The sequence below is a fragment of the Trachinotus anak genome, unplaced genomic scaffold (assembly GCF_046630095.1).
Source record: "Trachinotus anak isolate AG129_WGS33_773 ecotype Australia unplaced genomic scaffold, CSIRO_AGI_Tana_v1 ptg000019l, whole genome shotgun sequence".
NCBI lineage: Eukaryota > Metazoa > Chordata > Actinopteri > Carangiformes > Carangidae > Trachinotus > Trachinotus anak.
The window spans coordinates 24,102,460-24,163,407 of NW_027273870.1; the positions used below are offsets into that span (position 1 = coordinate 24,102,460).

General features: G+C 41.8%; 1 protein-coding gene across 1 annotated transcript; it reads left to right on the plus strand.

The window, feature by feature from the left end:
• Positions 1 to 6,449: 6,449 nt before the first annotated feature.
• myo15ab (myosin XVAb) lies at positions 6,450 to 60,590 on the plus strand. The gene is made up of 77 exons (XM_071504931.1): positions 6,450 to 9,511; positions 11,632 to 11,700; positions 14,457 to 14,594; positions 14,716 to 17,349; positions 18,101 to 20,335; positions 20,449 to 20,568; positions 20,720 to 21,037; positions 21,278 to 21,475; positions 21,687 to 21,928; positions 22,834 to 23,227; positions 23,521 to 23,603; positions 24,056 to 24,119; positions 24,223 to 24,332; positions 25,061 to 25,135; positions 25,375 to 25,465; positions 25,569 to 25,574; positions 25,669 to 25,772; positions 26,684 to 26,747; positions 27,124 to 27,237; positions 29,135 to 29,296; positions 29,417 to 29,530; positions 29,638 to 29,696; positions 29,993 to 30,116; positions 30,239 to 30,334; positions 30,752 to 30,883; positions 31,502 to 31,627; positions 32,494 to 32,571; positions 32,852 to 33,003; positions 33,683 to 33,728; positions 33,857 to 33,981; positions 34,585 to 34,702; positions 35,179 to 35,354; positions 36,261 to 36,345; positions 36,467 to 36,499; positions 36,611 to 36,692; positions 36,960 to 37,090; positions 37,299 to 37,394; positions 38,184 to 38,312; positions 38,439 to 38,545; positions 38,681 to 38,859; positions 39,545 to 39,617; positions 39,759 to 39,950; positions 41,682 to 41,755; positions 41,856 to 41,929; positions 43,919 to 44,027; positions 44,248 to 44,316; positions 44,421 to 44,485; positions 44,571 to 44,990; positions 45,737 to 45,818; positions 45,969 to 46,064; positions 46,232 to 46,292; positions 46,634 to 46,727; positions 46,878 to 46,995; positions 47,743 to 47,858; positions 47,952 to 48,011; positions 48,266 to 48,341; positions 48,481 to 48,596; positions 48,722 to 48,840; positions 49,149 to 49,290; positions 49,640 to 49,751; positions 49,926 to 50,000; positions 51,882 to 52,087; positions 52,188 to 52,306; positions 53,104 to 53,173; positions 53,279 to 53,351; positions 53,467 to 53,540; positions 53,637 to 53,719; positions 53,811 to 53,941; positions 54,050 to 54,144; positions 55,124 to 55,201; positions 55,295 to 55,391; positions 56,200 to 56,360; positions 56,450 to 56,583; positions 57,121 to 57,254; positions 58,824 to 58,957; positions 59,071 to 59,211; positions 59,325 to 60,590. Exons 4-77 carry the CDS (start codon positions 14,773 to 14,775, stop codon positions 59,424 to 59,426), a joined length of 13,320 nt encoding a protein of 4,439 aa, XP_071361032.1. The 5' UTR covers positions 6,450 to 9,511; positions 11,632 to 11,700; positions 14,457 to 14,594; positions 14,716 to 14,772; the 3' UTR covers positions 59,427 to 60,590.
• The last annotated feature ends 358 nt before the right edge of the window (positions 60,591 to 60,948 follow it).

Sequence of the window (60,948 nt, forward strand, 5' to 3'; positions counted from 1 at the left end):
CCCGATTATGGGGATGAATAATATAATCAGACAATAACACAAGATCCCAGCTTGGCCATATGCCAACTGCTGATCGAGTCTTTATCCTGGTGGTGGTGATGGGGAATGTTCTGGTTGGTTGCTGGCCTCAGCATATTGGGTTAATAAAGAGAACAATGATCGTTTATTGGCTCCTCTGGGGGCAAGAAAAGGTTGTGGGCTTATTTGTTTGGATGATGGGAACCAGAGAGACTAGCCTCTTCAATTTTGAAAGTCTTAGAAGGAGCAATTATTAAAAAAATTAAATCAACTCAAGGCAAAGGAAGAGGGTTGGACTGTATAATCAGTTAAATTTGAAATGCTGCTCTTTATCTCTCCCATTCATCAACACACCATTTAAAAAAATCTTCTGTTATGCCTACAGCACACTCATGCACTCTGGGGTGTATGTGCCACTCAATAATCGATTGACCAATTGATAAATAACTGATCAATCAGTTGACACGGTAAGTTGGTCAAGTGATAAATCGAGAAATCAATAAGCAATTTCCTTAATCAATTCAGTAATCAATTAAAACTATGCTACTAATGAGCCGATGATAATTTGAGAGTGTGGAGTGGGATAAGTGGGAACATTTAGGTGATTTGGGTGGGGATGGGGTGGTGTGGGGGTGAAGTAGGAGAAATGATCTGCAGTTGTGTTTACAGCATGATGTAAACACCATGGCACATTCAAGTTACCGTAATCATCTGCTTGTGAATACACTCATACTAAAACCCGATAAAGAGATAATGAATCTGATATTTAATAATAATAATACAATAAAAGAAAAACACCTTCTAATGCCACAATGTGGTGACTAATCCTTCTGACATTCTTCATGAAAATCACATCATTATTTCATAAAATTATCGATTTCATCATCAGTCTATAATTTATCTTTATTTATCAAGTCATTGTGCAACCATGACATTCTCTATTCAGTCTTTTGTTAGATTGTTTTATCTATTGATTGGCATGTTGCTTAATTCTTTTATTCAATAGTCAATGGTTTGTTAATTAATTTCTTAGTTAAATGATCGACTGACTCAAGTGGGCTCCCACACTGACTGTGCTGGTGTGCATCTGTTTGTGTACTTGTATGTTTTAGCCTAAGTGTCCCTGTCTGGTCATTCTGTAATCTCATGCAGTCTGGTTTGTGGGGTATTTTTCTCCTGAATGGGAAACTCCATCTCTGTGAGGATATTGTCCATCTGCTGCATCTCCTAAAGGACCACTGAGGGAGAGAGCTGGGTAGCTACATGATGCAAGTCACACACACACACATACACATCTCTGTAAGGTGACGCTGTAGCATTTTCTTGGCACATATGGTCTGGTCAATGTGATGAGTGAAGGCCACATTAACATGGTTGCATTGGGACAATTTGTCTCCCATGGAAAGCAGTGGATTTTCCACCTGCTGTGTAATCTTCTGTGACACTTTGTACTTACGATGCCCAATGGCCAACATTATCATGGTTACACCACACCCATGAGAACAGAGCAAACAGGCTGTTATATACCGTCACACTGTTAGTGTCATTATGGCGGCAATATCTTTGACAATAATGTCAGCATGGGGATTTCACTGGTTATGGTTATGAACGGTGGAAAAGACACTAAAGACACTGTTTATATTAAAACATGACTGTGTTTGTACATGTGGCAGCAGAGGTCCTTCTTAAATCTCTAATATCTTTCAGTCAATCTCTAACTAATTTCTATTTGTAGATATTTAAAAATGCATATTGAAAATTTTAAACCCTATACTTTAATTCATAAAATAAGTGGAAACCTTTATTTCTGTGTAGATCAATAATCCTAGTAAGTGCCCTTTCAGCACATTTTTTTAAACCCATTCTCTGAAGTGCCGGGTTTAAAGTGGGCATCCCCCAAAACTGGAGAGCACCAGGACAGCTATCATTCCACTCCTAAAAACTTTTGCTCTTTAAGCCCCCAACCTCAAATAGGACCTGTTTGTTAGAAAATGTTTTGGAGCTTAAGTGGTTTTCAGTGTGACCATGTCATAGGATTCCTGCTCTCACTGCTGGTAAACTCTCCCATTAAACATCCTGATATACACACAGAATATAAGCAGCAATTAAGTAGTTAGTTTGCTTGAATTCACACGTGGAACAGCAACATATGCAGAAATGTGTGTGTGCGAATGATGAATGAATAAGTGAACGTGTCATACCTAAATGAGCTGAACTCACTCCAGCTGTGTCTTGACTTTATCTCTGACTTTCTCCAGCTGCTCCCGGCAACACCTAATCATTCACTGTTTCCACAAAAGTGAAGCAAGAGAGACAGAAAGAGTGAAAACAGCTTTTGCTAAATGTTTATGCTAATCAATCATGTGCCATATTCAGGGACCTGTGTGTGTGTGTGTGTGTGTGTGTGTGTGTGTGTGTCTTCACTAAAGAAATACCATTGGAGGCTCCCTCTCTTCTGTCTCCTGATTATTATTATTGTTTCCTGTGCATTTCTGCCTCTGGCAACAACACTCGTAGGCGTAGGTGGACTGACCATCATGAGTGGCCAACTGGGACCTGAAGGCCAGCAGAGAGCGGAGAGAGACCCATGCCTTCCCCATTGAGCGTGAGAGAGAGAGAGAGAAAGAGAGAGAGAGCGTGGGATGTGGGGGTGGGGGGTATTGAGTGCATCACTGGTCCATGGTTCTCCTTTTAAAGTACTGCTTAGTTTCTGTAAATAGAAAAGAATATATAACGAATGAATATAAAACAAGAAATTCAAAGGCACTGTAAAGCACAGCAGGAAAAGGTCAGTTCAAACAGATATAAGATAAATCACCCTAAACAGTGTGTGTGCAACAAGAGTCAGTTGTGCTAACCTGCAACAGCCTTATATTAATATTATGGGATTGTAATTACACCATCTGTTTATCAACACGCCTTTTTCACTGTATATATTTTAACTTAGGAAAGTAGTGGTAGGAATAACAATAGCTCAGTTATATTCCTCTGCCTCTGCGAGCCATGACAGTGTCACAGTGAGGCAGCATGCACAATACAAGGACCCTGAGACTGAAGCAGCTAAATGAAATTCAGTCATTATTCATTTCATCGTTTACATCAGTGATTTTCTTTTCTCACTTTGAACTCTTCTATGAATAACACCCACAGTATTTACTAACCTCTGCTGTTATCATATTCATAATTCGATAAAATGACTTTGTCTCTTGGACAAACATTACCTTCACTTAAGACTTTATATAAAAGTGTCGGTACAATCTCTAAAAGTTATGAAGGCATTCCACCTGTAAGAAACACTCTAGGGAGGACTGTCAGAGGATTTGTGTGTTTATTTATATATGTATATTTTTGATTTTGTAAATTGATTTCTTTTGGAATATATTTATCTATTTTTCCATTTCAGTGCTATTTAATAATGCTAATATTTGTACTAGTTTGTAGCTATTTTCTCTTTTTGTACATTTTTTTTCCTGTGCTGTTGTTTGTCGTGCTCAGTTATTAAGACAGAAACAAAACCCCTCTGGTGTCATTCCAGACCCTGCCATTCCTCTTCCATCCACATTTCCCACCTTTTCCAGATATGGCTAATGCAAACAGCTACACTTTTGCTATGATTGGCCAATCCCTGATTTTGAAATTCCTTGATCCTCCATCCCTCATCCTTAACCTCATCACCTCACCACACTATGGGTCTATCTACCCAGTAATTCCAGTCATTTCCTGATCACCTACAGACCTGTTTCACAGCAGATATTAAGGCTTGTCGGTGTTATAATGAGTGTATTCCACTACGATGAGTTAGTGCCAGCGCCCTGGTAACTGTCACGGCTTCCTCCGACACTTGAGGACACTTGGAACTGAGCCATCATTAATGACATTTATTTGGATTTCCTGCTATGACAACTCAAAATATCTGCCATGAAAAAAATTCTATTGCAGCCTTGTTTCGTGCCTTTTACCTGCCTGCCAGCTTCAGAGACTCTGACCCCAGCTAGTTATTGGACTTTTGGCGGCCTGCCTGATCTGTCCTGGTCTTGCTTGCCTCCACTGATTGCCTGTTTCTGACCTATATCCAGCCTTTTGACTAGTGAAGTCTTCTTTTCTGATCCTACTCCTACCTGCTGATTCTGTTTCTGGGTCTAAATACAGAATTATTACAGTGATTATTAAAATTATGAGGCTGCAAAATGTTTACGTTAATGGTAGCAAAGAGCATGGAAATTATGCCAACAATGGAGAGAGTAATGTAGTTTATTGTAAGCATGTACTATATCTCTGCTGTGATTTAGACACTGCCATTCTTCTTGCGCCCTGAACCTCATTACCCCTTCAGCCCCACAGTCAATATATTTCCCATTGTGGTCTGAGAATTTTGGACCCCACTTACATATATAGATACAGCTATAATACACCTAGTAATTCTAGTCATTTTCCAAAATGCTTATTGCAGCCCTCCTGTATCCATCTGCCTCCCTGTTTTAGTGACTTTGAACCCAGCTAGTTTTTGGACTTTTGGCTGCCTGCCCGATCCCTTCTGGTTTTGTTTGCCTCCGCTGACTGCCTACTTGTTTCCGACCTATATCCTGCCTTTTGACTAGTCAAGTGTTCTTTTCTCTTACTACTCCTACCTGCTTATTCTGCTTCAGGGAGTTGTTACAGTGATAGCCTAAATTTTGAGACTCCAAAATGTAGGGAGAGCACATGGAAACATGTCTAATAAAAAGCCTAAAAGATGGTATATTGATTTTCATACATCCATCTATCCATACTCTGGATGCTTATATGCTTATCTGAGTCCAGGTCATGGTGACAGCTAAGCAAGGTAGCCCAGACATCTGTTTCTCCAGCCATATCCTCCACCTCCTCCTGGGGATTGATTTTCAATCTTTCTTTAACCTTTAGTTATTATAGACTGCCTATTGACTATTGCATCTTATGGTTAATAAATTATTTAAGTTAATATAACATGCATGACACCATAAAATAAATTCTGGCAAAGGATACATTTTTGTTTGAGGTATTTTTCCCATTAAAACTGTTTGGGTTACGTGTGGTATTTGCAGCTTCAACACAGTGAAGTGGGAGCTTATAAAGAGCACTGGAGGACAGCATTATATCCTTCCTGTTTCACTGCAGGCTGTTCAGGTTAAATACAAAATAATCCAAACTCATCCAAATGTTCAATTCCACATTAAAATTCACCCCCCATTACGGTTACTGAAATGCCAAGTTTATTTTAAACATTCTACTTAAATGAAATAATTATTCAGTATCCCTGAAGACAATACAGGGTTGGTGAAGGTCTGTTGCCCTTCTGAATATACATTTTTATGGAACTTGCCTGCTCACAGAGCATCAGCATGCAGAGAGTGAGAGAGAGTAATTTGATGAATTACAGCTGTACATCCTCCACATATTATGTATAATATGAATAAATGTCTGAAATTGCAGTACAATTAGTCAAATCACCAAGACTGCCAAGTGTGAGGCCACAGGTGCCCCCCCCCCCCGCCACATCTCTCTCTTCTGCGCGTCTAAATAAGAAAATATCAACTATGGGTGGACTGCCCACTTCCCTCTATTTAAAAAGATCTGAAATTGTAATTTGGCTTCACCTAACAGGCTTATGAGATGCATCAGCTTTCATATAAATTCCATTTCTGTGTTTCTGAGTGCCAAGACAGGTGTTATCTCTGTTCCACAGCACTATCCCAACATGAAAGCGCGATCTCAGAACCAAGTGGTTCCCAGTCTTCTTATATACCATTTACGTTCCCAATGATCAAATAATCACCTGCTGTGCGGAAAACAACATGATAATTTCATCTGTTGCCCCTTTGCTCTCGTATACTCGAGAGCGGAGTAGATCTAAAGCTGAACTAAGCAAAATCCTCACACTGTTGTGCTTTCAAAGCACCCAGAGGGAAGAGAAGTTCAATTCTTTAAGCTGTATCATTATGTTTAACAGCCATTTAAAGAAATACTCCTGGCCTAATGGATGTTTTGAATGTGGGTAAACACCACTGAATTTTTATAAATGAAGGCTCATTACTGAAATCTGGAGAGAATACAGACATTGCCACTTTGCATTACTTGCATTTCTGTCTGTCTCCAATTTACTTGAATGATTATCAGTTATTTACCTCCAATACGTGCTTTACTGTACTCAAAACCATTTAAGCGCCTTCATCCAGACTGCAGTGCTTCTGCATCCAGTGATGGGATGTTGCCATTCAGTAACAAACAAAGCCAAATCAACAAAGAAACATAACATGGACGTTGCTGTAAAGATACTGGATATCCCCTACATCTTCTGTAAGTATACCCCCCAGCCCCACCCACCCACCCACCCACCCGTAATAAACTACTGGTGTGGATTTAAGGCACTGCAAAGTTTGCAAAGATTATTTAAATATACATATATATCTTGTTATGCTTTAGACTGTCTGTGCTCATCTCTTATTTTTCTTAGTGTATGATCATTTGGTGATTAAAACTAGAGTGCAGACTCAAGCAGGAAAAACGGTTAGAGAGACGGGTATGAGATGAAATACAATATCCACAGCAGGAATCAGGGATGATGTGGTTATATGGCATGCGTCTTACTTCTTGCAATATCACTTATCACTTCTACATCTAAATGTTCCAATTTTAATTTCCAGTTAAATAATTTGTAGTGAGTCATTCTAACATCTGTCTCATAATTAAATGTTAATTATCTGAGGAAATCATTTGTTTTTTTTTGTGTGTGTAGAATTTTAGTATACCAAAACAAACTGTAACCATTTTTATGAAAGTGATGAGCATACGGTTAGATTCATTTCAGTGAATACTATGATGGTAAGCTAAATGTTCATATATGCAACATACCTCCCATATACTAGCTATCCCCTGAAATCCAAACCAGATTTCATACAACAGGACTTTTATGTTTTCTATATGCAAGAAAAGACCATGTACTTTATGTTTTATACATGCTAGTGTAGCCCTCCATGTATGCATGACTTTATATGACCTGTATGCTATTTACTAAATGTATAGCACAGGTGTATGTTTGTAGACAACTTTAGCATGGAAGAGTATAAAAATGTTTTCCCATGGTTTAACAAGAGGCAATAAGGTTTCTTTTTTTCATTTAGTTATGCTTATAATAAAAGCTGGACTGTTTTTGCTGTCTACTCTTTATATTTGGATTAATGTCATGCATTGGTCTTTACAGCACTTTGAGACTTTGTGTGACTTCCCCTGATACAAAGATTTAACACTTCTGTCTTGTAAGGCTACTGTAATTCATTATGTGAGTCCATAAATACAATCTGCTGTCATATATTCCTCCGACACTCTATCTAGTATTCCACAACTGCAGCTTCTTATCATCTTTAAGACTATCTGTCATTGTCAACTAACCCTCACACCCCTCACACTCACACTCACACACACACAGACAAACAAGCATAGGAACACATACACACTTAAAAATATCCATCATAGAGTGGATGTGGTGATTGTGGATTCTGCAGGTCCAAGCTTTCACTATAGCTCTCTGTTGACATGGTCTGATCTGTGGATAAAGGTTGCACAAAGGTAGTTTTTTTGTGAGTGATAGGAAGACAGTCACTGTAGTTTGGAGTTTAACAGCAGTCAGGTGCGTCTCTGAGCAGGAAGGGGTTCAACATGTGACTCAAGGACACTTCAGCAGCAGCAGGGATTGTTTGAAACTGATGGGCACACAGCAGGGCCCCCACTACTCCTGCAGCCTCACTATCCGGCCTATCAGGGTGGAGCCTAAATTAACTGGACGTGGATGGATGGACCCTGTGGATTTTCTGTCTTTGAATCTATCTATCTATCTATCTATCTATCTCTCTATATTTCTCTTTCTGGCTCTCTTACACAAACAGACAAAATGCACATACACAGGTTTCCCTGTCCCTCTGGGAGCTGTCTACAGCCACCCTCTGACCTACTGCAGAGACTGGGTGTCTCGGAGCAGCTGTTCCAGCTCCAGACCCAGCTGACTCCTTCAGGAGAGAAACTAATGTTGGTGATCCGCTCACTGAGCTTGCCTGCTGTCTGACTGGCAGAGCCTGGTAGTGGGGAAAGCTCACAACTGCATCCGTTTCAAATTCAGAAGGAGTAAGCCAGGTCTACTTTTACTGTTCTCCCCTCACCTGAATTTGCATTTTTGTTTTTCATCTGTCAGTTGTGGAGTTTAGGCTACTTACATTTTAACCTCTTCATTCCAATTATCTCTGACATGTCTCTACTGTGATAGTTCTTTTCTCAAATAGTAAAGCAGCTCTAGCTCGACAACTGTTGCAACATTTTTCCTGCAGAAACATCAACACCTTCCTGAAACAAGGTTTTGCTGTTTACAGTGTGTTAGTCAATAAAGCAGCTCATACCTGCAGGATGAAGCCATTACTTTCCTTGAATGACTCACAGAGCCTACAACTGGACAGGGGCCCTGGAACATGCCAAACATTATAGATATTTACTGTTCCAAGGCCCTGGGCAAGCTGATGTCAGAGGGACACAATTTTCAGCAGCAACTCCTGGTTGCAACACTGCCTTCAAAAATTAAAATAATTCAGGTAAGGGTTCGCCCCAAGAGAGTATAAAATAACAATGATGCCCAGAGGTAGCAACACCTATGAAATCACAACAGAACCAGAGAGAAAGAGAAGTACCCTCTACCATCATCCATCAAACCTTTTTACTTGGTTCATTTGCATGTGAATTATTTTAGAGTGCTGTTAAATTATCCAGTAATTCATAAGAAAAAAAATCATATATTAGAGGAAAGTCAGAAGAAATTAGCACAACTTTCTGTAGCAGAAACTTTTTTCTGCTTTGCCATTCTGATAACATGGTTTCCCGTGGGGTCCAATTTAAACTTTTTAAGACCTTTTCAACTCCACATTGAAGGCAATTTGATACTTGTTTCACTGCCATACCGACCACAGTATGAAAGATGTCGATGAAAACCAGTGGGGATGGCATAGGATATATGATTGAATTTATTAACGTTTATATGTCCTTCCCAGCCGTTATATTTATAATATTTAATAATATTTACAAAACATTCCTAATAACATAATTCATAATTCATTAAAGAAATGAGCAGTCAATAATATGACTGGGTATTTCCATCTTGGAACTGCTATAAAATAAAGAAAGTCTCAAAAAAGTGATTCAGACAGCCATACATTACAAACCTAAGGAAACCAATCCCATCAATTTAGGGGCGCCCGACGCAGACATGAGTGAGCTGCGCATGCGCAAGGTGTGCACCATGAGAAGAAAAGATGATATGACATTCTGGTTCTTCTAACTTCTCCCTGAGTGATCATTTTACAAGTAAATATAACCGAAATCACAGCACAGGGTTCGTCTTCAACTCACGTGTTTGGTGATTCTGTCAGACAACGACAAGGTCAAAAAAATTGGGATTTTTAACAGTGCAGAGCAGTGGCTTGGGAATGTCTTGGAGGTGAGTGCTGGTTAACATTTAGCCTACTGCGCTGTATTTCAGTCACTATTTCATACAAAAATATGTCAATGAAAACTCACACTAGGCAGAATACAAATACAAAATGATGACATCATGATTATGGTAATTAGCACATTACTTCGTTTAGCAACATTTAGTGAGTTTTCAGGCAGGTTTCAGTGCTTTCCATTGAAAGTAGCTGCCGAGAGTTTTCATTAGCACAACCACTGATGACGCTTCAGTAACCGCCACTTACAAGCTAACAAGCTAACAAGCTAACAAGCTAACAAACGACATACGCAAATACACGGTGTTAACCACGCTAACCGTGCCGACACCTCTGCTGGTCGCCGATTTTGGTTCACAACAAACTCCACACCTGAGTCCGGGTCTGTCTGAAGCTCAAACAAGTGAGGCTGAATGTGTCAGGTGTTTCTTCTGCTGCTAGCCACCTCGACAAGCGCTGTTCTCTCAACGGAATGTTCTCAGTCAAGAAGCTAGATGGGTTTCTAGCCCCTTTTAAGTATTTTTTTTTAAAATTTATTTATTTTTTTATGTTTTATATAGGGACACCATTATCAATCATAGAAGAATATTTTTTTAGCATTTTACATATTTTTAAATATGTCTGGAGAACTTTAAATACGATCTGGGCCTGGATAATAGAAGGAATAACCAATTTAAAAATAACATTTTTATTTAAGGTCAACATATGAAGTTTGCCTAAAATGAGACTAGAGATTTTCCAGCTTGGTTTTGCTAAAATCACATGCAAAGACGTTTTATAAGTCATTTTTAATAAAATGCTTTTTGAGACTTTTTAAGACCTGCAGATTCCTTAATTGCCTCATGACCCTCTAGATGTCCATTGTCATCCCTTATGAAGGTCTTGACTCACAGGTTAGGAGCCACTGATCTAAGTCATACTGTGACCAAAAGACAGATGGGACTAAACGTTTTGAATAATTGAACTGCACATCAGTGGTTGTGTTTTCAGACAGCTGCTTTAAGAAGCATTGGAGCTGATTGCACTGCTGTTAGTGGGCAAAAAAATGAAAGAAGTGCTTATGTTTTGGTTAGAAAGCATTTAAGCTGGCAGATTGGAGATCTGACTGCAAGGACCAAGACTGGCTGTGCTGTGTTTGGCTGCCAGCCGCAGACTGACAACAGTAGCCTATATTAACCCCCCCCCCCCCCCCCCAAAAAAAAACACTGCAAATTTGCCTATTGGTTGAAGTCTATCTAAGCCACTCTTTCAGGAGCAGTGCTAAAAATAGCTCTAACGCAGCCAAGGGCTTGTTTCAAAAAAAAAAAAAAAACTGCGAGTTCTTGCGTCGTGGCTCTCCACAGTGGGTCCAGTATCAAAGCCAGAACCTGTTAAGAGTCGGGCGGCCAGCCGGTCATGTTGGGGAGACGGCAAGGTCGTCTGGGTTATGGAGTGAATCCAGTGGAGATGCAGCAGTTTGTGGCTGTGCGCAGTTTGTTTGTTGTCAGGCGGGTCCATCTGGTGGGCGACGGAAGGATTGCTCATGGGGAGATGTTAATGGTACATTTCCTTGTTCTGACTCTCACCTTCATCTGTTATGCTCAAGTTACCCCTTGAGCCATCTCATGACACACTTTCCCATCGTGTTCAGTCCGGAAGAGAGGAAATGTTTAATATCCAAAGCCTAATATATGACAAAACTTCCGGACAGCAGTGGAGGGAAAAAACAGCTTTTATCAACTTCAGTAACATCTGCTCTTTGGCTAATTAAGATGGGTTATAACGATTTAATGTAGCTTTCCTTAAGTGTTATTTACCACGACTTATACCAGTGTGTATCACCGTGTATGACCGACTCTGCCCACCCGCGGTGCTCATCAGTTCACACCGGAGCGTGTGGAACTCAAGCCCCCGGCCGCTCACCGAAGAATAGCGGTCGTTAAATATTCATCCTCGGTTCCCGGTGGCACACTTTTCCTCCCTACTGGCCGACCCCTGCTGCTCCGAGCCCCGCCAGAGGAGCGGTCGAGGTGGGGAGCTGTGTGTAGTTAAGATTAAACAAATGTAAACCGGATTTGTGTCAGTTTGGTGAGTTTTTCATTTTGTCCTTTCTCTTGTCTTTTATTGTATCCAGAGGAGGATGGGGAGACTTGACTATGGTGCTCCAGTGACGTGAACGACAGAAGAGGTTGGGTGTGAAAAGGTAGGTACGGTTTTGGGGATGCATCCACCCTTCCTTCCTTCCTTCCCTTGTGCCCTCACACAAGCTCTACTAGAGACTACCCGTTTGCTAGCAGGCTGATTAGTCTACTTCTCTTCTGCAACTTAAATGTTCCTCTTGGTATTTGATTGGCTAATGATGCATCTTTTTGCCACAAGACTGTATTAAATCATGAAAGCAGTGGTTAGCCTAGGTAATTGCTATGTGTTGCGCAAACCTTATACTTGCTGCAGGCCTGTACACTTACCTGATGAACCAACTCCAAACTCTTAGAAGCGCTGCAGGTGTAATAATGCTCCACTAGATAGCAGCAGATTACTGAATGTGTGTGTGTGTGTGTGAGTGTGAGAAGTGACAAAGAAGGTCTGCTGCTCTTCCTCAGGACCTGAATGCTTTTGATGAGCCTCATCAAGTCCATCTCTGTCATAAGTCTGCTTTTCTCTCCCGGGCATGTATCCCAGTTTCTCTATGTTGTCTCTGCTCTACAAATTCTATCAAAAGATGGAGGACCACCTGCCAGCAGCGACTGGCTGCAACTCAGAGCTTTTCACGTTTGATAGGGTCTTTTCATTCTGCTTCAAAGGAAGTTGTACGGTTTGAGACAAACCGTGGGAAATCCGGGAAAAAATACTCTTTCATCATGCTCTCCGTCTTTTTAATGCGTACATGCACCCTCTCAAAGACGTAACTCTGCACGAGCACACCGTGCACATATGCACACACATGCACTACATGTTCTCTTTGCTGTTTGGTAATGATCAGATAGACTTACACACCAAGACCAAAAGATCAGGATCTGGCAACCCAACACCTATACCCTGAAACAGGACAGATCTGGCAATCCGACCCCTTCCCTCAGGAAGAGGAATAATTTGGTTGATGGCACTAATAATCACAGCGCTGTTACTGATCCTTCCCTGGCTGTGTGTGTATGTGTGTGTGTGTGTTCTTGAGTCATTCCTCTGTTATTGATACCTAGAAGGAAGACGTCATATATTGAACAAGTGGGTGTTCCTCCTGCCTCTGCTTCTTGTCCTGCTGTTACGTATGTGGAAGTGGGTTGGTGGCTGCCTGCATTGCTCACATCGATGCTGATTTGATATAATATTTCTTAGAAAGATGCATCACTCATCTTCACACACACACACACACAGAGCTGACAGTATATGTTACTCTGGAAAAAAGAGAAGGAGCAGATTTAAGGTCAGATAGCATAAAGATGTGGGTACATGACTTCTCTCATGCACAACTATACATACAATACATAAACGATATAGAGATTTGAAGTTGTTAATCATTGGGTGTTTTTTGGATTTGATTGCGTCTTACTGCCAATCAGGCTTATCTCCGGCATCCTGTCTCTCTTTCTCACGTCTCTCTCTCCCTCTCTCTCTCTCTCTCTCTCTCTGGACCTTTTGTATTATTTATGCCCCGCCCCCTCAGCTGCCCAGGGCTCTCAAGTTTCACCTGTAGAGCCAGATGACAAATTAAGGCTCCTTCTACGACCCGCCACAAGGAACTCCTCAAATGCACATATACACATACACATATATACACACATGAAAACGCACACACACAAACCAGCAGCCCATCTGCCCCTTCTCTCTTACACCCTCACACACACACACACACACACACACACAAACATTCTTGCACACACACTAGCTGTCACACACTCTGAGGAGGGCAGTGTGAAAAGAGTGCTGTGTTGAGTGAGGGAATGTGTTGTTGTGAGCAACAGAAGACGGAGTAGGTCAGAAGAGGAAGCTGAGTGTGACCTACAGACTGTTCTGGACCTTTTTTTTTTTTTTTTTGCTTTTTTGGTACCTGCTAAAGAAGAGACCTCCAGCAAGGACGCAACATATTTGAAGACCACAGAGATCCTGGCGACCATACTTGCTCCTCTGTACTGTTTGTCACTGAATGTGGAGGTGACTATGATGGAAAACTGTCTTGATGAATGAGCATGTTAGCACTGCCACAAGAATCTCTCCTTAACTACAATTCTACAGGAGAAAGATTGGACCATAGAGGGGGTAGAGCTTGAACTAGATTTTTGTTTGTGTGTATTCAGTTTTACAGAAAGCAGATGCCGCAGGGATCATACTGTGTGCAAATTAGTAAAACCAACACAGTTAAAATCTCTTTTGTAATACAGCAGTTTGCAGTGAAGTTAGACTTGATAATATAGTTGATGTAACTCATATACCAGCTGTTTATAGTTCTGACAGTTTGAACTCTTTGACCTCACACTTCACAGTGCCTTTTGGCATCTCTAGGTAGACATTGACAATGTCTGGATAGGGGTTGTTTATCTCGATACAGGAGTCAGAACTCTCTCAGACTGAAGAGGTCTGGGTAGTGTACACAAATAGAAAGCTCCAGAGTAGGGTTTGGAAAGGTTTTTGAGATCTGTGGACAGGGTTTAAACATTTTTCTCAACAGGCCTAAGAGATCTCTGGGTAGGGTTTGGAGATCTCTTGGTAGCAAAATGATTGGGGGTTTGAGACTATTTCAGTTGGAGTGAGTGAGAGTATGGGCTATAACTGAGACAATTTGTGGTGGTAAGACATCAACACTGTCTTGGTAACTTTATTTAACTACTGGATTTCATTGTGTGTATGATGAGTGTATTCATTGTGTGTATCTATATACTGTACATGTGTCTATGTGTGTTAGGGTTAGGTAAAAGGGTTAGGTAAAAGACTGCTATTATTTAGCTATGTATGTCTGGACAGGAGCCTTCATGGGGACCAGATTTGGACAGTGTACAACTGCTTTGGCCAGGTGGACCTGTCCTTACACAGATACCGAACCTGCATATAGTACCGGCAAAAAGTCAACCAGACATATCTAAACCAAGGAATCTTTTAAAGGTCAGACTCCTGTTTATATTTTCTTAACATGTCACATCATATTTTCTTTGGGTTAAACTTAAAAAATACCCTGCCTTGCACACAGAGTACATGTAACATTTGTATGTTTGTGTTTTTGAAGGTTTACAGCATTGCATCCTCAAGAAAGGGCATGGTGTGCTCTTAGCCACTTGTCAAAATGCCCGGCAAGAAAGACGCCAAGAAGGACGCAAAGAAGGGTGGAAAACCTGAACCAGAGAAAAAGAAAGAGGAGGAAAAGAAAGGCAAGGATGACAAAAAGGGAGGAAAAGATGACAAGAAAGCCAGCAAGGATGATAAGAAAGGTGGAAAGGATGATAAGAAAGGGGGGAAGGATGATAAGAAAGGGGGAAAAGATGATAAGAAAGGGGGGAAGAAGGGAAAAGAGGAGCCATCTAAAGGGAAAGATGATGGAAAGAAGGGAAAAGACAAAGGAAAAGGTAAGAAAGTGGAGTCCGAGGAGGAAGAGGAGGAGCTCCTCAGTGATGAGGAAGAGGATGAAGAGTTAAGTGAAGACCTGGATGAGGAGGAGGAAGAGGAGGAGGATGACAGGAGAAGGAGGGGGCGAGGAGATAAAGGGGCTAAGGGAAAGAAAGGGGGGAGGTCTAGACGTGAAGAAGACTCAGAGGAGGAAGAGGAGGAGGAGGATGAAGAGGAAGAGTATGATGAGGATGAGGAGGATTACGGCAAATCCAAAAAGAAATCTAAAGATGACCGCCACCATAAAGGAGGGAAATCTGATGCTGATGCAAAGAAGAAGAAAGGCAAAAAGAAGGAGGAAGCTCCACCGGTTCCGATAAAGGAAATCCCAAAGAGAGGTCTGAAGAACATGTCCAGGATGTTCATGAAGTTTTCTGGTTTCAAGCGACGCAGGAACAGCAGAAAGAAGCTGAAAAGTACATCGCGTTTGTTCCTGAGGTTGGGGAAGAGAAAGAACCGCCTCGCTAAGAAGAAACGCCGGAAGTCAATTCTGAAGAACACCTCTCGATTCATGATGAGGTTTAAGATCAGCAAAAAGAAGAAAAAGGAGAAAGAGGCCAAAGAGAAAGAGGCAGCAAATGGTGGGAAGAAGCCAACCTATATGCTGCTTCGTCTGGGTGGAGGGAGACAATCAATTGAGAAGAAGGGGGGCTTCTTCAAAGGTTTATTTGGAAAAAAAGATGGTGATGGGCCTGCTGACGACTTCAAGAACAGAAGTATGTTGCTGGGTAAGGTTGCAGCGGCAACTAACTGGCTGACCAAACGCTTCCTTACAAGTAAAATGCGAGGGAATTCAGGACACCATGGCTGGGGGGGGCGTAGAGCACACAGCCGACAAGCCAGCTCCAGAGGTTATCTCCGTGGTTACCATAACGATGGTTATGAGCATGATGAGGAGGCTTACGGATACGACCAGCGACGTTCAATCCGCCAGAAAGGTTATGGAAACTATGACAATGGTTATGGTGGTTACGGAGATGCAGCATATGGAAGCCAGAGTCAGTTCGATTACTATGACAATGGAACAGGGGGAGCAGACTATCAAGACTTGGGTTACTATGAGGAAGAAGGACTCTATGATCCAAATGCAGAATATTATGAAGGAGGTTTTTACGATGAGGGCATGGGGGACTACTACGACCCGTATTCCTCTGGCCAAGGCTACTATACCAACCCTGAAGCTGATTACTATGGTCACCAGCAACAACAGGCAGTAGCAATGTATGGTGACGACAGTTTGGACTATTATGCACAAATGGGTGAGGACCAAATGTATGAGGGAGCAGTAGATGGATTCCTTGACCCTCAGGCTCAGGGATATTATGATGACCAAGGAGTTTACTACGATGATGGACAAGGGGGGTACTATGACAATGGACAGGCAGGTTATTATGAGAACTCTTATGCAGCAACCATGGGAATGCAAGGGGGATTTCCACCAGACTATCAACTTAGCTATAGTGATGCTGGTATGCCCTACCAAGACTACAGCTCCCAGCAGGCCATTGGATTCCCACCAGGAGCTCATCAGGGCTTTGGCTTTGGAGGGCAGGGGATGGATCAGGTACAGGGCCTGTATGGGGACCAGTATACAGATCAGTTGCATCAATATGGGGATGACACAGGTGGACTTCAGGGAGGGGACATGACATTCAGAGTTCCTAGACCTCAAGTGCGCCTATTTGGGAAAGAGCGTCTGGATGTGTCCCTCCCCCCTCCACCTACTTTGCCACCTGATCCAGAATTTGAAGACATGTCAGAAATTCAGTATGAAGACCAGATACCTCTCATGCCAGGTCAAGCTGGTAACATGATGTCTTTACAGCCGCAAATGGCAATGTCACCACAACAACAAATGATGATGTCTCCTCAAGAACAAATGATGATGGCCGCACAGATAATGTCACCACAGCAACAGATGATAATGCAACAAGAACAGAGTATGTCCCCCCAAATGATGCCATCACAGATTATGTCACCACAGCAACAGATGATAATGCAACAAGAACAGAGTATGTCCCCCCAAATGATGCCATCACAGATTATGTCACCACAGCAACAGATGATAATGCAACAAGAACAGAGTATGTCCCCCCAAATGATGCCATCACAGATTATGTCACCACAGCATCAAATTGCGTTACCACAGCAACAGATGATGTCACAGCAAATGATGTCACCACAAGAGCAGATGATGTCACAGCAAATGATGTTGCCACAGCAACAGATGATGTCCCCACAAATGATTTCACCACAGGTAAATCTCTCTCTGTTTTGTCATAGATTCTGTATAACCATGCTCTTTAGTGCTAGGGGCCTGTTTCCTATTCTAATGTTGAGTGAAAATACAAAAATAAATTCCCATTGTGTTCTCAGAGCACACTCCCACTGCTTTTTAAGTAATCCAAACCTAGAGGGAGACCCAACATCTCTAACAACAGAGAAAAAAAATGTTCCACCACATTGTTAGCTTTCAAGTGGTGAAATCTAAAAATATCAGAATCAGAATCAGAATCAGTTTTATTGCCAAGTATGCTTTCACATACAAGGAATTTTTTCTGGTGATTGGTGCAATTGATCAGCAACAGTGGGGCTCTCTAGCCTTGTTGATGAGGCTATAGTGTAACATAATGAGTGATAGTAGTACTTGAGTGAATAAAAAACATTTCTGTGACATAATTAAGTAGGATTATTTGTGGCTACTTAACAGTTAATCAGTGGATATTCTTGCACATTAGAAGTGTTGATTAGAAGTGTTGGTTAAAGTCTTGCCACCAGCAGGTAATATCAAACTTGCTATTTTCCCCAACCACTTATCTATAACAACTGATACGTTATTACATTGAAACATTAAACGAAAGGGTTAGAGTAACACAGTAGTTTTCCCTTATTATATACTGGGTTTTGTAGTAACACATCTTTACTAATCTTAGCAGTGCTACCCCATTTTCTCCAGATGTATTTCTTCCTTAACTTCTATCATTTTTGTTGTGTTTTTCCATCAGCAGATGATCACAGATCCAATGATGATGCCACAGCAGCAGGCTTTTGGCCCACCATCAATCCCTACTCCAACTGCCATGATTATTAAGCAAGCAGGTATGTCCCCCCTTCCTGCGCGCCGTCTACAACCCTCTCCAACTCCGTCCCGACGCTCTATCATCATGCCCTCCCCACAGATGCAGCGCCATCCTTCTGCCATGGCATCCCCAGTACCTTCTCCTATGCTTCCACAGAGAAGAAGCCCCTCCCCACAACCATCCATGAGGAGTGGGTTTGTAAGTGCCCAAAGACCCCCCTCTGTTATGTCGAGACAGATCTCACCTCCTTCCTCCCCCATGGCATCGCCCCTCACCTATCGTAGAATGCAACCTCAGAGATCACCGTCTCCTCTAGCCCGAAGACCCTCACCCCCTCACTCTCCCCGTGCATCTATGATGCGGCGAAGTCCTCCATCCTCACCAAGAGCGTCACTGAGGCAACATTCTCCACCTTCCTCACCCCGTGCTTCCATGAGGAGGCAAAGTCCTCCACCATCACCAACTCCTGCTCGCAGCCCGTTTGGAGGGAGACGGTTGCATGGACTACCCTCACCTGCCCTCTCTCCTGGTCATGCATCTCCCCCTCTCTCATCACAGCTCAGTAGAAGACGATCTCCCTCCCCCTCTCCATCTCATCGCAGTTTATCCCCTGCAGGACCCCGTCCTGCCCCATCATCTCCAACCCTCTCTCGACGCTCTACTCGGCTGCTCAGGGACCCCACCCCCTTGGCCAGGCCCAGGATGGGGGGAAATGTTCCTTTAGGTACTGTCAGACCCTCTCCTATGGGTCTCAGAGGGCGTCCAGTGCCCCCACCCACCCAGAATGTGCGTCCTTTCCGTGCCTCCTCTATAAGAAGCAATAGGTCTTCTGTTCTCACAGTGGACTCATCCCTCCCATCCCCTTTCCATTCCCCTCACATGGTCCACCGTGCTCCCATGGGGAGAAGAGAATCTGGCCGACTTCCTACTCGCCCCATAGCTCGAGGACGTCCCCTCATGGCTCAACAATCTATGAGAAGGATTCCTCTTGCTTCTCCACAGCCCTCTCTGAAACACATGCCACATCCTGCATCCCCACGCCTCTCTCCTCGACTCTCTCGTCAGTCTTCCCCCCTTCTGCCCGCTCGAGCTGCCCATCCACCTACTTATGCACCAGAAATGTATGTGTCCAGCTCCTATCCTGATCCCAACACTGAGCAGCTTGTTGCACCCTCTTCTCCCATGTTATCTGGTGCTTTGCAGAACCAGGCTATCCGTCAGGCCTCTTTCTCTTCACCCCTTGGCCCAGAGGCAGCCCAGGTGGTAGGCATGAGTGAGATGGCTACTGAATATGTAGAACCTTATGTTCCCTCATCTCCTACACTTTCTGGTGCAATGCAAAACCAGGCCATTCGGGATGCGTCCTACTTCCCTCCACTGCAGAGGCCAATGTCACCTTATGAGCAGCCTATGGCCCCTTCATCTCCCATGCTGTCTGGGGCTCTGCATAATCAAGCTATACGAGATGCATCCTATGTTTCTCCTTTACAAAGACCACTGTCACCTTATGAGCAGCCTATGCCCCCTTCTTCCCCAGTGCTTTCTGGAGCTCTGCAAAATCAGGCATTGAGGGACGCATCCTATGCCTCTCCTCTTCAGAGGCCTCAGTCCCCATATACTCCTTCTGTACCTTCATCCCCAATGCTCTCTGGAGCAATGAGACATGGTCAGGCACTAAGAGGTGTGGCTTCTTATCAGACTCCACAGCTCCGTTCACCATATGGACCGACTGTTGTTACCCCATACGATTATATCTCAGAGCCTGGCCCAGCACCACTGCTTCATGACGCCCTGCAGAACCGATCGGATTTGCACAATGTCTCATCTTTAAGATCGCCAATGATGCAACGCCGAAACCCATATGCACCAGCTGGACCTCAGCTCCACAGCGCATTACAACAGAACCCCAACCTCCGCCGAGCATCTTATCAGACACCTGTGCAATTCAGACAGTCTCCATATGTCCCCCCTTCACCCTCTTCACCAATGTTAGGAAATGCACTGCAAAACCCACAGTTGATGCAGGCATCATACCGACTGCCAGACGGAACCTTGGTGTCACCATATGCAGATCCTCGCTCCTCCCCTTTGCTTGGTCATGCCTTGCGGAATCAACAAGTCCGTGGAGCCTCATACACCTTACCTGATGGGTCAATTATCAGGGTAGGTATAAAGGAACATCTCAAAATAACTATGCAGCCTGAGATTTATGGTTGTCTATATACAGTACAACAGTAACAAACAACAATAACCTATATCACTCCCCACCCACACAGGACCCGCGAGTGCCCCAGAAGCCCATGTCTCCTAGCCTTTCTAGAGCTCTTCAGAACCAGGATCTCAAGACTGCTTCATATACTCTCCCTGATGGCACCATTATAGACCCTAGACAGCAAGTAACCCATGACTCTTGATCCTTAACTCTAATTGAATTCACCTTTTATTGTATTGTCCTATCTTTCCTCTGCCTATCATATTTTCTCGGTTAAAGTATGCAAGTTAAAGCTGGTGATAGTTTTTGTGTCTGTACTGTCTCTGCTTATACAGCAATCCATTTCCCCAAGCCTGGCTAAGGCCCTGAACAACCCAGCTCTGCGTGAGGCCTCCTATTCTCTCCCCGATGGTACAATTGTGATTGACCCCAAGAAACCAAAGTCCCCAAACCTCTCAGCAGCACTTCAGAACCCTTACCTGAAAAGTGCTTCGTACACCCTGCCAGATGGCACTATTATCATTGATCCGCGGAAACCTGTCTCTCCAAACCTGCAAAGTGCCCTTCAAAACTCTTCCCTGCTGAATTCCTCCCTCACGTTACCGGAAGGGATTCAAGATCCCAATACACCCATATCACCAAACCTGGCTAAGGTTAGCTATGGATACAGACTCTTTGTTTTTTAACTAGTTACTTTTTGTGTGTGTTGATCGATTACTCTTCTCTTCCTCCTGATCCATATAGTAATACTTGTGTAGAAGGGCTCAGGTATAGGGATATAAAATAGTTTCTACAAAATAATGTAGCTCTTTGTAGTTTGCTAATAATGATTACTAATCAAATATACTAAACTGCTGCTTTAATTTAAATTGCACTGCTGCTGTAATATTTAGGCTCTCAACAACCCAGCCTTGAAAGGAGCTTCATACACCCTCCCAGATGGAACCATTATAGTGGACCCAAGGAAACCAAAGAACCCCACCCTGACAGCCGCCCTGCAGAACCCCTATCTAAAGGATGTGTCATACACCCTACCTGATGGAACCATCATCATTGACCCACGGAAACCAGTTCCCCCTGACCTGTCTAAAGTGTGTGCTTGTTAAATTAATCTTATTTAAATATTTTGGTGCACTACCTGTGTGTTTTATTATCTGTCTTCTTTTTTTTCTCACCAAATACATGTTTGTTAGAAAATCAAACATAACGTTTTAGCAGTTACAAACTTTTGAATCATACAGTTTGATAACAATAATTTGCCTTATTTAGTTAATTTTGATTTTAACCTTAAATAACTTGCAGGCTCTTTTGAATGAGAACCTTCGTAACGCATCGTACCAGCTCCCTGATGGTTCTCTGGTTATCCCTGGCCAGAAGCCCTCCACTCCCAACCTCACAGCTGCTCTGAGGCAAAACCAGGCACTTCGTTCTGCAGGTCTCTTTCACCTCTCAGACAGCTCGATACTGTCAGGTGCACCCAAACCCACTTCTCCCAACCTCGCCTCTGCTCTGCAGAAAGAGGAACTCCGTGGTGTCAGTTACAGGTAGGGAACTACACTATTAATGGAAACTAGGACAGAGAATGACTTCATAGGCTTGTTCAGGTGGACAGGTGCTCAGAATTACCTATTAAGACCTCAAGCTGCAAGAAAGGGATTAACTTTTTACTAATGAAGAATGAAATATTAGCCCCTTTTTGACAAAAATTTCAAGGAACCATGGGAACTAAAAGTGAGAACTAAAGGTGGGAACTAAATGTCTCCTCTGCGCATTCATGTTTGCATTTCACCACAGGTAAATAAGATTAGATAATAATTTTCATCCATTAGGAGACAATAAAACAGAATTGTCTTGTTGTTATTTAATGTTACATGACTCTGATGTTTGAATTAGATGTAATGAATGAATGAATGAATGAAACGGAGACGTAAAGAGAAGATAATAGAGATGGAAAACTCCAGTGTAACTTCCATGAAACTAAGCTCAAAGAAAGTTTTATTTTCCTTGTACACTCATCTGTTCTCTCATCACCACTCTCATTCACTCCCTACCTAGTTAATTAGCTGGGAAGGTACAACAACAAAGGCTGTCTTTGTTTTTAATGTTAATAAACATCAATAAATGCCCAGCAATCTCCAGAGTATTTACTTGTTTTATAAATTAAGCAGTACACAAGTATGTCTTTAAACATTCAGCAACAATCAGCCTTGAAAACTCCACCTAAAGTCCTTGAACCAAGTATGTAGCCTGGAACGGGGACTTCTTTTACACCTTGAACTATCAGACAGGAACTAAATTTAGTCCCATATTCTTCCAGTTGAAAGGCAGGTTTAGTTCCTGACATCATCAAAAGGCTCTTGATCACCCGGGAAAGTTACTGTGGTGGAAAATTGCCATTTATATGAAAATAAATTTCAAAGTCATATTTTTGTCAACTTTTCTCCCACAGACTGCCGGATGGCTCTCTTCTCACGCGTCGGTTCCACAACCCCAGCCTGTCTAATGCCGTCCAAAACCAGCAGCTTCGCTATGCCTCATACAGGGTGCCAATGGGGCTACAGGGTGAGGACAATCGCTATGCAGTGGTTCCTCCCTATGGACCACACTCAGGCCACTGGGCCAGGAATGCACGAGAAGGAGGGGAGGGAGGGGAGGATGTGTGGGCAGCTGAGAGGGTTTTACCACATGGAACAGTCCAGAATCTGTCAAAGTGGTCCATGTACAGAGAAGACGGGATGTTCGAAGGATATTCACCCACACCTCGATTTGTGGACAGACAGCCTCAGGACCCAGACTGGACTCCTGACAGAGATAGGGCACCTGGTCAAAGCTGGTATGACAAGGTAGATACATTTCTGAATTTATGTGTTCAGGTTTTTTATGTTTTGTTGTGACAGCTAAATTGGGATAGGAATTAATGTAATATAGACATTAATGAAGCAACAACTACAAAGCCAACAACACAGAGGCTGGATTGCCCACAAAAACAATTCACAAACAAGAATATTCAAATGTCGGCATATTTCACATCAGCTCTGCATCAAGTGATGACAACGTCCCTCGAGCTTTGAGAATGTTGCATGACAGTGTTGGACTAATTACATATCATTATGTGTGTGTGTGTGTGTGTGTGCAGATCTTCTCTGTCCTGAGCATGCCCACAACAGGCCACAGGGTGAAGCGCTGGGCGGAGGGAATGGAGGACATGACACAGCTGCCGTAAGCACAATCCAGTATTAACAAACAGCCTCACAGCCCGTTCACTAATGTCACTCTCTCACAGGGCCTTCTGTTGCTCCAGCAGGTCATTTCAGTACAATTCATTCAGTTTTTGCGAGCAAATTTTACAGTGTGTGTGTGCGTCCCAGTGCGACTCCAGGCTTTGAAAAACCTTGAATGATCATCACTCCACATCCTAAGGAAACCCCTGGATTTGTGTTACTTGAACAACAGTTTGAAAGAGATGATATCTAGACGTGCTCCCGAGTAAAAACTTTCTCTGATGTCTGATTTTGACATCGTCATCATAATTTTACCGGCTTTCACAGAGAAAGATCTTGAATGTCACTGAAGGGTAATTAATTTTGGATGTCAAAGTGAGCGTGGGAATCCTGCTCCAGTGAGACAATATGTGCTCTGTGTGTTTAATTTTCCTCTTTGTTTGATTTCAGTGAGCTGAATGAGACCACAGTTCTGATGAACCTGAAGAAGCGCTATGACCAGGAACTCGTCTATGTATGCCTCATTTCTAACACGCAAATCAAATAACTAATATCAGTAAATGTCATGGACACTGTCAGCTACACCCATTCATCCACTCTTGTTTTCTACCACACAGACCTACATAGGCAGCATCCTCGTGTCTGTGAATCCCTACAAGTTGCTCAACATTTACGGCACAGACACAGTGCTTCAGTATGAAGGCCGTGGCCTGAGTGACAACCCTCCGTAAGACCCAGGAGTGTGTGTGTGTGTGTGTGGGGGGGGGGGGGGGGGGGGGTTGTGTTTGTATCTGTCAGACCAATCAGCCGCTGAACTTTACCTCCACAGAGGAGGTTATGTTTTCAGTCTGGTGTGTTTGTCTTTCTTGTGACCGGTAAGCAGGACTCATTTAGAGAAAATGCTTTTTATAAAAAATGATTTCAACTTTGCAAGATAAACCATTTTTCTTTTCTTTTCACTTTTTATAGAATGGCTGCACTCACTTGAATAGTTTGTTATATTGAACTGACAATGGTCTATCATTGCATGTATTTTAAAGAAGAAGGAAGTTTTTGTCTCATCAAGATAACACATGTAGAGGAGTTTACGGCCCTGGTAGAATTATGAGCTCTCGAAGGGCTTTCAAACTCTGAAGCGAGTAGATTAAACTTAACTCTCTAACCTTTAACTGAAACCTTTGCGACTGCTATCCCTGCGTGTGATTATACTGTTGTACTACATCTGTCTACATGTGTCGTAAGCTGTGCTCTGAGATGCAGTATGGTGGTAAATGGAGGTGTAAATGCCAGCACTCTCAGGTGTTAGTAAGAGGCTCCTATTACATTGCTGTTGGTTGGTTGCCAAGGGAGAGTTTGGTTATGGATTTCACTACCACTTCACATCTACACGCTCACACATAAACAATGAGCAAGCAAATGCATTTGTTCATTAAAAATGTTGTGTTGTGTTTGCAGTCATCTTTTTGCCATTGCTAATCTCTCATATACCACCATGATGGATGCCAAAAAGGACCAGTGTATTGTGATCAGGTACGAAGTGCAGTTTTGCTCTTCATTTCTTTTACTCTGGCTGAGTAAGGCCTTGAATCAGCTGCTTATTTTAACAAGTAGCACATGGACAAAACTCTATTACAGGAATCTGTCTTTTAAGCAATGAAATACTGTTTAAAACAACACCCATTTTCTGACCTTTTTTTTTTAGTATTGTGTCCACACTGCACCCTTAATGAATAATAAAGACTCAGGTCAACTGTTTATTGTTATTACAGCGGAGAAAGTGGATCAGGAAAGACTGAAGCTACGAAACTGATCCTGCGTTACCTGACAGCCATACATCACAAACGCAACGTCACACAACAGGTAGATACATTTTATATTTTGTACCTGTAGCTACATATATGCAAATATACATGTGGTCATTTAAGCTAACTTCCTTCTCCTCTCTCTTCTTCTCTACCATCAGATAGAGGTAAAGTGTCCCTGCTCTTGTTTTGCTCTCGTGACAAACAGCATCCCTGTTGAAGGTAACAACGGTAACATTTCTGTCTATGGTGATTGGTCAGATCCTCGAGGCCACGCCCCTGCTGGAGTCTTTTGGGAATGCCAAAACAGTGCGCAATGACAACTCCTCACGCTTTGGCAAATACACGCAGATCTACATGGAGGAGTAAGTAACTACAACTTAAAAAGAACTCAGCAAACATCAACGACAGTTTCTAGTTGTCAAGATGTTGTCAGGGCTTCTGAGTCCAGAAAAGTGGAAAATCCAGTTGAACTGGATCATCAGAATCAGATATACTGTGACATTTTGTAACAGTTGTAGTTTTAAGCTTTAAAATCAAGCGTGGTCACATCAATTAGTAGGAAGAAAGTCTCACTGAACTTCATGCCTGAAGAAGACTGCTGGGACTAAACATTGTTATTATTAATTTTTTTTTTTTTTCTCAAGAAACATTATTTTATAATACGACAATGCATGACCAATGAAGAGTTTCCTCCTGTGGGCAACAATAAAAACTTTTTCAAAGTCATTATAACTTGTTTTTTAAAAAAGTCAGCATATGGATGGATGTTGAACATAGAGCTGGGACAAGGTTTTTTTATCCAGAGGACGTGATGGGATTTTCATCTTTTTTTCATGCCAGGATATGACACTACAATTGATCATTGTTTTGGAAATGTGTTATCAATTCGCTGTATGTCATGGCTTAGATTTAAACACCATTTGCTTTGAATCTGATCACCATGAGAGCAGATGTTCTGTAGTATCTCTGAGATAAACAGTAAACAGAAGCACTTGTAAAGCTAACAAGCAGCCTGTTTGTTAGATTAACTCTAATAGACTTCTGATCGCCCTTGTGGAAGTCTGCAGACACACAAAGACAGACACGCACAAACACAAACACACACACACAGCGGGTTTAGTGGAGAATATGCTATCATCCCAGTGACACAGCTGATCTTCTGTTCGAACTGTGACAAAGAAGATCTGAGCACATTACACATGTATGACCTGTTACTTAACTGGGACTTACTCTGTGTGTGTGTGTGTGTGTGTGTGTGTGTGTCATTTACCAGGGGTGTAATCAGCGGTGCCATAACGTCTCAGTACCTGTTGGAGAAGTCCCGCATTGTCTTTCAGGTGAAAAACACAAGAACACACACACACACACAGCAGGTCAGGTGGAGTCCTCTTACACCTGAGTCACTGTGAGAAAGAGGAGATTGTAGGAGCAGACGGCATTAGGGGTATCAGACATGTTGCTCTTTATCTAACTGTGCCTCTACACAGCTCAATATATTATCAGTCATTCATCCATTCATCTGTTTATTTATCCATTACTCTGTCTTCGTACAGCACTGTTTCCATTTCAGTAAATCTAGCAACCCAAATCTAAGTCATAGAGCTTTTCTAATTCTGTATGTGAATCTGTGTGCATATGGTAGCTGATTTGTGTGTGTGTGTGTGTGTGTGTGTGTGTGTGTGTATTTGTGTATGTGTGTGTGTTTATCCACAGGCCAAATCAGAGAGGAACTACCACATCTTCTACGAGATGCTGGCTGGTCTTCCTCCTCATGAGAAGCACTCGCTGTATCTGCAGGAAGCTGAGACTTACTACTATCTGAATCAGGTGCACACTCAAATATGAATTACATTCATAGCTCATACACTCAACGCATGTTGTATACGTCTTAGTTGAACCAGAGAGGGATTTTCATGTGAGTCATTTTTGAGGCCATAGAGCTAAAGCGTAAAATAATCAATGAACTGAGAAAACATGGAAAACAATACATGTAGTTTTGCGTAGCAGCAATGTCGTCTGGCACTCAGACTTTCCGTCAATCTGATCCAGACTCCAATATTTCAACAAGTACTGGATGCATTACCATGAAATGTTTGTTTGACAGTCGTGGTCCCCAGGGGATACATCATACTCGTTTTGGTGATCTCCTTCTTCTTCTTCTATTTTAGAATTTGACATTTTTGTTTTTTACTTTAATGTCTCTGCAGCTACTGGATGGATTTACAAGTGACAGTTGATGCAGACATTCATGTCCCCCTCAGGATGAATTGTAATAACTTTGATAATTCCTGAACTTTTCATTCAGTCTCACTTTAGTTTCTGACCAAATACCTGCAACACTAAACCCTCATCTCTGAATGTGAATGTTGAAAGGTGAGTTGGGGTTTTGGCAATGGACGGGGCAATGAATGAGACTGTCTTGGTTAGCCGGAGAATTAACTGAGCAGGCAGGAGGGGGATGAGGCTGAGGGTTTGGCTGGTAGAAAATAGGCCGGTGCAACTGTGGGTCTGGAAGGATGGAGACTGGCATGGTGGAGCTGGCTTGTTTGGAGCATGGCACTCAGACTGATGAGATGGGCAGTGATCCTGGACACAAGGGAACAATTGTTAGAGCAGGGAAGCAAAAGTTAGAGTGTATTCCACGCAGCTTAAACATGAGCAACCAAACTGATTGAAACAACCATCTGGCAAAGAGTGGATGAGGAATAAGGGAATTTAGACTTCTGTATGAGAGAGAGAGAGACACACACATGCACAGGAGAGGACAGAAAACATGGGGAACACCAGTTCATACATTGAATATATTGAATTTCCATATATGAATGTATATGTGCATATAAAATAAAAACACATATGTAATAATTGGCCCATACAAATATCTATGTTTATGTATGTTTATATTATAGACATATGTCATATACATCCATACCAAAGCCTGTCAATGCATGTTGATATAAACAGTAGGGTCCAAAAGTCTGAGCCACTGTCCCACTATGAGAAGACAGACATGTTTAAAATTAATGAGAAATTACAATGAAAAACATACATAAGGATGTAGAATTTTTACATGTTTGTTGTTTTAATAAACTTGCATATATAAATTAAATATATATCATTAACATACCATACCATATAAAAAATATATCATATAGATATTTTTTATATATACTCATACATACATTTTACTGTGAGTATTTCATATATGTTTTAAACTTAGATCGTCATATATCCAGAGGATGGATAAATGTAATAATAATATCATTCTTGATATAGGGATAGATATGTCATATATTATATTTCTATATGGTAGGGGAAAACACCAGAAACAGTGGAAACTGGAGTCATGATCCGGAATGTAACAGCTCTACAAAGAGATGTTAAACCAACATTCAGGTTTATATTATTTAGCTCTCTTAGATTCCTTAACCAGTTATATTGTTACTGGTGTGAGTTTGTGATTACTACTACAAGCAATTGTGGCTTCATTTTTTTAAAGAGGAGCTTCACACCAGGCTGAAAAGTAGTGCTTCACTGCCCTCTCTGGTTGAAGGTGTGCGCTGAAGTGTGCTCTGATAGCCACACCGTTTAATGATGCTTGCTATGATGGTGTACTGACACAGCCTGAAGTACAGTTCTACATCACTGCAGCAATATGAGACTTTAAACTCCTGGATTGAGCTGTGTGTGTGTGTGTGCATGTGTGTGTCTGTGTACATGCGTGCAGGGAGGGGACTGTACCATAGAGGGGAAGGATGACAGGGAGGACTTCAGGCGTCTACTGAGTGCCATGGACATCCTGTGTTTCACCCCAGAGGAGCAAAACGGCATCTACAGATTGTTGTCCTCTGTCCTTCATCTGGGGAATGTCTACTTCCAGCCACACCAGGTCTCTCACACACAGACACACACCTACATTAATGCATTTAGTTTCACGCCTGAATGATAATGATAATGATGTGGATCGATGGTGGTAATAATGAATGTGTATGCCTTCCTGTCCCTGCAGGCTGAGGGTCAGGAGGTCGCGTCAGTGGTGAGTGCGCAGGAGATCAGGGTTGTCGCTGAGCTGCTGCAGGTCTCACCTGAAGGCCTGCAGAAGTCTGTCACCTTCAAACTGACAGTGAGAAGAACGCACTTCACCTAAAAAAGCACAGATTGAAGATATGAAGAATGATATATTAGAACGGTTAGAGATGCTGATTGATCACTGATGTGTTTGACCCTTAGGATACAGTACGGGAGAAGATCTACACTCCACTCACAGTGGAGAGTGCTGTGGATGCCAGGTGAATAAAAGTCTGAGTGTAGTATCTGTTCAGTTCAATAGTACCCGCCCACTTCTACTTAGACTAACCTGAAATAAAAGCCTGTCTCACTGTCTCTAATGTCCTCATGGTTTTTACTCCCTCTTTACAATAGATAGAGAGCGAGCAATCTTTGATATTCTCTTCCAATCTTTGGTAGAGGCAAGAGAGGACAAAGGACGTCAGGGCTGGGGGGAAAAGATTTTTCAGATGTCCTCTGTTTCCATAGGAACCGGGTTTTCTGTTTCCATAGAAACCTTATTGTGTGTTCTTCATAGAGACGCTGTTGCCAAGATCCTGTATTCGCTGCTGTTTAGTTGGCTGACAGAGCGCATCAACGGACGGGTCTACCCTCGCAACGAAGCCCTCTCCATCTCCATATTGGACATATATGGATTTGAGGTTGGACTGAAGCACAACCTCCATCAATGATGTTGCAGCGTCGATGCATCTGAGCTGACCTATGTTAAATAACCCACGCAAACCTCCCCTGACCCTCGGTATTTCTTCTCTTTACCCTCCAGGAGCTACAGGTGAACAGTTTTGAGCAGCTGTGCATCAACTACGCCAATGAGACTTTGCAGTTCTACTTTAACAGGGTCATCTTCCAGGAGGAGCAGGTCAGGGAAACCACAAGTTCATATTTTCATACACACACTTGTGTTTTTTTTTAATCAATAACATGATTTGTGTATCAAAAGACATCTAGACATCAGGAATAAATTTGTTTGAAAAGTGATAGTGGAGAAATCTTGATTTCTGACCTGCTGTGTGTACAGTAAATGCACGCTTGCAGTAACCATGTTACTACAGTGTGTGTAAATGTGTCAAATTTTGTGATAAACCTGTTGCCGCTGATTAACATGATTTCTTATGTGCATGTAGAGTAAACATACTGATTGAAATGTTTTCAACCAGATTTAGTCAAAATGTTCTGATCTTTTGACCTGCAGGACATCAAGTCAGTGCTTAATGTGTGAGTACATGTATTTCTTTGATGCACACCAACCCGATGAACTTCTGTGCCTCATGTGTAGGAGGAGTACATGCGGGAGCAGATCGAGTGGCAGCAGCAGCCTTTCAGCCACAACCAGGCCTGCCTTGACCTCATTGCTGCAAAGCCTCATGGGATACTGCGCATACTGGACGACCAGTGCGGTTTCCCTCAGGTATAGCCACACCTGTTGAACTGAACTCCTCATTTCCAGAGCTATGGAAGTGAATGGAGAATTGTTTGAAGCGAAGGGCAGAAAAAAATCCAGAAAACCTGCTCTAAAGCACAAAGATCCAATCAGCTAAGACAGACTGCACTTAAACTGGAGTTAGACTATAATGCTAGAAAATTATCAATATAATTTATTATTTATTGTGGAAAAAAGGCAACAGCCGACAATAACGTATGATTCAAATAATTCATACCTCAGTTTTCAAAAGAAATTGACTTGGAAAAAAAAACATCTCACATATTGGATTTCTCATAAACCAGGAGACTGAAGCGTTTTGTAGCCAGGGCCAATCAATACACAACTATCCCACATGCTCACTTAATTGCCTACCTGCTGCTTTCATTATTCCTGCGGCTCCTAGTGTAAGAAGCTGGCTGAGCTCATATTGAGATAAACGTATTATGGAGCGTCTCCGATGCTCAAAATGAAATATGAACACTGTGTTACACGAGTAACTGACTGAGGCAATCTGCTGAACACACACGGGCAACATGTGTTTGTGCTGTTAGAGATTTAGCTTCCATGGCTCACCAACCATTAACCGTCTCCAATCATCGCCAGGCAACAGACCACACCTTCCTTCAGAAGTGCCACTATCACCATGGAAACAACCCGCTGTATGCCAGGCCAAAGATGCCACTGCCAGAGTTCACCCTCAAACACTACGCTGGGAAGGTTACTTATCAGGTACTTTCTTTCTTTCTTTCTTTCTTTCTTTCTTTTAGTCCAGAATATACACCTCTTGTTGTTTTACTCTATTTTTCCTTTTTCTTTCATTCTTTTCTTTTCTTTCTTCTTTTTATACAAATAAACAGTATTTCATTTTTTACTACTTTACCTTTTTTATATTAGTAACAATTTAAGACATTTTACAAAACAATAGGGAAAAAACAAACATCAACTGAGTGCGGTTTATATTTGTTAATGTCCATGAATGTCAGTTTTTATCATGGACATTTCAGTTTTTACCTGCATTGTATTTATTGCCTTTTTGAAGCCAACCTACAACCTTTCACTACTTTTATCAAACCCAGATGCAACACCTTTGCTGTCCATATGAACCTCATAAACTCAAAGGTTAAAAAGATATTTTTCCAAAATATATGAATCTTTTCACATGACCTGAAGATGTGGGAACGGTAAGCTCATGTGCCCAAACAATCTCCAAGACTGCTGGAAAAGACATAAAACAATAAACAAGAAGAGGTTGGAGATGGTTTTTTGTCAGGTGTGATTAAAAAAAAATTAACAAAACTCCTTCTAGTAACTAGAATTCATAAATGTGTGTTGTGTTATACAAATCTAATCCAGACTCTCAAAACAAATCCATGTCTGATATTTCTACATTTAGTTTTGATGGCTAAATCATCTTTTATTTTCTTCCATTTCCTCAAATAAATCTTTGTTTTCAAGATGAAACTCATTTGAGTTCACTGCCTTGGATTAATGTGCACAGGGCTGTTGTACTTGTCTTTGTCCACTGTTTGAATTCAGTATCACAAGCTCCCGGTTTGAATTTTGCTCTAACACTTTTCTGATGATTTTTGGTGCAGGTGAACAAATTCCTGGATAAGAACTTTGACATGGTCCGTCAGGATGTTTTAGAGCTCTTCATCCAGAGCAAGAACAGAGTGAGACGAGCAAACACACTCTTTTTCTTACTCTCTCCTATTCTGCTAACATTCCCCAGTCTTTAGTCATTTTAGTGACGATGCATGATTTTTAATTCCATTTAAATATTATGATTGTTACTCACCATCTGTTACACATGCTGCTCCTCTTCTGTATGTGTTGGCTTGGGCTCTTTTAAGTATACAATTACATTTTCAGTAACTATAGGAGTGAATTAGAAAAATGCTTTAAGTTGCCAGGTAATCTTGTGCTAAACACTTAATGTGTGTGTGTGTGCAGATGGTATCCAGCCTCTTCTTGAAGCACTCAGAGTCTGTGTCTCAGCAGCGGTCTAACGTTCGCCGCAGCAGTGCGGCGCGTCGTTATCAGGCCAACACGGTCAGCGCTAAATTTCAGAGCAGCCTGCAGGACCTGCTGGAGAAGATGGAAAGGTTTGCTTCAAACACCTGTCACTTCATCTTTGGGATAATGTGGCAACATCCAAGTGTGTCCAAATTCAAAGTGTAAAATTCATCCACTATGTGACTGTATACTAAACAGGGATGTAAATTATTTTTCTTGACTTTGCACCTGTCAGTCACTGTAAGTGTCCGACATTTACTGTGAGATTCTGCAAGATTGCAGAGAGTGTGTACAATATGATGATCACTAAGGAATTAGCGAGAGAGGGAGGAATTTCTTTCACAGCCCAAATCAATGACACTTATCATATTACAGGCTTGTTCCTAAAACACACAATGAGATCGGATCAATTTGTTTTGCCTGGGTGTTCCATTAGACTAAAGTGATTAGGGATCAGCTCCGACAACGTCATGAGCCTTCAATGTCACTGTCTGCAGGAGCCATTTCTCTCGGGGAGATGAATTTCATGCGCTTAATTTGAGCTCAATCACACGTGAAACAGAGGCCTCTGGAAATCTTTTGGTCTGTAACAGTTCATATGTATTTTAAATTGTAAAAGCTACACCATGCGGTTTTGATTTCGGCCCAGAAAGTTGGTTTCCTCTCAGTTTGAGCTGCCTTGCACAGGACAAATATACTAAGCCTTTATCAAACAGTCCTTTCATTCGTTCATTTATCCATCCGTTCGTTCTCATCTATCTGTGACAGGTGTAACCCTTACTTTGTGCGATGCATCAAGCCAAACCATCATAAGGTATATTTGCACGTCGGATGGTGTGTGTAGGTTTGCTGTGGCTATTTGCATTTTGATTTATATGTAATATCCAACTCATGTGAATTACTTGTGTGCATGTATATTTGTGTGTGTGTGTGTGTGTGTAGGAGCCAGGAGTGTTTGACATGGAGCTAGTCAGCACTCAGCTGCATTACTCTGGTATCATGGAGACCATCTGTATCAGGACAGAGGGTTATCCAATCAGATTGCACTTTCACAGCTTCCTATCGAGGTAGGTGATTTAATCATTTTCACATTAAGTAAACTGCAGAAGAAATGTGAGCACGAATCGAACCATGTGAGATAAAATATAGTGCAGATTATCTCAGCCTGTTCAGCCTTCTTTCCCCATTACCACTCACCACTTTCAGCTTGTCCAAATTGCTTGAATCATTGGCTTTTTTTCTGGCGAGAGTACAGTTCACACGCCAGTTTCTCCATGCTGAAAACCCATCTGGCACTTGCCGTCTCCAGCAGTAGGAAAGCAGCTGAAACCAATTGATCTCGCAGCACCTCTGACCACTGGCTGCCAAAGTAGTCTGACTTATTGCAGGAATTATTTTCAGAGTCCAACATTCACAGTCAATTAGATTCACACTGAAAGTACTAAACACAAACAAACAGTAAACTACCAAAACCCAGAACACCATGAGTCTCAGTTAGCCTTACACCAGGTCTCCTAGATTCACAGTTAAGTCACAGCTTTGGATTTCATTGATCTTTGTTCGCATTTTTGTCAGAATTCAAACTGAATTAACATTTTAAATGTGTGTGTGTGTTTGTGTGTGTGTGTGTGTGTGTGTGTGTGTGTGTGTGGGCTTGTATGTGCACACAGGTACAAAGTCCTGCTCTGCCTGAAGGATCTTCCGCCTGCAGACGGAGAGAACTGTGTCATCATGCTTCACAAGCTCGGCCCGGTAAAGACCGGCTCGTATCAGCTGGGAGTCAGTAAGGTGAGCTGTCTCAGTAACAGATGCCCACACACACACACACACACACACACACACACACACACACGTGCATAAAATGCCAGAGGTAAAATAAAGCATGTATTAGAAATAAATGAATGTTGAATTTAGATTTGTGTCTGTTTGTGTTTTTGCTTCACTATATTTGTGGGGTCCAAAAACTTGGAGCACAATATACTTGTGGGGTATGTGGAGCTTCATGAGGACCAAAGTGCTGGACCCCCCCATGTTTACATTCAGCTTCAGGGTTAGAATTACATTTAGGTTTACTTTAGGGTTAAGCATTTAATTGTAGTGGTCAGGTTTAGGGTAAGGGCCTAGGGAATGCATTATGTCAATGATGGGTCCCAACAAAGATAGCTATACAAATGTGTGTGTGTGTATGTGTGTGTGTGTGTGTGTGTGTGTGTGTGTGTGTGTGTGTGTGTGTGTGTGTGTGTGTGTGTGTGTGTGTGTGTTAGATTTTCCTGAAAGAGGAGTTGTATCAGCTGTTGGAGGGGAAGCGCGACCGTGTCCTGAACATCGCCGCCATGACGCTGCAGAGATTCACTCGCATGTGTTTTGTACGAAAGAACTTTGTCAAGTTCAGGCGCCGTTTGATCCTGTTTGAGGCTCGCTGCAGAGGCTACGTGGCCAGGTAAGGCTCACCTGAGAAGGTCGGCTGTCAGCATACACTCATGGCTTGTAGATTTAATGACTCGTAATAAAAAAAGAGAAGCCTCTTTCCACCACACAGGCTGCAGAGTGGTGAACAGCTCAGCTACAGAGGGAGATTTTTTTACACACTTCCTGTATAACCTGGAAATGATTCAGTTTTCCCAAGAAATACAGAAAACAGAGACAAAAAATAGATTTATTTTCCTGACCATCAGTTAGTCAGTATCATCAGTCTCTTCCTGGAAGTCAGCTCTTCTGAGCTTTATCCTTCTTTAATGGACAGCACTCTGTCCTGCTTGTGTCTGGAGTTTCAGTCCTGAGTGTGGTTGTTTAGGGTTTAGTGTTTGGTTTCACTAACCCAGATAGGTCAGAGCTCAGCACAGACAACCTTGTGTCCTTTGTCCTTGATGCGAGGCCACGTTCGCTCGCCCATCACAGGTGACAGATTTCTCTCTCACTGCCAGCCTGATAAAACCTGGAGACGTGATGCAAATTTGCATTTTTATTCAGATCAGTAAAAAATCACTTCCTGGTTTAATGAGGACACTGTAATGGCTCTAAACTCAAGGTCAAACATTTTGAATCTGTAATGATTTCACATCGATGGCTGGTCACGGTTTGATGACTCTGGGAAATGACAGATCATGAAAAATGTGCACGGAAACTGTAACTAGCTCTATGATTGTGATTAACACGGATCCTGATGGACGTTGGAATTACACTGATTGCTAATCTTTTTTTGACGGTTATGAATCTTTCATGGAGGATGCTTGGTTATAGGTTATTGAAAGTTTGCTTCCAGTTTCTTCAACTGCTTTTTTCCCTGCTATCCATCTGTATGTGTATGAATAATACATCGTCCATGGTTAACACGTTTCCTGAACAGAAAAAAGTTTGCTCTGAGGAGGAAGTACCTCATCAGGTTCCGCTCTGCCGTGCTGCTCATCCTCAACCGCCAGCGTTACATGAGGGTATGTGCACAGTGTCTGTGTGAACAGGGATACTTGTGAGGACATTTCCAGTATTTGTCCCAGATAAAACTAATTAAAAAGAACAAATGTGTGAAGTGTGATACTGTTGTCTTTCTGTCAGACAGTGGTGGAGCCTGCAAGGAAGGCGGAGGAGGTGAGCGAAGTGTCTGAGAGGACGGAGGGACGGACACATTCTGAGAAAAGATGGAGATGTTGTGTTTGTGTGTGATACAAGTGTTTGTGTGTGTTTGCAATGTGTGTGTAGGATCGCATCAATAGAGAAGTGGTGAATGTGACAACGCTACCTATCCCCGCTGAGCTGGCAGCCCTGCTGCAGGCGGCCGCAGGTACACACACATACATGCACATGCACACACACACACACACACACACACACACACACACACACACACACACACACACACACACATATACACACATATACACACACACACATACTTGTTTGGAGCTGGGTTCAACAATGTTTACTGCTGCATTTCACACACACACACACACACACACACACACACACACACATATACACACACACACATACTTGTTTGGAGGTGGGTTCAACAATGTTTACTGCTGCATTTCTGTGTGTGTGTTTACAGGTGGTGAAGAGCTGCATTCTGACTGCTTGGCTGTGGTTCAGGCTCCAAAGGTTCATGTTGACCCTCAGCTGACCCTGCCCCTAGATATCAACAACTACCTCATGACACACTACATACGGGCCATATTTAGGGTAAACACACAAACACACACACACAAAGAGAAAACACAGTATCTACATGTAAAACTGCATAAAAACCTGAATAAAACATAGATTAGCCTGTGTGAACTTCAGAGGACCCAGCACAGTGTTGTTGTTGTGCTTGTCTGTAACAATTGCTGTGTATAATCATTTGTAAGTACTGTATGTGTGTGTATGTGTGTTTGTGTGTGTGTTGTAGGAGCCATTGTTCGGGATGCTGACAGCCCCACTGGAGAGTTCTCTGATTAGATTGGACGAGGAGCTAAAACAAGGAGCCCTGAAAGTTTTCATTCTGGTAAATGTTACATTCACCTGGTGATATGTATGAAAAGAACATTTGAACAGTGTTTTGTTTTTTTGTTTTTTTTATGCCGCCACACTGGCGACAACCAGAGCTGGACGATTTATTTCTTGGAGTTGTCCTTCCGTCCCATTGTCTTGAACGCGAAATCTCAGTAACACCATGACGGAACTTCTTTAAGTTTGGCAAAAACATTTATTTGGACTCAAGGATGAACTGATTAGAATCTGGTGGTCAAAGGTCAAAGGTCACTGTGACCTCATAAAACACATTTTTGACCATAACTCACAAATTCTTATGTTAATTATGGCACAGTTTAACTGTAGGATAAAATTTAGTGATGTCATTTTATATCCAAATGGTGAAAGGTCAACTTCACGGTGACATCATAATGTTCTGCAAAAACACCTCTGACCATTATTCAATGCTGTAACTGAGGAAGAAGAGATTGAGACAATATTTTCTGCATATTTCCTGCAACTTGGCTGGTTGGCAGAAGCATACAACTTCAAGCTGGTAATTCTAGTTTATCCTGCTGCCATATTCAGGGGGTCAAAACCTCTAAAATTTTCTGGCCATCATGTAAAATTTTCAAGTTGGAAGCTTGTTCTTCTGATATATAGGGTGTAAATATGCACAATGCTCATGTTCACTCATTCACATCATTCTCACAGTGAGATGGATCAACATATTATTTAAACTATTTATCTATGACTAAGCTCTCTGTAGAAGAACCTTCAGGTTACTGTGTGTGTTGTAAATCAGTACATGTGATTTTGACAGATACTTAGGTTCATGGGTGATCCCAACCTGAATGGGGCTCAGGAGAATCTGTTTGGGAACTACATCATCCAAAGAGGACTGGCCAATCCCAGCCTCCGAGATGAGATCCTGGCTCAGATAGCCAATCAGGTGAGACCATTTTCCTTCCTTTGAACCAGTGGGAAAGAAGGCAGCTTATTTCAGTAGAATTTCACATAATCTCAACCAAGTGTTTTTTTCTCAGTATTTATATCTTCATCTTCATCTTGTCCATAGGTGTGGAGGAATCCTAACATTTTGAATTCAGAGCGTGGTTGGCTCCTCCTCTCCTCTTGTCTCTCTGCCTTCCTGCCTTCTCAAAGACTGGCCAAGTATCTGCTGAAGTAAGACACTCACCTACAATGAAATATGATGACAGAAAAAAGTAAAAAACTATCCAGTTGCATATGTTTTCAGTAGCTTCTGTACAAATGTTTCTGTGTTTTTGTCTCCCTTCATGCTTGTTGTTGTTGCCGCAGGTTTGTTTCTGACTACGGGCCGGAGGGCTACGGCTGTGTGTGTCAGCACCGTCTGCTTCAGGCTCTGCAGCGGCTGAATGTCGGGCCAGAGTACGTCCGGACGTACCCGCCCTGTCTACTGGAGTGGACCGCCAATCGCAAGAGAGCTCACACTGTCCTGCACATACACTGTTTCGATGGTGAGAACACACAGACACATGCCTGTAGTAGTGAAAGATTTTACTGATTTAATTCTCTGGACTGTTTTGGCTGAGGCACTGGATCATCGCCTGCATTTGTGCCACATCTCATTTCGTGGTTAAACAAAGGTTAAACTAAACTACTGACATAATAAAAAAAATAGCTGCAACTTAGAGTAAGCTCCTTTTGATTTGCATCTGCTCTTGTATTCCATTCATCTTCAAATACTGACTGTTGTGACTGGTCTAAATCACAGGCTGCACTGTGTCCAAGTCGAAGGACTTCATTTGGTAAATTTGAAGCCCATTTATATTGACTCCCTTTGTTGACCCAGCCTCACCTCTTTACCTGAGCCGAGTCCATGAGTGCACTATTCAGCACAGCAGAGTTTCTGTCCCTCTCTCTCATTTCTTCCTCTCATCAAGCTAATCTGTCCTCTGTGTCCACTGAGGATTAGACAACATCTGATACTCGCTCTGGCTCACTAGCTGTGTCTGTGTCAGTTGGTGTCTGTGAGAGTCTTCATAGACAGAGCAGGAAAGGAGCTACCACCTTTGTTTTAGAGATACAGTTGAATCTGAATTAAATGGCTTTTAATGCCTTTCAAGATCATTTCACTATTGTAGTTTGTTGTGAAGTTGTTGCCGTATGTGAGTAGGTATTTGTGTTCTCTCTCTCCTTCAGGTGTGTCCCTCCTGTGTCCTCTACACTCCTGGACAACAGGAGAAGAGATGGCCAAAGACATCTTAAAACACAGGTATTGTCTTACTGTAAAACATGAGCGCTAAACACATGGGTGACGTCACAAAGAAATGTGGAGAAAAAAGGAAATGAAGTGAGACTTTTCATGTTTGTAGGTGTGAACGCACAGTAATAATTTTTCTGCATTACTGTTTAGGGGTGTAGTGGAGGGCTGTCGAGGCTGGTCGGTGCTGCTGAAGGAGCCGGCTCAGTGGGTGGAGCTGGAGGGCTCAGACTACGTTCTGGACCTGATGTCGGACCTGGAGCTTCCTGCCGACTTCCCCAAACACAGCAGCTACTTCATCATCTCTGCACAGGAACCAACCAGAGTGCGGCCCAATGCCAGCATGTGAGACGCGCGCACACACACACACACACACACACACACACACACACACACACACACACACACACACACACTCATTCTCACACATGCATTCCCACTTTACTAAGCGTGACCCATTATTTCTAGTCATTTAGAAAAAATCCTTTACAGTTTTTTGTAATGAATTATTGATGAATTCACATATAATCAATTAATCATAAAAGTGCATTTGTAATTTTCTTTTAAAAATTGTCAAGAGGAAACTGATGTCTGCCTGTAGCCTGCAGCAGAACACCATGACTGCATACAAAGGCTTTCTTGTTCTTGGCCTTTCACAGATGGATAATTTAGCTGTACTGCATTTAACATCTTAGTCTGAAAATAATCATTTAGTGTTACATTGTGTTACGACTGTAGAAATCTAATGTTGTCAATGTAGTGTTGCACTCAATTAGCGCTGGAGTGGCCAAAAGGCATATATGTATTTGTAATTATATGTAATGCAATTGATAACTATGTATAGTGTATGTGCTGTATATCAGCAGCTATTAATGTAGTAGGCTTATATAGTTCTGTGACTGCACTAGGAGCTTTTCTCTGAGTGCTTTTCAGTCGTCACTCAAAGTTTGCTCAAAATTTGCTTCGCCCACATTCTCAGAGCGTCCAATCAGTCCTCTAACACACTGAGTTACTTGGTCAGAGACGATTATCCTCCATTTTTATCTGGATGTTGGACTCAGAATTCACCCAGCACTGAACCCAACAACCGCAAAACTTCAGAGCTGTTTTCTCACATCCTCAGCCATTCAGTCAGATACTTCTGAGCTTGAGTCTTGAGCATTTGAGTCTTTGGGTATTAGACCTCAATATTTATTGACGCTAACAAGGAACCAGTGGCCTCAAAGCCTCCATGTACTCCTCTAACACCCTGAGCTGGCTGTAAAAAGACCCTTTACCAGTATTTGTCAGAGCTTTTGGGTCCTTACATTAGGTGTTGGACTTCAAAGTCAGTGTAGCATCTAAGGACTGAAGTCAAGACTCAAAACACCAGAGTGATTCTCAAACACCTTGAGCTGTTTGACCAGACACATGCCTGCTTCTTTTCTTGGAGCTTTGAACTTCAGACTTCAGAGTTTAGTGGGAATCACAAAGATCCAACTCTTAAAAACAATACTCCTTGAGTCATGTGGTCAGGACTATCTGAGCAGTGTTTCCTTTTGTGTCTGTCTTTTGGATGTCTCATAGAAATTCACTTAATTACCTGAGGACTGAACCCACGACCTCGAAATTTTTAACCTCAGCACCCTGAGCTATTTGAGCAGACACTTCACCTTGGGTGTTGGAGGTCAAAATCTCATGAAAACCCAACCTCAGGACCTCCAAGCAGTCCTCTAACATGCTGAGCTATTTAGTTTAGCTGTCTCACTTTTACTACGCGCTGCCTACACTGTGTCTACACTAAGGAGTCAAGACATTTCCCTCAAGAGTATGGACGAGACCAAAAACAGAGCAAAAAGAGAGTGAATATTGGACTCCAAATGAATGACAATGTTGCTCCTTAGCTGCTGGATGTGTTAAATGATATGCCAATGTTTTGTTCACAACTTCTTTCCACTGCCCCCAAGTGGCCATAATCAGTTGATGCAGGTTTAAGTAAAGGTTTGGAGTATTTCTGCCACCACTGCTTTGTTTACTGATGAAGGGGCTGCAGTGATTTGAATTTTTTTTTTGTTTTTTTTTGTCATTGTTTTACAGCAGCCTGTTGGGTGGCGGGTTTGAAATAAATGATGATGTCATATCTTCAGCCATACCTGGCCCTGATGGACAAGGTACACATCAAATGAAACATATGAACTCTGATACACATTCATCACAGCAGACCATGAAGCTGGATGTCCCCCTCTCCTCTGTCCTCCTCTCCTCTCTCAGACTTGGAGCCTCAGAGAGGGATGGATCGTTATCTCGACAGCCTGTTTGACCCTGTACTGTCTGACGGAACTGGAGTAAGTTACATAACTCACTCACACTGACCACATGAGAAGAGACGCCTCTGTCCTACTATTTGCTGTTGGTGACACTCTGTGAAGCTCTATTTTTTTTGGAGTGAATCTACATCATAATGAGGATACACATTTAAATACAGACGACCCTCTCAATGAGTACACCTCCTAGTCACATCTTTTTATACACATTGATATTTTTATTGAACTTTTCTTGGTACAACAGAGGCAGAGAGGAAGGAAATTAGTGAACATAATAAATATGTAAATGCAAAAAAAGAAAAAAACATGTATGTGTATGAACTAAAAACTATAATAATAGTAATAATAATAGAGTAATAATAATAAATCAAAGGAAAGGGAGGAGCTTTTTGTCATTTGCACACTAAATAACAGTAATAAATACTTAACCAAAACTTACCTAAACTAATTAACATTATACAGGGGACATGAGTTTGCCAATGACAGAGACCAGATACAGTTGTTTCTACAGATCCGGGTCCCTTTTCTAGGCTCCCTGAGTCTGGAAATCAGTATTTAGGTCCCAGATTTTGTAGAATAGGAAAGGATTATCCTTCAAAGCAGAAGAGAAAACCTCAAATGGAAGAATACTTCTTAAAGTTTTCAGATAATGATTCAAATTAGTGCTTTATCTGTAATCCAGAAACACTTTTGGGCACAGTTAAATAGAATATTTGGTAAAAATTTGCATGGCAATTGTTTTTCTATTAGTACAGTCCAGGCCTCATGTTCTAATTCCCTGTGTTAACACAAGCAGTATAAGCAGTTTGTCTTTAATACAGTAGGATCCTGGTTGTGTATCTGGCAGATGTACAGAGACGTAGTGTTTGTTGTGAGGTCTGTATAACTTCTCCACTGTGTATAAAAATTATTGTTGTAGATACTACATTGTAGTAGATGACCGTTGGTCGAGTTACATCCTTTAGTCGGGGCGATGGTGCAGGGAACACTGGCCATGTTGGCTCTATCAGTCCTCAGCTCGGCCAGTGATGTGGTGAACGTTAGCCGTGCTATCGGATGTGGCTGACAGGAATTAGCATGTATCAGATGTGTTCTACAGACCTCTGCCACCCAGCAACCTATTACGTTACCCAGTTACCGTAACTGTCACAGTGACGAGATCGCCACGGTGATTTCCCACCCAGGCAACGCGCGGATCTGCTTACCAGGAACTGACACTCTGGCAAATGAAGGGCTTACTATTTAATGAGACATGGCCTACAAACACACACTCCAGTGGATTTATGGGTCAGTGGCTGATTTCTGATGGAGTGGCTGCACACTCAAGAGGAGGGGGTTTCTCTGATCTGACAGTCAAAAGTCCTCTCATTACACAAATATTATTCATATATTTTATCCCTCTGCGACAAACTGTGGAGCACAAATGCAGTGAGTAAATAAATTATGTGCTTAAAATCCTTTTAGTATCAAATATTAACTGTTAAAAAAAAAAAGAGTCTGGAGACACAACTCAAACCACTGCTTCAGGATAATCCTCTTCTGTGCCACTGATTTGTACGTTCATTATGTTCAAAACACATTTCCACAGTTTTACAGTAAATGCACAGCTACCATGTTGCTCAGAAGATCAGACAAAAAGTTAGTGAAGCAATGATTGTTTTGGAACATGCTCAACATATGGATCAACTGCAGAGAAACAGATGATGCCGGAGTGGTTTGGACATTTGATACTTGCCATTATTGTCTATTGAGACTGCTAAACCCAAGCTGGCCATAATGAATACAGCATGAATAAAAATCAATAGATACAAACAAACATGACCAGACATTTGATGCTACTGTGTAGAAGTTTGACAACCCAGCTCCATTCAGAGTCACGCTTCCTGGTCCACCTGGGGTGAATGTGTCAGACCAAAAGATTTTCAGAGGAGTATTTCTTTAACTGCCTCCTTCTTTGCACTCGTGTTGTGATTGGATTTTCAGTTTAAAAGAGTCTGCCTCTCCTCACAGGAAGCAGAATCAGCTGCAGGACTCTCGAGCAGGATGAAGGGGGCCGGGGGGGTCGGAGGAGGATGGCAGCAGCAGGGGCAGTCCACTGGCCCCCCACCTCCACCAGGAGGTCGGTCACAAAGCACAGCCCGACTCCCTCATTAATTCATTCATTATTCTCACTGAACACTTCATAGTTTACACTGTAGTGACTGTAGTTTAATGTGGAGTCAATTTGGACAGAACCATAGACACACACTCACACACTGGAAGAACCTCACAGTCTCCATCAAGTGCAGTAAAGCGAACACACTTAGAATCTGACTGTGTGTGTGTTTGTGTGTTCACAGCTGTGAGAGTCCTTCCTGTGGGAGGTGTGATGTCGCCTCCTGTTGCTGCGGTTGCACCTGTAACACCTGGTCCGTATCAAGTGTGAAAAGAAATACGAGGAAAGAAAACTCATCAGACATAATTCCCCATCCCTGTGTCTTGTTAACTGTGTTTCTCCTCCTCTCTCCTCCAGATGCTCAGCAGGCTGTTGTGGCCCAGCAGCAGCAGGCCATCATGAACCAGCAGGCCATTATCATGGTACACCTCCTGTCTGGATCTGCATCTGTTGATCTATTCCACTGCTCTTGTTTTGGATTTAATGCGTCATTTTCTTGTCTCTCAGGCGCAGCAGATGACCATGCAGGCCATGGCCATGGTCAGCAGCCCAGTGTCAAGCCCTCCCACCTCCCCGATCACAAGCCCTCCCATGAGTCCTCTGCTCCAGCACCCTCCCAGCCCATACGCCCCTGCCAGCCCCTATGCAGTCATACCTCCAAGTCCGTATGCTAACATCCCGCCCAGCCCCTACGCCAACTTCACTCCCTCTCCCTACGCTGCAACAGACATCCCGCCAAGTCCCTATCCTCCCACTGCTCAACCGGAACAAACTCCATCACAGCCTCAAGCTCAGCCTCATGCTGAGCCCCAGACTGAGCCCCAAGCTCAGCCTCGGGCCTCCCACCCCAACCCCAAACCTCAGCCAAGCTCCACTAAAACGATCAAAACTGAGCCAGAACAGCCAAAAGCTAACCCTGCTGCACAGGTCAGTAACTCTGAGACATGTGAGATAACAGTCCAAACTGACGTGGTGCATAATGATTCAGCACTGCTGAGTTTATAAAAGATGTTGTGGTTGTTGTTGTTGTTGTAAACTTCAGCCAACAGGCGCCGCTTACTGGGAAAATATCCTTTTTGTGGAAAGAATAAAGGGTCTGCTTGAAACACAAATAAAAACTGTGTAGTTAAGATAATGAGCAGCAGCTGGTTGAACAAAAAAAAGCAAATCCAACATAAAATGCATCAACAGAAGATGAGAAAAACACTTGTTTCTCTGCCTAATCTTTCAGGGGAAAAGCAAGTGTACTTGAAAGTGAAACAAAAATCTCCAGACAGATGTTAAACAGGACTGAGGACGTTACAGCTGTTACTGAATGTGGTGCAACTTCTCTTTATTTTAATGAAATAGTTTTCATTCATGTGACGTTGTGATGTTTTCATAAACATTGCAGATTTTTTGAGATAGAGATACAGGTGGATTTTATTGAAAGCATTTTAATGACTCCTGTGAACCTGAACATTAGCATGCAGTATCAATCCTTGCACCAAGGATGCTGACAACATCAAAATAATCATGCTGGACTGCAGATGATCACTTTCTTCCCATATTTCTACCATGAAATGTGCTGAGTGTGTTCTCTCCTTTTCCTTGCTCTGACATTGACCTTGCTCAAAGAGACAAAATGTAATATCTGGAAAATCCTTGAGTGCAAAACGCTCTGACTGTTTCAGGTTCAGTCAAGTAAGGACAGCGTCCCTCGGAGGAAGGCTCCAGGCGTCCCCATCAACAAGGACAAACCAGCCAGGAAGTTTGGTAAGAGAGAGAGAGAGAGAGAGAGAGAAAGGAAACATGAGAGAGTGAGAGAGCAAGAAACAGAAAGTCCCTAAAAGTCTAACTGAAGAGATTCTAACACAAGAAAGCATGACTTCTTATTGCCTGTGTTACTTTGTGTGTGTGTTTTAGCCCCAGTGGTGACGACTCCTCCGCCCCCTGCTGTAGAAGTGGTGAAGTACTCAGCTCGGACTTCAGATCACGTCGTCCCCAGCCAAGACATCCAAGGTGGCAGGGTTCAAAAGCTAAAAAATGTTGAAGTCGTGATTTATTGAGAGGCTTTTAAAAGCAACATAACTGAATGATGACCCTGTAATTGATTTATTAGTTGGTATTTATGGATTTAAAACAGTGAAAGAGACGATGATGCTCATATAATCTATTATATTTCAAAGAAATCATCAAAAGGTACAACTCACCACCTCCACCACCAGACCCACTGCCACCTGGCAAGAGGTGAGGTCACTCACACACACACACACACACACACACACACACACACACACACACACACACACACACACACACAGATGAGGAGTTAGCACAGTGGATTTCTGCTTGTAAATAAAGCACAGCAGTTGATGCTATCTTCAGTCACAGACTTAACTGTACACACGACAATAACAAACCACCGACAGATACCGACTGTGGTGTTATTGTGTGTTGAGCGCACGGGCCCAGAATGATTTTATTTACACACAAACAACACAAACACACAGGTTATACATGTGTAGTTGGAAAATCCTGCAAACTGTCATGTGCAGTGTGCAGTGTTGACACGGACTGCATGTATTTAGGAGACCAGAGGGGAAGTTTAAGAAGAAGCAAACTCCTCGTGATGAAGCTTTGCAGATCCTCAAACCCCAGATGGACAACCCTCCTGCTCCACAGGTAAACACACACACACACACACAAACACACACACAGACAGGCACGTACTGAAAAATGCTAACATACACAGACAAATATTAATGTAAGCTGCAGTATGGACACATGCAAGTTCTGACAGTAACAATAGTGACAGTTGTTGTGTCTTTCCAGCCCAAACGTCCTGTTGCCTCCTCACCTCCTGCATCTGCAATGAAAGAGGTAGGAGTCAAACCCATCAAGAGTATGAAGAGAAGGGCGCCTGATCGTCCACTGCCCATACCTCCTCCAGGTACTCACACACACACACACACACACACACACACACACACACACACACACTCCAAGTCTACAGTTTACTCAACCACATCCAATACAGACTCGGCTACTTTTATTAGCCTGTATATTTAATTAACCTTATTTCTTAACCTGATATAATATCGAAACTGCAATATGGCTAAGTGCAACAAATAAAATTGCAGAAACTGCAGTTTTTTTAATAAAGTGTTGTGGTGCTAAAGAGACAATCTGATTCTCCAGACTTAAGGGAAAATGCTTGTTTGGTACAAGCCCCAACAAAAATCACATCATCATCATTTTATATTTTTTCAGTGAAAATGAAAATGCAAAAATGACCACTCCAACTGAAAGCATGACTCATATCACAATAGTATGGAAGCATAATTGATTAACTTAAGAAGAAAAAACCCTGCTTTGTTTTTCTGAATTAATATGGAATCTCATTAATTCAGAAAAACAGAGCAGATGATGTTTGTTTGCTTCCGTACAATCGCAATATCTGCCAAAATAATAATCTGAAAAATAATCTTTTTTTTTTTTTTGCATATTGTTCAGCTGTGCTGTAGAGCTTTAACCAGACCAGAGTGTGTGTACTGGAAAGGCCTAAAAATGATTTCCTACCTCATATAAAACCTTTTTCAATCATTTCAAACTGTCTTTTTTTCTGGTCTTTACCAAAAAAACAAAACCAACCATATATAATGCAGCTGATGACTGTGATCTGATGCGTTTGATTCAGTTTCTCGAGAGCTCCCAGTGGAGACAGAGACCATCCAGACGCAGCTTCACCAGAGCCCCAACGAAGAGCACTACACTTACACCAACGTCTCCTGGAGACTGTACCTCAGGAAGGAGGTGTGTACATGCACACGAATACACAACCACAAAAAAACATCTCAAATTGTTTTATTACTATTGTCAGTGGGGTTTTTTTTCTTTCTTTTACAGGTTTTCTATCCCAAAGACAGCTTCAACAATCCTGTGGTGCTCGACCTCATTTTCAAACAGGTAACTTCAGAGATAGTAGAAAGAGTGCAGGGTGAATAGATGGATGTATATGGCATCAGCAGATAAATATATTTGTTTAATATCCCAGCTTTCTTTAATTGAGTACATTTCTTAATAAAAATAATATTTTTTACTTCTCACACATGGTGCTCCATATTTCAGATTTTTCTGACAACAGCAAAAATCATGGAAAGATCAAACAAAATTATTTCTAACGTTACCTCTCCTCTCCTCTTTTCTGTTCTCTCCCACAGATAGTGAATGACACTCTGTCAGAGGCGTGTGTTCGCATCACCCGTGATGAAAGGCAGAAAATGAAAGCTCTTTTCGGTAGTCTGTCTGTTCTTCCCGGAGACATGTTTCTTTTTTCTTTTCTTTTTTTTCTTTTTTTTTTTTGCACTGTATGCTCTAATCCAAACACATCTCCTTGACATTCATGAGCCCATGTGTCTGCTTGTGTGAATGACAGCTAAACATGGGGTTAAACAGAATATGGATCCAGTGGAGGAGCATGTGAAGAAAACAGTGGTGACCGCTGCCAGGGAAACCTGGGAAATCTACTTCTCCCGGCTCTTCCCTGCCTCGGTGAGGAGGTGGTGGGGGGTCTTTCGAGGAAAATAATTACTGAGTGTGTTACTTTAATTTTGTAAAACCCCCTGTATGTTTACATGTGTTCGTGTGTGTGTGTGTGTGTGTGTGTGTGTGTGCAGGGTAGTGTGGGAACAGGTGTGCAGGTGCTATCAGTGTCACACAGTGGGATTAAGCTGTTGAAGACAGTGAAAAGCAGCGCCGCAGCTCCAGACTACTTCAGAGTCCTACGACCTTACACGTATGTGATGTTTTTATCCGTCTTTGTCTGCATGATGGGATGAAATCAGCTTTTAAATTGAAAAAAGAAAGAGTATTGGTTCTTCATAAATAATTCACTCTCATTTCAGTTAAATAGGCTTTGATCAAGGATTTTCTTTGGCCATAATTGTTTGTATTCTTGCAGATTACAGTACATTTTCAATAAGGTTAATTATTTCTACTATTATAAAAATAGCACCATGTTATTGTTTTTTACTTTTTGTTTGTTTGCATTTGTGTGTGTGTGTGTTTCTGTGGTGGCGTGTGTGTCACACTGTGTTTTTTCAGCTATGCAGACATCTTGTTTGTAACCATCCCGTCTGAGAACATGCTGGAGTTCAACCTGACCAATGAGAAGCTGATCCTTTTCTCAGCCAAGGCACCACAAGTCAAACACCTCGTAGACACCTTCATCAGTGAGATCAAACAGGTGCAGAGCACACACACACACACTCACACACACACACACACACACACACACACAATTATGAAAACTTTGCTTAAAGTTTAACGAAGAAATTCACCCAGTAGTTAATTTGCTAACACCCAGATACACAGTCACACATCTATACATGTCACTTCCAGTCCAATTTGAGGAAAATAAGCTAAAATCCCCCCATTGTTCTTGTTCTGGAAGATTTCAGAAAAGTATTGTTTGATGATACAGGAAGTCAACAGGCTTTGAGGAACATGCAAAAGCTACAAAAACTGCAGATAAAAGCTCATTTAACAGTGTGGCAGTATTTACTGGTGCATCTGTTCTTCTCCCTTCCTATCAGGACTCAGACTATGTGATTGCTGAACATAACTTTGTGTCAAAAGACCGCTCGATGCTCAGTTTCCATAAGGGCGACATCATCAGGCTGCAGGTTATGGACGGGCTGGAGAAAGGTAACACACTGTACATGCAGTGGAAATCCTGTTATCTTATGAGGGAATCCTTGATCCAAGTATGTGTGTGTGTGTGTGTGTGTGTGTGTGTGTGTGTGTGTGTGTGTGTGTGTGTGTGTGTGTGTGTGTGTGTGTGTGTGTGTGTGTGTTTTGTCCTGTGTGTGCCTCCTCCAGGTTACAGCTACGGCTGTGTGGTGAGGAAGAAGGTGGTGTTTTTGGAGGAGCTGAAGAGAGACACACAAGACTTTGGTGAGAGTTCACAATATTAATTTATTTTTAGCTGATTTAAAATCAGATCAGTCATCATCATGTTGTTTGCATGTAGTAAACAGGTCTTCATCATCACGGCCACGGCCCTAAAATAAATAGGGTGACAATTCAAACTGACAGCTTTGAGATATTTACTAACCTGGACTGTGCCTGTGCCTCGAGGCATGATAGTATTTTACGTCAAGGAGAAATAGGTGCAGTGATGTTGACATTGCCTGCGGCACTCTTTAAATACAATATTGTATCAGAAAATTATTTTCCAGATGGAGGATGGCAACGCAATTTGAAAAATATTGATTCATGTCTCTTCTTGAGGACATAAAAGATGAAAAAGTATCACAGATGAGAAGTCACGTCAAACAGATACTAGATAAGACAGAGACTCCACTGAAAATTCACCGACATACATATTTTAAATTTATCGTGTTTTTCTTTCAACTGTAAAATCTGGGCTGCCTATAAATGAACCTCACAAAGCACACAATACTCACGTTGTCTGATCCATCCTCCTCCATCATCTTTAACTGGGTAAAAACATCTCTTCCTATATGAATCCTGATGGTGTTCAGTGTGAATGTAAGATCTGAGCAGAATAACACCTGAAATTTTACATCAAGGATTTGTCAAAAATCAAGGGGTGTGGGGATGTTTGAATACTAACAGTAAATCTATTTTTGAGGGCTCACCTCCCATCTAGGGGACAAATAGCTGGTTCTGACTATTGAAAGACTTCAGGCCACTGATGGGGCAGCGCACCAAGCTGTAAACACAGCATTGACACATTATCACCTTTTTAAGTTTGTATTGCAAACAGTTACCAATTTACATCTCTGACAGATACAGAAAAATATTGGCATTAATTTGGAGTCTTGTTTCTTCCCAGCTAATCACTGTAAGTCCATTCCTTTTAGCTCTGTTTTGGTCTCCACCAACTCACTAACTATGTTTGCTGTATGGTGCGGGGCTGGTAACTTATAGCAGCCGGTGAACGTGAACCAAAACAGTAACGGCTGGAAAACCAAAACAGTGAGCTAAAAGACGCTAAAACATAGAGGATTAAGGCTTTGTTTTTTAAGATATTTTTGGGGCATTTTTTCCCACAGTGAGAGAGAGACAGAAAAGTCAGGGAGAGAGAGAGGATGACACTAAGCCTTCATGGCACGGGCTGTACTAGGTGAGCCGCCAGGCGGACGTTAAGGCTTGTTTTAGCATTTTTATAGTATATAATAGTAGTAGTAATAGTTATACGACAAGGTGGGGTTGAGGGGATTAGACATGTAGAGGTTATAGCTAATTAGGGTTACCCTTCAGGGAATTAATGTAAGTCAATTCGGTGTCCTCACCAGTGACAGAAATAGCCATGGGTATAGTAACTATAATTAAACCAAAGGCTGCATTATGGTGCAGGTTATCAGCATAGCTGTGGAGCAGAGCTAGGCCTTGTTAATGAGAAGGAAAACACGACGATAATGATCTGACTTTAAATGAAAAGTCGACCTGCTCTGAGAGAAAGGGCTGATAGTGATCAGGATATAGCTGTGGTTTTTTTTAACCTTTATTTATTCAGAGTAGTTTCTCTGAGAGGCAGCCTTTCTTTCACATTAATGCCCTGATCACATTCACACAGTTACACCTGGAAGCTGCCCAGAACAGCCACAGTCTGACCTGCTGCCTACTGAGCAGTTGGGGTTAAGGAGGGCTTTGCTCAAGGGCACCACAGTGGTAATCCAGAGATCGAACCAGTGACCTTCCAGTCACAAGCTTGCTGTGACTGCCCTGAGGGTCAAACACAACCAGGTGTGTGTGTTTGTATAACATGTTGTAATCCCTCTGCTGTGTGTGTGTGTATGTGTGCGTCAGGCTGGAAATTTGGTGCCGTGTTCGGCCGCTCCGGTGCGTTCCCGGCTGAGTGCGTCCATCCCGTCGCTCCTCCTGACTTCCTGTCGCTACCACTGGACCGTAGGACGGAGCCTCGAGGAGGAGCAGGACAATTTGCTGTGTCGTCAGCTGTCGCTGTTGCCGTGGCGTCCACCATGGCTGCACATGAGATAGATCAAACGATTGAGGTACACAGGCACACACACACACAAATGCAGTCGTTTTTTTCTGTCAGTCAAACTGGACTGAGTGTCAGGTTGTTTTCAGCTGTCAACTTTTGCCTTTCAGAAAGTTTCTCTTGATGGCTTGCCTGACGGAGATCTGGATGAGAGGGCCCTGCAGGACAGTAAATATGATATGTTGGAGTTTGCCAAGAAGTACTTCAGACAGGCACCCAGCGGGAAGGGGTGAGACAATAAAAAAGAGACAGACAGTAGAGAGTAATGAAGCACATTCACTCAAGTTCTGTACTGAAGTACAATTACAAGGAACTTGTACATTTCGGTTTTATGTTACTTAATACTCAAGAAGAAATATTTTACTTTTTAATCCACTACATCTGCTTCACAGCTTTAGTTAATAGTTATTTTGCAGGTTAAGATTTTAAGATATAAAACATATCTGTAGGTTATAAATTTAGATGTACCTTAACAGTACAGATTAACTGCCCAACAGTGTATAAAATGGTTAAAATCATTTCCATCCCAACCAACTGCAACTTAATCTGAAGATTCAGGGCATGAGAGTACAGTTTCATGCTAATATCTCTACTTCTGTGAATTAAAATTTGAATGAAAGACTTAACTCTATTTTTATATATTATTATGTGGCATCATTACTTTTACTTAACTAAATTATCTGTGTTCTTTTTCCAACACTGTTAAAATAAATACGGCCCATACTTGGGCCACATGCTTGTTTTCTTCTGGCCTTGTAAATGCCCGGTTCCACGGCCCGAATCTGGCTCATATACAGCATGATTAGTGAGATGCTACTTCCACATCTGGACCAATTCTTGTGCACACACACAAAATCTTACGGTTGTCAGCCAATACCGGAGGATAACAGCTGGATTCTGCCCAGATGTGGTAGGATTTGGGCCAGACATGGGCCGAGGACCCAGACATATGTTGGTCCAGAAGTTTCATTTTGCTATGTGGGGTGAAATCTAAAAGCTGCACTTTGTGACTGATGTTGTTATCAGAGATTCCCTGAAGAGCAAAAGCAAGAACCGAGATTCCAGGGAGCCCATTGAAATGATCAAGTTCTCTAAGGTGCCTTTCTGCTTACTTAAAGCATCTTAACACCCTGTCTTCTCATAACTCCATGTGGTTTTTGGTTTGACTAATTTGCTGATATTATGCTCCTCTCCTTCTCAGACTCCTCTGACTGAGTCTCTTATAGAGTTCACTGATCCAGCCATGAACAGAGTAGCAGCTGATCTCTTCCTGTGTAAGTTTTCACCTTCTCTTCTCATCATATTACAATACTCTTTATCTATAAAATCTCTGTTTTAAAAAAAACATTAGTAGTGTTAACTGCTGTGTGTGTCTGGATTTTTGTGTAGCTGCGATGCGTTTCATGGGTGATTCGCCATTGAGGGGACTGACAGAACAAGAAGTGATCAGCACTTTCCTCAAGGTAAGTACACACAGTTATTTCCTAGGCTTTTTTTTCTTTGACAGTTTGCTAATGTGTGTGTGTGTGTGTGTGTGTGTGTGTGTGTCCTCTCATCAGCTCATAGGAGAGTTCACCTTGATGAGGGATGAGGCTTACTGCCAGCTCCTCAAGCAGCTCACAGCTAACACCAGCTCCAAACCGTGAGTCTGCTTGCCACAGACGTACACACTACAAGCGCACAACACGCCCTACGCTTCTCTCTCTTCTCTGAGCCTCTCTTGTTTTGTGCAGTGATAGTTGCCAACGAGGCTGGAGGCTGCTCTACATACTGACTGCATATCACCGCTGCTCTGAAGTGCTCAAGCCTTTCCTACTCAAATACCTGCAGCAGGCCTCTCGCAGCGCTGGGGCACAGTATCAGGGTAAAACACACACACACACACACACACACACACACTGTCACCAAGTTTAACTCTGCTGTGCACATTATCAAAGCAGCTAGCTTATGACCTTTTCTTTAAATGTGTCAGGCATAGCTAAAGCTTGCGAGCAGAACCTGAAGAAGACGTTCCAGTATGGCGGCCGCATCGTTCCACCCAACAACATGGAGCTGAAGGCCATGATGGTCAGTGCACTGGTGGAAGAAGAATTCAGATCCTTTACTTTAATCAAACTACTAATATCCACAGTATAAAGATAAAAGTCCTGCTTTCAGTCAAGTAAAAGAGCAGAAGTATCACAGCTAAATGCACCTAAATATCACATGTAGAGGGACTCATTATGCAGAATAGCCACATTCAGAGTATTGTATATTATGTATACAAAATTATGTATATTATGTTATGATATTAGTATTATTAATATAAGCAGTAAATAAATGCTGTCGTATTGGAGCTCATTTTTAGGGATAAGACTGATGATGTTCTCTTTTTTTTCATATTGCCAGCAAATCCCATGAAAAGACTGAAACCAACAATAAATTAATTCTACTAACAAGTATCGTCTGTGCATCCAAAGCCTGATTTAGCTTATTCCTCTGTGCCATGGAGCTCTATTGTTGTCCAAAATCCATTAAAAACACATCAATGAGTCACACTGTTGCAGGGAATATGCACTTGGTGACATATTCTTTCCTTGTGATGAGCACAGCCACTGCAGCGCGGAAATAGTCTGCAAACGAGTACACTGTGTACTTCTTTAGTGACCACCCTTTTTAGGAAATAGAAAATATTTTTATTTAGGGACCAGTGGGCTCTGGGCTGAGAACCACAGACGAGGGAGGGAAGATGAACACATTGATTGATGATTTTGTCCTTTTCATAGGATTTGTTGACAAGTAAACCAAAGAATATATCCATCGTCGTCTTTGAGGCTTTACATATTTTTGTGTAGTTTAATCCATAACAATGTAGTGATAATACATTTTGTATGTAAAATCTTACACAAGTAACTCAAAGTTGTACAGTGGCTGTACTTCGTTATTTTCCACCACTGTGTGTGCAGGTTTTGGTGTGTTAAGGTCCTAAAAATATTATCCATAATACAACATCCCCAGTGTATGTACAATATCTATATAATATGAGTGTGTGTCTGTATCTCCTCAGGCGGGACGAAGTTCAAAACGTCAGCTGTTCCTCTTTCCTGGAGGCATTGAACATCACGTGAAAATCAAAACGTGCTCTGTAGGTGTTCAGCTACTCTCCACCAGTAAAGTGATCCATGAGGAGCTGGGTTCTCACAGACCTGTGTGTTGATACCATTGATGTGTTTTTCAGGTTGCCCTGGAGGTGATTGAGGAGCTGTGCTATGAGATGGGTTTACACAGACTGGAGGCCATGGAAGAATATGCCATATTTCTAGTCACCAACAGAGGTGTGCTATGAAACATCTAGTTCTCCTGCTCTGTCTCTCTCTCTCACACACACATACACACACAATAAATGCTGTGTTAGTGCTCAAAGTTCATCTATTCTTCATTGCCAGTGAAGCAGATCCACTCACAGATCACATCAGACTATTCACTGGTTTCTATGAGTCCTGATAGTGCTGTCATGACAAGATTTCTGATACAGACACCACAACGCTGAGTGTCCTTCCAATAAAAATGCAATACGCATTCACCTCTTTATTATCCACTAATGTATAATAGTATATAATAATGATGTATGTAAAGACATGATGTGCACATTTTTGAAGACTTACATCCTGTAAATGAATAATAATAATGTAAATGTGCTTCCTCATTTCTTCCAACACAGTTTGTTGCTCCAATCCTCTGCATGACACTTCTGCTCCTTCTGCTTTATCAAGTTTTCGGTGTTGAAAGCTCCAGCACTGATTTCCCTCACACAGCACACTTTGCATTCTGTTGTTGTTTTTTTTCCTCTTTTGGCATTAAATATCTCCACATGATAACAGCTGACAGCTGCTCTTGCGTCTATGCTATTCAGAAACACAGCAGGTCACACAACATGTGGTTATACAAATATTAACATGACTTTTCAGGGTCTGTGTGTCAGTAATTTGTACTGGGCTGTCACTTTCTGGTTAGTGTAGGTCAGATACTGACCCTGAGCCTTGGACTGACAATCCTGCATAGTAACTAACATGAATTCTTGATCTGAGTAAGTATCATATTCATATATGTGTAATAAATAACCTTATGTGTGTGTGTGTCCAGGTCAGAATGTGCGTCCTCTGAACAAACACGAGTACATCCTTGATGTTGCAACAGAGGCTGAGTTAGTCGATACCAACCACAGCTTTTGGTTCAGACGGGTCGTCTGGACTCAGCCGCTCAAGTTTGAAAATGATCTTTGTGTTGCGATGCATTACAACCAGGTACGACAGATGATGTTTCCCACACATACAACCTGTCTTTTGTATACATGCCTGTATGTGTGTATAAATGTGTTTGTGTGTATATGCAGATCCTGCCGGACTACCGTAAAGGCCTGCTCAATGTTCTTCCACATGGAAAAGTGAGCGATCAGCAGTTCCACCAGATCACCAAACTGGCAGCTTTGCAGCACAGAGCCAAGGACGTCATCTTCATCCCCAGCATGTGAGAAAAAATGGTTTGGGTGTTCTGTCTACTCAGCCCCAAAGTAACTTGATTGAAAATTGCATCTCCATTTTCAGTGAGCTAATGATAGAATAATATAAAATGCTCTAAAATGATTTTTTTTTTTAATGCAAAACATTATCATTTTACTTCACTAGGTGCATGGAAAGTGACTGCAAAAAAATACATTTCAGTTTTATGCTCGTTGTTCACAACCTTGATAAATGCCAAAAAAAAAATTAAACATCATAAATGTTCAAGTTAAATGCAGATATAATAAATTTTATTTTGAAGTTTGTGAGTTCAATTGATGGCTGTTTTTGTTTTCCTAACTTTCTCAACTGTTAAAATTCTCTGAAATGTTTCTTGCTCTTAGTGTTATTATCAGCATCTCTGTCCACCCACACACACAGAGCCAGCAGCAGAACACAGCAGCTCACAGAGTTGTGGAAAATTGTTTTGAGAAATGCTGGAAATCACTGAGCGAAGCAGACTTCTGTTTATCTTAGATTCTGTCCCTGTTGCCCTCTCCCCCAGACATGAATTATCGGAGTACATCGCCACGCCTCTGTTCAAAAAGCAGCCACCCCAGCAGTGGGTTACCATGGTGACGCAGCACATGCAGCAAGTACAGACCCTAAATCCACACCAGGCCAGAGCACAGTTTCTGGGTAAGATCGCTCTCCGCAGGTTAAAAAGGCTTTTGTCTGAACTCTTCATGTGAATCAACTGGAGCTTCTGGAGCTTGAGTGGACAATACAGAGAAAATCCTCTGTCACTGTAATTTCATATCACGACATGAATGTATATTGTCATATGTATTTGCAGGAAAATTTAGGAAAATTTGGGGAAAAAAACAGTTTGAGTGGTCCCAAAAATGGTTTTAGCTAACAAAGGTAGTTAATCTCATCGATGCAAAAATCACAAAAACAAATCCAGTATTCTTCCAAGTTTTTTTTTTCTAATTTGTTTTTCTCTAACAATTCTTAGGGTATCTGATAAAATATGAAGAAAAAATGTATCGACAACATAAATAAACAAAGGATTTAACAACATACAACAAACTCTCTCTGCAACTGAATCAGCCATTTCCATGAAATCCAGCAGGTTACCCGAAAATTCATTTCCTTAAATTAGACATATTTTTTCATAAGGAACACAGGATAACAATCCATTAAACCACACTGATACAGAGGGAAGTTCCTATCTCTCCAAAACAATCTGATTTATTTGCTGCCATATTTCACTATTCTCAGATACATTTTGATTTATAGGCCAGTAGTAGTAGGCCTTTAGCAAGATCTGTGACAGGTGACAAATTAATATCTCACAATAAATATTATAATATAAATTAAACAAAACATTACTAAAAACAGCTACATACATGTAGCTTATGCCACTTGTGCCCACAGAAACCCTGCCATTGTTTTTAGTTACTTGTACGTATAGACAACGAATTTACACCAAAAAAGAAACTGCAATGTATCATTTCCAAATAATTCAAGTGGGACTTTCCAAAATTTCTGAAATAATTCTACATTCCTATCGAAGGTATGAAAATATCAGTTATGAAGTTGACAAAAAAGAAACTGTCAAGCTCAGTCATTTATGAGGTTACATATCACACTGACAGAGATGTAATCTGTTCACAAAAAGAAATGTTGTAACTAATGAGTAAATTTGCACAATGTTTTAAGATATTATCATTATAAAGAGAAGGATTTGCGTCTCAAAGAGGTCCTCCACGGATTTTGTTTTGCTCCACCATAATAATGAGAGCTAGATTAAACAAAGAATGGTCAAAGTAAAAACACCGGAGGTCAAGATTTCTTCACTTTTAGTCTCCAGTATGGGTCAAGCCTTAAAAATACTGGCCCGTGAACTTCCATTAATCCAACTCAACACTGTATCTTTCATAAGACCCTCCATGTCCAATTAATACCCATATTTTCTGTTTAAAATAATGTAGTCACCAAACACAAGCTGAGATAAAACTGATGGCTATTTTTTTAATTTTGGAAAGCTCCTCCAGAAGCAGGAGACATTATATATGTATACAATATATATAGTGTTACTCCTCATGGAGAGAAAACTGAACTTGATGTATAAAATTGTTGGATTGTCCCTTTAGTAAGGTCAGTTTTTTTTCTTGTCCTATTCATGTGGCACCTCTTGTCGCACAATAAAAAAGTGTCAGTCTGTGCTCCCTCTTGTTAAATTCTTTGTCTGGGTGTGCGCAGGTCTGATCAGTGCATTCCCCATGTTCGGCTCCTCGTTCTTCTACATCCACAGCAGCAGCTCCACCACCTTCTACGCCCCCTGTATTGTTGCTGTCAATCAACACGGTCTCCACTTCCTGCACAAAAATACACATGTAAGGAGCCACACCCCTCCACACACACACACACACACACACACATGCACATGGTGCATTGCGTAGCTGCAATACACAGAGGTGTTTTGTAATGTTTGGACTCTGTGGTGCAGGAGCCGATGGCAGTGGTCCCCCTGGTGGAAGTGCAGTCCAGCCGCACCCAGAGACCCACTGCTGGAACCAGTTACCCGTATGTAGACCTCAGCCTGGGGGACATGAACACACAGCGGGTCATTCAGCTGCAGCTGGAGCAGGTATTACGCAAACTGCACAGACAAGGACACACTTCAGAGGCCACACATAACCATTTTCAGTGGAGTTGCCGTGTTTTGGTCTCCGTGCTGATGCCGGTTGTGTTTGTCCACAGGGCCTGGAGTTGTGTCGAGTCATCGCCATGCAAGTGGAAAACATGATGTCGGTGCGGGAGAAGAGGCTCACCCTGCCACCCAGCGAAATCACCATGTTATAACACATGCTCATGCTTAATTGTATGCACACACTTGTATAAACATACACACACACATACTAGTAAATGAAACCCGTAAAAATAGCCTACCTCTTCTTGCCTTCAGGTGTTTATTGTGTGTAACTCACACACACTGACACTAATATTATATATGAATGCATAAGTGTATTTGATAATCGTACTGCATTTACTGAACAAAGTGCTGCCCAAAAACCATGAATGTTGATATTGATAATTTTTTTCTTTTCAGGTTGACACTTTGATAATTGCACTTACTCTTGTATTTTTAGTTTATTTCACATTAAATAGCTTTTATCTGTGTAGAAGCTGTTAATGAACCGTAAGGAGGCTTCACAGGCCTGTGCCTTGTCATGACTATGTTTTATAACTGAAATGTTTTTTATTTTTTTATTACTGACCATAAAACTTGATGTTAGTGTAAACCACTGTTATATTCAAAAGATGTTAATGTATGAACTTGCTTATTTTGTACAAAATATTTTATCAAAATAAAATAAGCAATTTTAAAGAGAAAAATATGAGCACTTGTGGACCCATTTTTAAAATCAATCAATCATTTCATTTTAAGCTCTATCAGTATGAAATTGCACTATTAAATTTGTGATAGGTATCAATGCTATACCTAAGAAATGGCAAGTTACATTGTCAAAGAACTTATTTTGTCTGATTAACAGTCAAAAAAGAAGTAGTTAAATACAATGAATACATAAAACATTAAATACATAAACCCCCTCTGATCCCTTGCTCAGTTCCTTATTTTTATTTAATTATTAATTGTTTTTATTTATCATTTCAGTGGCTCAACTTTCTCTTTTTGTGTACTCCCTTCATGTTAGCTTATTTAAGATTTAGAGAACACTTACATACTTGCAGGTCATTTCACTTAGTTAGGAACCTTCCTAAGCAGACTTTTCAACCACGGCCCAGGTTCGAGTGAAAGTCTGAGTGTTTTTAACATGATATTCATACAGATAGACAGAGGGGGAGTGGATTACACTGCAGAGGAGGTTAAATAGATGTTGTGATGCTTTTTCTGTGCTGTAAAAACTGGACACCACTGGAATCCAGGATGACCATAGCTGCTGTTTTCACAGCTTTTTCTCAAGTACTAAGCGGGTGAGTGTTTTTTACCTGGTGGAGTTTTACGTTTGCCGCAGAGGCTTGTCTTTATTTTGAAGAAGACTCAGTTTGGACTGAGTCTGTGGGTCACCTGGAAAAAAAATCACACACATCTTAATATTTTGAAAAATCATATGAAAATCAACAGTAGTTACCAGGTTTTAGGGACAAATTTACTAATCTTTAGCAGCACAAATCCCCAAACACACACCAAAAATACTTTTCAAACTATATGGTTGTCATGGTTTAATATTTGAGTACATGATCTCCAAGAAAATGTATGTTTAAATGGTAGGAACTTGTCTTGTTAAAGCTGACTGGGTGATGAAGACACTTCAGATACAGAGCAGTGCTTCAGTCCTGTCACCACAGACCTGCAGTTCAG

Bases quoted from the DNA above. Each gene is read 5' to 3' on its own strand.
- myo15ab (XM_071504931.1), top strand. From the start codon at position 14,773: ATGCCCGGCAAGAAAGACGCCAAGAAGGACGCAAAGAAGGGTGGAAAA. The intron at 25,136-25,374 runs GTACGAAGTGCA...TTGTTATTACAG, and splicing joins GACCAGTGTATTGTGATCAG to CGGAGAAAGTGGATCAGGAA. The intron at 46,996-47,742 runs GTACTCACACAC...CGTTTGATTCAG, and splicing joins ACTGCCCATACCTCCTCCAG to TTTCTCGAGAGCTCCCAGTG.